This window comes from Podarcis tiliguerta (assembly GCF_965153285.1).
Source record: "Podarcis tiliguerta genome assembly, chromosome: 3".
NCBI classification, from domain to species: domain Eukaryota; kingdom Metazoa; phylum Chordata; class Lepidosauria; order Squamata; family Lacertidae; genus Podarcis; species Podarcis tiliguerta.
Genome location: NC_139536.1, coordinates 89,310,114 through 89,382,202, shown reverse-complemented (window position 1 = coordinate 89,382,202; position 72,089 = coordinate 89,310,114). Strand labels below are relative to the sequence as shown.

General features: G+C 42.7%; 1 protein-coding gene across 1 annotated transcript; it reads left to right on the top strand.

Moving 5' to 3' along the window:
- Nucleotides 1-23,740: 23,740 nt before the first annotated feature.
- LOC310673411 (enhancer of rudimentary homolog) lies at nt 23,741-24,436 on the top strand. Its single transcript, XM_083431889.1, has one exon. The coding sequence runs from the start codon at nt 23,775-23,777 to the stop codon at nt 24,087-24,089; it is 315 nt and encodes a 104-aa protein (XP_083288015.1). The 5' UTR covers nt 23,741-23,774; the 3' UTR covers nt 24,090-24,436.
- Nucleotides 24,437-72,089: the final 47,653 nt, after the last annotated feature.

The following is a 72,089-nucleotide window of genomic DNA, read 5'->3' as shown; positions in this document are numbered from 1 at the left end:
GTTTTTGAACGTATCCTTTAATGGCTGCTTCATGCACATCAGTTTGAAATTCAGCACTGCGAAGCAATCATTTCAGCACCAATAAATAAGAAACCATATGCGATACTTCTGGCTTTCTGCTGGTGAACTGCTTGCTGTTGGTTTTTTTATGAACCACTCTTACAATACCTTTTGAAGGGCAGTGTGCACATCCATCCATCTACCCATCCATCCAATCAATTGTATAACAATGACTGTGGTCTACTGCATGCCTCCTGCCCATTGCAATCTTAATTAAATCACCACCACTTAGAAGTCATGGGTGGTATTCACCCAAGTTTTACTCAGAGTAGACACATTGAATTGAATGAACGTTACTGAGTTGGGTGCATTGAATTTCAATGAACCAAACTTGGTTGAATATCACCAGCTATTAATTGCATATCCAAAAGCAGCAAAACACATAATTTAGCCGAGATCATACAAGTACTATCATATTCTATGAACACAAAGTTATTCTGTCTTTTCTTTTTTGCAGGAAGCATATATGTAGACTAGTTGTCGCTCTAATTATTGATAGCGCAAATGTGTGCATGTATCCAAGAAGTAGAATATCGATAGATTTCTATATTATAACGATTTATTGCGGGAGAGGGATTCTCCTATTTATTTGACGTTGCATCCGAAAAGAAAAGAGGGAGGATTGTACACAGCGGCTGTTGTTTGCCAAGGCAGGAATTCAGCAAGGCAAGGCAGTGATGAAGTCAGGAGAGTTCTGAGTTGGCGGTGGCAGTCTCACATGGTCCAGACAGTGGAGGCTGGTCCAATTACGGCTAATGGGGCACAGCCCTCCCAAGGAGAATGTCAACCCATTGTTGTCAACACCAAAAATATCAAAGCCATACACTCTTTCCTGTCTCCCTTCCCTCCCACATGTTATACTTCTATTTGACCGAAATATTTGCAGAGCTCCTCTAAAGTCAATATAACTGTTCTCTGGCCAGTCAGGTTTCTATACTGCTCAGCTAATCCTAATCCAAAAGTGTAAAGGTAAAGGTAAAGGACCCCTGACAGTTACGTCCAGTTGCAGACGACTCTGAGGTTGCAGTGCTCATCTTGCTTTACACACCAAGGGAGCTGGCGTTTGTACGCAAACAGTTTTTCTGGGTCATGTGGCCAGCATGACTAAGCCGCTTCTGGCGCAATGGAACACCAAAACCAGAGCAGCGCACGGAACCACCATTTACCTTCCTGCCGGAGTGGTACACACTTTTTGGCGTGCTTTCAAACTGCTAGGTTGGCAGGAGCTGGGACTGAGCAACAGGAGCTCACCCCGTTGTGGGGATTCGAACCGCCAACCTCCTGATCAGCAAGCCCAAGAGACTCAGTGGTTTAGACCACAGCGCCACCCACGTCCCTAGCTATGGCAAAGAGGTCCCTCCCATGTGCCACTGGGCAGAAAAAAGTCATGTGGCAGACATTTAAATTGCAGGGGGAGTGGCCCCTTCTCCAGCCCCTGCTGGGAAGTCTCCTAGTCCATCTCTTGTTAGGAGGGCTGACTAGCAGTCTGTCAGGCAGCAGATGAACCAGCCCCCACTGCAGGTTGCCAAGAACAGACAAAACAAGGAAAAGTCCTTATCATCTACTTTTTATTCAATATTCACACAGAGAGGCTTGGGAATGCAGCCTCTTGGGATAATGGCATTGTCCCGATTGAGTCTCCGCCCCCTCCATCTCTCCCACTTCCTCATGAATCATCACTACAGGTGCTGAGAAGTGCCCTCTGCCTTTGAGCTCTTTGCTCTCTTACTTTCAATGCTTGCTGGGTTCTGGGGTGTGTGTGTGTCTGGAATGCTTTCTAAAGACACTGTATCCGCCAGCTGTTGCCCCCTGGTGCTTCTTCCTCTTCCTCCTCCTCTCCCACTATTTCCCAGCTTTCCCCCCTCATCTGCCTCTGAGCTGTGATCTCCCTCAAACCCCTGTTGCAATTCTGAACTGTCTTCTTCTTCTCTGGAAGAGTCAGACTGGGGAGGTGGTCTCCACTATTCCTCCTCTGCCCAGTCTCTGACAGTCTCAGTATTGGCCTAGTAGAGCCGCATGTTCAGAGCTCTTCTATCTTTGCACCTACATACAAGTGCTATTCACGTGCAGTTCTATTACAGTGGTACCTCGGGTTAAGAACTTAATTCGTTCCGGAGGTCCGTTCTTACCTGAAACTGTTCTTAACTTGAAGCACCACTTTAGCTAATGGGGCCTCCTGCTGCTGCCGCACCGCCACCACGCAATTTCTGTTCTCATCCTGAAGCAAAGTTCATAACCTGAGGTATTATTTCTGGGTTAGCAGAGTCTGGAATCTGAAGCGTATGTAACCTGAGGTACTACTGTATTTTAAAAAATGATTTTCTCATAGAATGCTGTGCCATATTCTACCATATTCTTCCTATGTGGGGTCATGGAATACACACAGCCCTAGAATAGGAAGTAAAAGGTAAAGGTAGGGATGTGGGTGGCGCTGTGGTCTAAATCACTGAGCCTCTTGGGCTTGCCATTCAGAAGGTTGGCAGTTCGAATCCGTGAGATGGGGTGAGCTCCCGTTGCTCTGTCCCAGCTCCTGCCAACCTAGCAGTTCAAAAGCACACCAGTGCAAGTAGATAAATAGGTGCTGCTGTGGTGGGAAGATAAACAGTGTTTCCATGCACTCTGGTTTCCATCACGGTGTTCGATTGCATCAGAAGTGGTTTAGTCATGCCGGCCGCATGACCCAGAAAGCTGTCTGTGGACAAACACCGGCTCCCTCAGCCTGAAAGCGGGATGAGTGCTGCAACCCCATAGTTGCCTTTGACTGGACTTAACCATCCAGGGGTCCTTTACCTTTACTTTTTTTTACATTAGGAGTAAACCTCACCAAGTGAGATGGCTGGAGTTCAGAAGTAAAAAAATACTTCCAGTGTAACATCTCCATTTTGAAAACAAGATGAAATTTGCAGGTGAAAGCAAGTCCCAGTAGTGGCGTTACAATGAACTGTTGAATCCCTGAAGTGAGCAATTCCTAGCAATAGATTAGTAAATCCTTAGATTTTTCTTCAATTTAGACACGAACTGCCACACCTACTGCATGCTTCAGCCTTAGTAAGATCTTGTTGTGTTACAGTTAAAAAGTAACTCCTGTAGTACCAATGTTTTAAAGTACAGTATGCACTCCCGGCGACGCCCCACAGCCCACACTTAAGTTTCTAAATACCGATTGAATCTATTCAATTAGGCTCATAAAGTGGCACCCAACTGGGTTTGGAAATAATATAATAGCTGAAACATAGCAAATGCTAATCTTTTGTGCGTTACAAGAACATTTCCTATGCTGGTTGTCCATAATTCCGCCTAACGGGAGCTCAGTGGCACCACTTCCCCTGGCTTTCCCCATAAACAAGGATAAAAAGAGGTAATGCACAACCACCCATAATAATATACAATTCTTACAGCCAGTGAATAAACTCAGTAATTAAGAAGATGAAGCCTGTTACTGCTGAAATGAGCTAGAAGAGTGACACTTAAGCCCACACACAGGCAGTTTTCAGGCATCAACTAATTAATGCTTACAAAACTCCTGTATGGTACGTAGGTAACTGGAGGACATGCTTGAAGGGCTTGTAAAGAGAGTTTTGCTGGAGTATTTTTAGCAGGCGAACAGTCTTCAAAGCAGCCTGATCCAGCGATATTGACAGAGTCAGGAAGTGAATGGGAAGCAGGAGATGGAGTCATAGGAAGATCAGAGCTGGAAGAGTTCCAGGTAGATGCTGCAGCTGAATCCCTCTGCTTCTGGCAAAGGATGCTCTACGTCGGGAGTGGGGGAGGGCAGGTGGTTCCTCCAGATGGCCAGGGGGATTCTCTCAATTAATTCTCTCTCAGAGATCATTCTCTGATTTCAGAATTGCAGCATTGTTGAGCAAATGCTGAGGTGAAGGCCACAGACCATGCTGCTGTTGAGGTCCATGGAGGTGGACCTTGATGCTTGAATCACAGTTGCAGACACCATCATTAGTTTGCAATGTGCCGGAAGTTCTGCTTCCCATACATGGTGTGTGTGTGTGTGTGTGTGTGTGTGTGTGTAAGTCTGCTGCCACAATAATAGGTCCACCAGCAATCTGGTGCATTGCACTCTGGGAAAATAAATAGGAACCTTCCTCCCAAGGGGATGGCACTCACCCAAATGTCCAGGTGGAGCACTTTGGCTGCAAATGGAATTTTAGTTCTTATGTGCACAGCAGCCTGAAAGGTCTGCTACTGTCAATCCCAGACCCTCTAAGTATCCCTATTTTCCAGGGACAGTCCTAGATTTACAGAAGCCATATTGGTTTCTGATTTGATCCTAGAATGTCCCGCTTTTCCTTAGGACACCCATATTTTCACCGGAGAAATGTTGGAGGGTATGGAGTTATGTGACCCTTGAGCTAAGGAGATAAATAACTACAGAACCTTTAAAAGACATCTGAAGGCAGCCCCATATAGGGAAGGTTGTTAATGTTTTCTTATGTTGTTATATGTTGGAAGGCTCCCAGAGTGGCTAGGGTAGGCCAGTCAGGTGGGCAGGGTATAAATAATAAAATGGTTGTTGTTGTTGTCATATAGGATGTCCCCATTTTCATTGTGGAAATGTTAGAGGGTATGGACTCCAGCTGTCTCATCACAACATTTAGGCTTCTCAGCATGTGATGCAATGGCTAACAAGCAAAGGATCTATTATAGGTGGGCCCAAGCTTAATATGACAATGTGCTCACTCTGTGTGAACGGAGGTGGCAAAATTCTCAAGTGGTGAGATCAAATTCTTGGAACATAACTGAGAGCTCTTTCATTCTGTTTTCATGCTCCACGCTCCCCTGAGCTGTAGGAAGTTCTCAGAACAGCGGGAACCATTTCCTTTTGAGGACAGAGTTCTGCATAAGAGTTAGCATGCCTTTGTAACTAACTATTTATAAATGTGCAGGTTGAGCAGAGGGGGAGTAAACATGCTCACACGGAGGCCTTGCTCAGTGCCAAAAATAGTGCCAGTCCCTAAAAGCAATAGCATCGCCCAAGACTGTTTCTTGCCCGCCAGATACAAAACGAAAGACTTCTTTCCCTGATCAGTCTTAAACTGCCAAGCTTTCTCTCTGAATCCATGCATGACAAAAACTTTCTGTGACTTGCAGTAGCCACCCACCACCTAAGGTTGTTAAGGCTGCAGTAACATATCCACTTACCCCAAAGAGGGTGAGCCCCATTGATTTTGATGAGACCACAGAGCCTAGGACTTGCTGATCAGAAGGTTGGTGGTTCGAATCCCCACGACAGGCTGAGCTCCCATTGTTCGGTCCCTGCTCCTGCCCTTCTAGCAGTTCGAAAGCACGTCAAAGTGCAAGTAGATAAATAGGTACCGCTCCGGCGGGAAGGTAAACGGCGTTTCCGTGCGTTGCTCTGGTTCGCCAGAAGCAGCTTAGTCATGCTGTACGCCAACTCCCTCGGCCAATAAAGCGAGATGAGCGCCGCAACCCCAAAGTCGGCCACGACTGGACCTAATGGTCAGGGGTCCTTTTATCTTTACCTTTACATATGAGTAGACTTCTACATAGGGATGGAGGAGAAATTCAATTCCATTCACATTTAAGGGCAAGCCTACCTAATTCACACTTTCTGTACAATAGCTATTTTTCAAAATTTGCACGTCTCCAGGCTTTGGAAAGCAGTTCTGCAGGCAAGTAATGTGTACAAAATGCACATGCTAGAGTAAAAATCCATAGAATCATAGAACTATACAGTTGGAAGGGACCACGAAGATCATCTAGTCCAACCCCCTGCAATGCAAGAATCTTTCACCCAATGTGGGGCTCAAACCCGTAACCCTGGGATTAAGAGTCTCATGCTCTACCGACTGAGCTATATTAGTGAAAAGAACATACAACACAGTGAAATGGGCAGCATAGAAATTATACATTATTATTACTACAGAATGCATTATATTAGGGGAAAGTGTTTTGCGAAAAGGTGGATATTAGGCAAAATTGCATACAAACGCTTATATTAGGAGAAATTTGCTCGAAAATGCTGATGAGTTTTCATAAGGACTTGGGGGGAAATTGCAAACTGGTATGGAAATGTGGAGAACTGAATTTAAAAGTAGAAAATGAAAAATAATAATGAGAGAAACTGATTACTTGTATAGCAGTGTACTGTAAGCGAGCATTTTTGGCTGTATGAAAAGCTGGAAGTGCAATGACTATTGTAGAAAGCGGCAGCAAGATGTTTACATCTAGACATATTATGAAATGTCATAGAGCCTTGTCTTGCAATATGAACCTACATTACCTATACAGTAATTCATATATCTTAAATATGAAGTGAGGAATTTCCCCAGCCCTCTAAGTGCTTCGCTGGTGAGGATTAAGGTAGGCTTTCAGTTGGGTGGGAGAAATAATAATAATAATAATAATAATAATAATAATAATAATAATAATAATATTTATTATTTGTACCTCACCCTTCTGGCCGGGTTTCCCCAGCCACTCTGGGAGGCTTCCACAGAGACCAAAAATACACTAAAATGTCACACATTAAAAACTTCCTTGAACAGGGCTGCCTTAAGATGTCTTCTGAATCTCAGGTAGTTTATCGCCCTGATGGGAGGGCGTTCCACAGGGCGGGCGCCACTACCAAGAAGGCCCTCTGCCTGGTTCCCTGTAGCTTTGCTTCTCACAATGAGGGAACCGTCAGAAGGCCCTCAGCGCTGGACCTCAGCGTCCGGGCAGAACGATGGGGTGGAGTCACTCCTTCAGGTATACTGGGCTGAGGCTGTTTAGGGCTTTAAAGGTCAGCACCAACACTTTGAATTGTGCTCGGAAATGTACTGGGAGCCAATGTAGGTCTTATGTGGTCTCGGCGGCCACCCCCAGTCACCAGTCTAGCTGCTGCATTCTGGATTAGTTGTAGTTTCCGGGTCACCTTCAAAGGTAGCCCCACATAGAGCACATTGCAGTAGTCCAAGTGGGAGATAACTAGAGCATGCACCACTCTGGCGAGACAGTCAGCAGGCAGATAGGGTCTCAGCCTGCCTACCAGGTGGAGCTGGTAGACAGCTGCCCTGGATACAGAATTGACCTGCGCCTCCATGGACAGCTGTGAGAAAGTTGGAGGTTCAGGGGGTGTAGGTGGGGAATGAGCCAAACTATTTCCTATTTTCTGGGGAAAACATTTCAGAACATTCTGAACTAGTATGAGGAAGATGCTGAGGCTTCCCATCACTACTTACAACATATCATTTCAGGAAATGTCAATGCATAAGTTTCCTTACTGAGCCTTGTTTCATTTCATTTCCTTACTCTCTTTCATACTACACTCACTGTCCATATTTTTAGGACAGATAATATGCAGAGCACCCAGTGCCTTCACCCTGCCCCCCCCCCGGAACATACAATAATAAATAATATGGCACTAATGGGAAAAACTGATCCAAAAAAGGATTTGAGTTTCCTTCCTTCTGCTTGGACAAAAGTGAGGGATTGCCATTGAAAAAAACTGCACGATAAATAATCTTGTAGCACCACCAAGTGATGAAAATAACACAAAACAAATTTTGCATCATTTTGCATGCAGTTGTATGTATGCTTACATGGGAATAACCATCCCTGAGTTCAGTAAGATTTGTTTCCAATTGAATATGCTGGATGGATGGCTTTCTGGACTAAGACAGAGTATCAGATTTGTTTGCTAAAAAAAAAATGGCCATCAAAAAGCTACAAAGACTCAAACTGAGAACACAAGATGTCTGCAGCATATTGGACCCAATTTTTGCCATAATTATTGGTCTGCTAGAGCAAACATGGAATCTTTAGACATAACATATCATCTATCTATCTATCTATCTATCATCTATCTATCTATCTATCTATCATCTATCTATCTATCTATCTATCTATCTATCTATCTATCTATCTATCATCTATCATCTATCTATCTATCATCTATCATCTCTCAACTGGTTTTCCCCTACTGTTTAAAAAGAGAGGGCCCAGGTTTGTAGTTGTTAGAGTTTCGAACTGAGACCAGGGTTCAAATTCCCTCTGGGCCATGAAGCTTACTGAGTGACCTTGGGCCACTCCCTGCCTCTCATCTTAACCTATCTCACAGAGTTGTTGTAGGGATTACATAAGGAGGGGGAGAACCTTGTGCTTGTGCAGTGGTACCTTAAGTTAAGAACTTAATTCGTTCTGGAGGTCCGTTCCTAACCTGAAACTGTTCTTAACCTGAGGTACCACTTTAGCTAATGGGGCCTCCCTTTGCCGCTGTGCTGCTGGCTCGCAATTTCTGTTCTCATCCTGAGGTAAAGTTCTTAACCTCAGGTACTACTTCCGAGTTAGCAGAGTCTGTAACCTGAAGTGTTTGTAACCTGAAGCGTTTGTAACCCGAGGTACCACTGTACAACCTCGAGCTTCTTGGAGACAAGAGTGGGATTTAAATTCAATAAATAAACAAACAGATAGGAAATAGTTGGGAGAATCTCTTTAAAAACAAACAAACAAATAAACCTTATCCCTAGGGGATTATACAGGAGTTAATATAATATTACACAGTGAGCAATATTTTGCAAAAATTCAAAGGTGTTCCAACATATCGCCCCTCTTGGTCACATCCATACCATCTGTTAAAATCACTCTTCATAACTTCTTCCAAAGTTATGTAATTGTAGTTCATTAAAGGTGTTTTGTTCACAGAGCTGCAAACTACAGTTCCCAAGAATCTTCATGGCTGCCAAACTGGTATAAGAGTGTTTTAAATGTATGTTGTGGGTGTGACCTAAATATGCTGTGGGCACTATTAGGAATCTCCAAGCAGTAAATGCTTTCCCCATCGCATTCCATATTTTAAGAATAATGAGAACGCTGTCTTTACATAAGAGATACTTGGGGTGCTGTAAGCAGTCAAGAGTTGTATAATGCAGTCCGTGTGACTCAAGTAAGAGATTTAGCAAACTGGCTATAGGCTTTACAGTTCTTGACAGTCTCTACCCCCCACTGCAAAAAAAAAGGAGACTCATTGTGTTTGGGTATTGTGCAGGTGCGATTTTGCTCAAGGGGCTACTTTTGTGTGTGTGTGTGTGTGGTGATGAATCATCTGTACTGATCTGTGTGATTTCTTGAAGCAAAAGCCTGACAGCAGCACTTGGGTGTTTGGAAGTTTGTGCAATGGAAATTGTCATATCGAGGCAATTTCAGGAAGGCCTGAAGTGCATCATATTTAATCTGCTGTCAGACAAAGAGTTTTTTTCTCCTTTAGCTACAATAGCTCTGTTAGTCAGAAGCAAGCACATTAACATTTTTATATAAGGCAAGGGTGCTGTGCCCCCGTTCGCTCCACTCACCGAGCCCCTCCCCTCTCCCCCATTCTTACACGGTAACCTATTAGATTTTCCACTTTCCACCTTATGCCGCTGTGGTTCCACATCCTGACACTCTCTGGCCTGTTACTCCTGGGTGCCTTCTTCATCCCCAGCCACCGCTCCTTCTGCTCTTCACGTTGTTTCATGCTGAAACAAAACCCTGAAGCTCCAAGTGTCATGGGGGCCCCTTCACAGCAAGATCTGGTTAACCAGATCTGGATAGAGAGCCAGTGTGGTGTAGTGGTTAAGAGCGGTGGACTCGTAATCTGGTGAACCGGGTTCGCTTCCCCTCTCCTCCACATGCAGCTGCTGGGTGACCTTGGGCCAGTCACACTTCTCTGAAGTCTCTCAGCCCCACTCACCTCACAGAGTGTTTGTTGTGGGGGAGGAAGGGAAAGGAGAATGTTAGCCGCTTTGAGACTCCTGAAGGGGAGTGAAAGGCAGGATATCAAATCCAAACTTCTCCTCCTCCTCCTCCTCCTCCTCCTCCTCTTCTTCTTCTTCTTCTTCTTCTTCTTCTTCTTCTTCTGTGAGGTTGTTCCACGACAGATCACCACACTGTTACAACATCTGTGCTACTGACCTTCAGACTTTTGGATTGTAAAATAAAATAAAATAAAATAAAATAGCAATTTGACACAAATCAGGTCTACTGGACCCATTTTTTAAAATAAAATATAACAACAACAACGACAACAATAATAATAGTAATAATAATAATAATGTGAACCAAAGTTTCTTCTGGGGCCCCTCTGGGGCCCTGAAGTTTAAGTTTCATTAGTTTCATAGGAGATCAACCCCTTATCAAAAAGTGGTGTATCCTTTCGTTGGTGGACTTTGGGGCCTCAAATTTTAGCTGTGCCCTGTGCAACCCTCAAATTTGGTGCCCCCAGCCTTCCACTTTCCATTCTTCATCAAAGTTGTGGCACCCCCCTGCAGCGCCCCCGAGACTCTGCACCCAGGGCAACTGAACTGGTCACGCTCCCCTAGATCTGCCTCTGATCCTTTTGGTAGGATTGCCAAATATTATTTTATTTCAGGTCAATTTAGGTTTGCAGCCATAGCTACGAATAAATCATGCCTCCCTTTTTCATGTGTGGTAGCCAGTGCTTTTTCTCTCTCTAGTAAAATAGGTAGCGGAACTCACCATGAAGTTGTTACAGTAAGTGCCACACTTTTTAACAACAAAAATGAGGTGCCAGGACTAAAAGCACTGGTGACAGCTCTTCCATCTCAATACAGGAAATGCAAGGCCAATGGTGTACCTTTGAATGAAGGTATTAGCAAGCACATGTTTCTGAGTTGTTTTTTCCCTGATGGATCAGCTATGCCATGAGGCATATGATCTGCCGGTCCGTGGAATGTCTCTGCTCTGAATAGACTTTGCCTTTGTCTGACATAATTAAAATGATTCCATTCCACTGCAATATCTGCATTAGTCACATACTGTTGTGTTAATTTTCCACCTATTAGTGGGTTAAAAATATCTCCCCTAATTGCTAACCCGTAGCCATAATAGTGAACTGCCAAGATTTTTGTGTGTGGATTCTTTGGATAGGTGAACTCAAAGGAATATCCATGGCTACCCGATGGGAAAAACAGTGGTAATATCATTGGTTTGAGATGTGGTGATCCTTTCTGCATAGTGGTGTTTTTGTATTTATGTGAAATTAAGGTGCTTAAGGCACTTCATGTTCTAGTCTCATAATATTCCAGCCACAATATTTGCCACTGTTGTCATTAGATGGAAATGTCAGGAATATTAAATGTACCTCATCCAAATCCATTTCTTTATACACTACATTTAACGTTCTATAGATTATATCTCCTGCATTTGGTTGCTAGTCACAATTATTTTTAGAATATTGTTGCAACTGTTCATCAATAACCTGTGTTCCACTGATTTGTCTCTATTGCATACCTGTATATAGATTTGTCCATTTTGTGGTTTAATGCTTGTGGTAGCATGTGTGGCGACATCACTTATTACACAAACTAGTGATATGATCTTATCAGGCGAAGCATACTGAGTGTTGAAAGATGTAAAGGTGAGCACATTATTGTCCTTCCAAATGTGTTCTCAGAAAAGTTTTCCATTTTCACCACGGTCCAACAATAGGGTTTCTAACAGTTCTGCATATGATAAAAGAGGTATTAATTTGGCACATCCTATATGACAGCAGTTATGTACCGTGCGTTGTCTCTCTGTAGCAAAAGCTGGTGCTTTGCAATGGGGATCCACTGGTTCACTAAACTACTGATATTGAAAGTTTGTGCCTCACCAAACACATTTTCACTGATGTAACTGATGAATCTGCACACTCTGCATCCTCACTGAGTGTACATAACCATCCAGGGGTCCTTTTCCTTTACCTCTTTCGTGGTAGTGGAGACTTATTTCACAGTTTTGTGTATAAATTTGTTGAACTCCAGTATTTTTTTTTATTACAGTACCAAAGAACTCTTTTTCCAAATTTATTGAGACTTGTGAACAGTTACTGCTTTGCATTTTGTATTTTTATTCCATTTTCACCAGTGAAAGGAATCACAGAACAGCTACTTAAACAATGAGCAATGCGCCTCAATACTTCATGGAATAACTCTCTGCTTCAAATTTGTTGTCTTGTGTATAGTGACATTTAAAGTTACCTTATTGTGTACCAGATTTATGGAGTCTTATGACCATTTACTGCAGGTGTGGGAAAACTTTTGGCCCTCCAAGTGAAAGATGTATGTCAAAAAATTAAACTAGTGCTTGATGAAATTTTAATGGAGACGACACTCAACCCCACATGTCAAGCTCTCAAAACAATGATGCCTTAAGCTTTGACCCTCCAGATGTTGCTGAACTACAACTCCCATCAACCCTAGCAATCATAGCCAATGGTCAGCAATGACCACATTTGACATAGAGAGCTACACAGGCACAATCTTCCCCAATAACCAACCTGCCTCCTCCCATTCTATATTTATTGTTGTTTCTACCCTGCACTGCAAATGTCCCCTAAACTCCATATACCGTACTTCATCTTTTCCCTCCTGGCGACACCAGAGGTCTAAACCTGTCTTACACACCCTGCTTCTGCCTTCCAGGCTTTTCCTATCCCACTAGTAATTAGTGGGAATAAAAAGCAAGGTGCCAAAGCATGCCAAGTCTGGTCCCTTTCTTTGATACACCCACTATCTTTAAACAGCACCCAATAATTTCTGGCTGTAATCTTTCACTCCCCACAACAACAACACTATCAATCCTCTTTCTGTTTTCACACAACTCTCTCTCTCCTCTTCTAGCCTCCCTGCCCAGCATTCAGGGAAGGGCTGGCAAGGGAGCCCCCATCTCTGACCATAGCAGCCTGGTTTGCCCTTCCCTGCTGCCTATCAATGGACCAGACTGCTTTGCATGCTGCATGACAACAGCCATACAATTTTATTATATAGTAAGAAAAAAAAATAGGCATCTGATCAATCAATCTTATCCCACCAGTTGATTTTCTTTTGTCTCTCAATTAATTTGCAAACTACCTGCAAGCCTGTCAGGAGCACTGAAGTGTACAGTAATAAACTCTGCCTTCACACTGCCTCAATGATTCATATTGATTTGATGACAGGCTACGATGCCTGCTCTGATTGCCCCTGTGGCCCTTTGCTTTTATCCCAGCAGTGCTTTCTCATTTCAGTGATTGCCTGCTTGCTTGCTTGCTCACTCTTTCTCTCTCACTTCAGTGCAGCAAATGAAGTTTCCCAACCCTTTTGTAGCATTCCAAGCGAACAATAAGCTGGGTTTTTTTTTTATTTGTGTCTCTCCCTCTCCTCCCAATTTCTCCCTTGTGTGAAGTGGTTAAGTTGAGCATGTTGCACAATTACACACATACACACACCGCTTAGCACAAAGTGTTTTGTGTGGGTGCGTCCAGGAAAGACAAGGGAAAGTCAATTGACATTACTTTCCCCATGAGTGGATCTTTGGGTTCATGAACAATTTATTCTGCACAGTTGATGCTATTTTAGTTTGGTCCTTCAAACAGATATAGATCACGCAGGTAAAAGTGGCATATGAATGACTCTGTCCTAAAAAGTGTACCCACAAAACAGGAGGGTATATGAAATGCTTCATTATTATTATTTTTAAAAAAGCAATCCCAAGATTATATAGTCTGCCACTTGCAGAAGAGTCACTGCAGCTATCCTTCTAACATTTGGCAAAATTCATTCCCTCAGAAGGGGCAAACATGCATGAACATTTTATTCAAGTCAAAGTTTTCTTTAAAACACACCCACCTATCCACACCAAACTTTGAAAGTTGCTTAGCACAAAATCCCACGGACCCACATGTCTGCAATTTTTACACTCTGGAAGGGCTACTATGCCTGCAAATTCCACCCTCTTCTGCCAAAAGCAGAGGGGCAGGAGTTATAGCAATTTTTAAAATTTAACAATAGTGAATGAGGGGACATGAACTGTTGGTTTCAGACTGCAAGCTGACGAGCAGCCTCCAAAGTTGTTCCGGTTGTTTTCTGAAGTTCTGGATTAGGAACTGAACCAAATCTTTTGAGCCAGTGCATACCTTTAATGTAAATGATTATTGCTTTGCAAAATGCCCAGATGTAATATCCCATCTGGCAATTTCATTCCCCCCCCCCATCATCTGCTTAAGTTAAAATGTGTCAAAAAAAGCTTTGGAAAATTAGGCCCTAAGGATTTAGTAAAGCCAATGTACAACTACTGCACCACACCGAAAAGGAGGAAAAACACCACGCTGTGTTCATTCAACTCCGATCCTTCTACCTAAAATGGTCATGTGAATTGGCCTTTGCAAGCAAGAGGCCTCGTTCCCTTGGAAACAGTTCTGATAGATTGTGTTTACATAGTATGAGTCAGAAAAAAGATGTATGTCCAGTAAATTGCTTACAAGCTGTAGCTGAGATAATATATCAAGAGCACCTCATTCTGCATAAAGAAACTGAGCATTTTACCCCTCTATAAGACACACCACATTCAGATCAGTATAAAAAGCTGCCTATCACCCACTTTCCATTGCCCCTAAAGGTTTGCTTCACTTTCTCCAGAGACTATCCCTTCCGCAATTTCCTCTGTCATTCTATGTCTTTGGTTTGTCTTTGAAATGGGGATGGGGAACGTGTGACTCTTCAAATACTGCTGGGCTATAAGTCCCATCACCCCTGACTATTGGCCCTGCTGACTGAGGATGCTGTGAGTTGGCACCAGAACCTCTGCATTAAATAGTGCAAGACACTACAGTTTCAGAAAATTAAGTCCAGTGGCTGCTTCTGGTCTTGAGCACTGGAGAAACCATACCCCAACCCAGTGCCGGATTTACGTATAAGCTAAACAAGCTATAGCTTAGGGCCCCACTCTCTTGGGGGCCCCAAAAAAATTTAAAGAAAAAACCTGGATGTACATTTCCAAAATATAAGATAAAAAAACAAATAAAATAAAACCTACATACAGCAACAGTGTTTTGTGTTGTATAGGCTCCTGTGATGCAAGTAATGGGCTCCACCTGCTAGCCTTTTCCGTAAAATATCACTGGTTTGCTCATTTCTATATATAACCTATGGAACTCTCATAAGTTCCATTATCGCTTATTTTTGCTTATTAAAGCGCAAAAATCAAACACTGGAATGCTCAAGCAGGCAGAAGATGAAAACTACCATGGATAAGGGAACGCAGCTACAAGCAAGTTGAAAAGAAGAACGAAAGACTTAGTAAAACCTCACTTGTTGTTATCTGACATATTATTGTGGGTTTTTTTAAAAAAAATCTATATGCAGGAGTCGGTAAAAGGTCAGCGGAGGGATAAGGATATTTGTTTTTTAAAAGGATGATAATTAGAGATAAATTTGTAATATAAGCAGCATGTAACAGGGGAAGAAATGGAAATATCTGAGAGAGTGGGAAGCCAATTGTTTTTTTTTGGGGGGGGGGAGGGGATTATTAAATTAGTTTAACAAAAGTTACCCAGAAGCGAATGTGGCCCTCAGTCTTTTAAAGTTTCTTCACCATCTGATATAGACAGAACGGGCCAGCACTGAAGTTACACTTCAGGTTAACGGCTTAATCTTGGCTCTGGATTCCAGAGTGTGCTGTCCTAGGTTCTGATGATGGGCTAAAAGCACGTTCTTCTTTGTGACTTGCCTGCCAGACTCTGGAAGTAATCTCTGGCCAGGTCTGTATGTTTTCCAATTTTAGCTGGCAGCCACTGGACAGTGGCTTCAGTCACAAACAAGAGGTTTGTCCGGATCTGTCTCGAAATCTGCTTTCGGAAGTACCTGCCACAGGCTACTGGTTTTCCATGTGATTGCCATTTCTCCCTGGTCAGGGATGGTGATAGAATCTGTCTCAGCCAGATTCCATTCTGGCTTTTGCAGTTCTTGGGTGGTTTCCAGGCCAGACCTCTGGCTGGATTCAAATGAAGTGCTTTGGATTTTGGAACAGTTTTTTGTTAGTTTGTTAATGTGTTAATTTGCAAAGCTGCATAATGGGTAAGAATGTGAGATGGAACAATACCATCATTATAACATTGCACCATTTTGCAAATAAAGGGAAATGAAAAAAATGGAAGGTGCACTTTCAGAGTTCTCTATGGAGCCAAATTCACTGAAGGAAGAATTCCAATCCTGCCCATGCCCCCCCCCCCAAAAAAAATACGTTGTAAAAGCCAAAATGACAGGCAGATATATGAGCCAATCTGGAACATGTAAAATTAAAGGAGGACAGAACTAACCTAGCATTTGGGAACACATTCTGGAGCACTTGTGGAAACAGAACTGCTCTGTTCTGCTCATCCCTAGTTTTGTAGGTGAACTCCGCCATCAAATGCTAATCTGCCTGTACCTTGGGGGTGTCTATTTCTGTCTGTTTACATGACCACAAAAATGCATCATAACAAAGGTAGCTGGGAAGAGGACAGAAAATTGAAAAACAGTGAGTTCTGAAGAAGAATTTGAAGGGAAAGAAAGACCATACTGGTGAACCGGGAGAAAAGGGCAAAAATTAAAATAAAATATGCTTCCTGTTGTCATAACGTATTTAACCCTGCAGAATCACGCATTATTACCAACAGTATTAACAGAAAGAAGCTATAGATAGTGTCAGAGCATGTTCTGTGCATGTATGAGACCTCCGAATTAGTCTTCTCCAGTAAATTTGATTGCACGAACCTTGAAGACCTCTGCCCAGCGAATGGACTGAAAAAGGTGTAAGATTCAGTTGTAAGTAGGTTCATCTGTCCAAGTATCATTGAAGATCAGATGAGAGCCATATGTAAGCTGCTCTGAGCTCTTTGATGGAAGAGTGGAATATAAGTAAAATAGAAAGAACTAATAACACTCCGACTGGGACTCAAGATGAATGAGGAGTGGTCAGCTAGATGGATTGTTGCTCCGATTCTGTAACCGCTGACTTGCACAATCCTGTGCAAGTTTTCTCAGAAGTAAGCTTTGCTGAATTGAGTTAGAGAGTCACTCCCAAGGAAGCATGCATAGGATTGCAGTCTAATAGTGCAATCCTAATCATGTCTACTCAGAAGCAAGCCTTATTGAATTCAATGGGACTCACTCCTAGGGGCTAGGATTGCAGCCTTAATTATTCAAGCTGACTTTAAAAATTTGCATATTAAAATCATGCGCACACAGCCTTCACCTTGTGTGAGCTGGTGTAATATCTTTGAAGACTGGAGCCTATATATTCAGTAATAGGACTGATATCCTTTGTTATTGTAAAGTAAATCACCCCAGTATTCTGTTACACACATTTTTATTTTTATTTTAGTATTTAACGTTTAACGTTTCCTCCACAAAGCCTCCTCTATTACTTTTTCTCATATATTTAAGGGATTTTATATTCAAGTCTCCCCTATGAGCAAGAATATTATCCCTATTTTCCCCAGAAGGGAAGATATAGGCAACATTTTTAAATCAAAGTTGTTCAGTGTACAAAGGCATCTGAAGGAAATAGCATTTTTTTTTACCAGAAAAAAATATCCTTCACCTTTGTAGTGTGTTTCCTGTCACTGCTGTAACAAGACTCCTTGGCTAACATACAAGATTTCTTCTGTTGTGGTAAAACCTTTGTGCGTGCCTTATGCCAAATATTGAGTTCAAAGTCAATTTCCTATACTCTCCAACCCAATCCGGATCTCCCTCATCCCCGGGGTATCCTAGATCTAGAATCCCAACAAAGGAAAGCAATACAGTGGTCCCTCAGGTTAAGTACTTAATTTGTTCCGGAGGTCCGTTCTTAACCTGAAACTGTTCTTAACCTGAAGCACCACTTTAGCTAATGGGGCCTCCTGCTGCTGCCGTGCTGCCACCACGTGATTTCTGTTCTCATCCTGAAGCAAAGTTCTTAACCTGAGGTACTATTTCTGGGTTAGCGGAGTCTGTAAACTGAAGCAAATGTAACCTGAAGAGTATGTAACCCGAGGTACCGCTGTATACAAATCTGTTCTTGAAATGTAATTGATGGTGGGATCATTCTTGGGGAACGATTCCAGTTCACCTAAAGCAGTTTCCCACTGGTAAGGGACCTTGAAATTAAACATTTCAATCAAAGCACAGACATATATATGATAATCACGAAAAAGAGGCTGATGTGGGATCGAAAGCAACCTAAAACCAACATTGGCACTGAACATTTCCTAGGCCTTCAACAAAAGAGGTTTAAAGATTCTCTCAAGACAAATCTTTAAAAATGTAGTATGTACACCGACAACTGGGAAACACTGGCCTGTGAGCGCTCCAATTGGAGAACAGTCTTTCCCAAAGGTGTCATGGGCTTTGAAGATGCTTGAAGTCAGGACGAAAGGGAGAAATGTGCTAAGAGGAAGGCATGCTTGGCAAACCCTCACCGTGATCAACTCCCACCCGGAAACCCGTGTCCCCACTGTGGAAGGACGTGTGGATCCAGAATTGGCCTCCACAGTAACTTACGGACTCACTGTTAAAAGCGTGTTTATGGAAGGCAATCTTACTTGGCTATGAGTGATCACCAAAGAAGAAGAAGAAGAAGAAGAAGAAGAAGAAGAAGAAGAAGAAGAGGAGGAGGAGGAGGAAGAGGAAGAAGAAGAAGAAGAAGAAGACTAGCATTTTATTTGCTTTCCCATCTGCTATGCAATTCCCCATTTCCTATCATCTACATGGTGAGATCTGCATTCCTCACAGACATTTAGATCAGCACCCTTAGAGACACGGCAATTGTGTTAATAAGATCTGAGTGAGTCACAACAATGCCTTGCCCTCTCTCTTTTTGGCAGGTATGGGGAACCTTTGGTTCTCCAGTTGTTGCTGAACTACTAACTACCATCGACTGAACTTGCTGGGCCAAGGATTACCAGCCTGCTCTATGATCCAATTCGCTGTTCACATGGTTGAAACTGTGCAGAGTTTGGTTCGGGGTTTGGAATTTTGTATCCGATGGTCACATACAGAGTCACCAACTTATCATCTGGCCATTGCAATTATAAAGGACTTTGTGAGGAAAAAAGCCTGCCACATAAACAAGAAAGGGAATTGCATGATCACAGCCCTAGTGACACTTCTTCAAATCAAAGTCAAATGAAGTGCACCGAATCTGGAATTTATCCTGTTTATAGCTGGCTAAAACAGTTCATTTGTTTGCTTGCTACAAATCTGGAGCCCAATTTGGCAAGATCCACTAATTTGTATTTTATTAAATCCTGTCAAAATATAATTTAGAGTTAACTCCTGTGACAGTTTGAGAGAAACTAAATGGGGAAACTTTTCGTGGGTGGCATCTGACGTGCTACTTTGGGTTTGATGGCAACAATATTGAATCTGCATGACAATGAGGACTGTACTTTCAGCCAATTGATATGTGACTGTAACAGGCATGGCAATCTTTTTCTGTAGATTTGCTGAGTATACAAGGTAGTTGCCTCACATTGCCCACGCTTTCTGAAGACAGGCTTAATTACTTTAAATTCAGAAGCTTCCACGGTCTGTCCATCCCGCCCACCATCACTCTTTAAAACCCATACATCCACATTATTCCCTAACAATGGAGACTGACATTGCTCTTTCCAGGATGCACAATTTACAGTAAAAAAAGGGGGGGGGGAAGGAAAGGGAGAGAGGAGAAAGTTGTGTTATTTGGGAGGAGTACAAAGGAGTCACAAGCAGACCACCTACAGAGCATTTAACCAATGGTGGTCTGATTTTAATTGTCCTGCGCACTGGTAAAGTTTTCTTGTGATCTATGGCACTTAAAAGTTTCCCACATGTAATTTCATAGAAGCTACTTTCTGAAAAGGATTATCTTGCTAAGCACCGTAAGAACCCAATTAAAAGCAATCCCTTGATTTCAGAATCTTTTTGATCACTCTTCAGTCGCGACCTGTCTCCAAATCCCCCAGCCACTTTCTGCTCCAGACTGAATACCTCAGCTGGGTGTGTTCCCAGCTTTGATACAGCCTCGGTTCAAATGCCGGTATTACACTTTATCTGATCGCAGCAGAATTTCCCTACCTCCCACTGCAAATAATCAGAAAGATGGAGCTCCAAATTCTTTCCTGGTGATGATGGGCTTTCTATCACAGGTGTCGAATCCTGAATACAGGGGTGAAAAAATAATACATTTTCTCAAATAAAAGTGTTAAAACATGCTTTTTTGATTTTACATAATAAATCTGTAAAAAAAGCAAAACTTGACCAACTAGTTTTCAGTCTGAAAGAGGATGAAAGTTAGTTTTTTTTGTTTCTGTTTTAAATTGAGATGGGTGGGGAGGTTGTCACCTTTGGGCTAACCCACATCATATAATGACGTATGGTGATCTCTCCTGCCTTTGTGCTATGACCCTCCCTCCATTATCATAACTTTCATGGAAGCTGAAAGTAGGTTAACCCATCGATTTGTCAGGCGTTCGCTGAATTGTTGACTTTCTCTTTTCAGTGGCATCATTTACTGGCATGAATCATGAACAGAGTCTTTTGAGGCCAGCAGGCAGCAAAGAAAATGGGTCAGGTAGACAATTTGCTTCTACTTTTGAGTTCATCAGTCAACATTTTACCTGCTAAAGCTGAATGGCTTAAATCCGGCTTGATCTGCATTTTGCTGAGCGTGTCAGCATTTAAAGGTCGTCTCCCTTTGTGAGCGCAACATATAAATGGCAGCTGATGAATATGGATAATGAGGAATCAGGAAACTTCAGCATATATAAGAATAGTGGATGCCACTCTTTCCAACTCCCATGCTCCCTTCCCTAATTTTAGTGGCTTATTCCTGGTGTTATAGTGTCAACCAGTCCTTTTATACCAAAGAGATTCAGCTTATTCTCTCTAGGGCTGATATTTGCATGTTGATAGCCCTTCCCCTCTTTTCTGCCTTTGGAACATTTATCCAAGGAATACAAAATCTAAAAGTGGACATTGTCCAGATAGACTTTGTGGGGTGGGATGTGGCCTTGGAAAAGAAGTGCCTACTTCTGGTGGGATAGATGGATATGCCAATTTTGGTTCTCTCAGTTTCTCCTTTGTCCAATATTAAATTCAGTTTTCCAGATTTCTGCAGCAATTTGTGATTTTTTTTTTTAAATCTGCATGAAAATTCATCACCATTTTAGTGTAAATTTCTATTAGACACATTTTTATATTCAGTCTTAACTAATATACACATTTTTGCAAACAATTTCACCCTAATTCAATGCATTTTTGTGTGCTATTTTCATACCTTCAATACCTTCATTTTTATGTACACTATCCTCTCAATTATGTATTTTCTCATTGCAAAATTTAGGTAAGTGCAGATTTTGAAGGATATCTGTGTTTTGGTTGAATTCATGTATTTCAAAAAGTGTGACTCTGGTAGATCCGACTTTAAATGCATACTGGATCGAATTTCTCGCCCATTTTCTGTGCTCCAGATGTGGAAGATGTTTTGCTTTAACACCTTATTTAGCATACAAATCCTTCTTCATATGATGGAAGCTACTTCCACTCTTTTGTCCTCTTACTTCCCCAGCACCCACCGTTTCTCCACTCTCCTTCCAAACCCCAAGCAGAGCAATGTTGCAGCTTCATGTACAGCAGGGATAGCCAAGATGGTGCTTTTTAGATGTTGTTGAACCTACAACTCCAACCATTAGCCATGCTGGTTGTGGCTGACAGGTGTTGAACAACTTGAGACCACCACCCTTGCAACCTCTAGTGTGGAGTCACTTCTGAGGGTTTTGGGGAAAAGAAGATCTGTATATTAATCCAGAAAGTGCGGATCAGGTAGGTTTCATAACAGCATTCGCTGACATCAAGTCCTTCAAGCATCCCTCCTCATGACACTCACCAGAGAGTGGTGGAGTATTCCTGTCTGGTTTTCGACCACAATAAAGATTGATTGATTGATTGATTGATTGATGAAGTATTCATTGCAGCATGCGTGGCAAGCAGAATTGTGACCCCTGGTGCTTGAACTATAGCCATATCTATGGCACTTACTGCTATAACTGGAGGGAGAAGTGTTTACAACAAATTTATCTGCAAACCCCCCCCCCCCCAAAGGCGTTTGAAAGACAGACTCAGGGAGCAGATCATATGATGGTGCCTGTTGAAAGAAAACAACGAGCTTGATCAACAGTTTTAACACTGAATCCAGAAGAAACTGTGTATCTTGTGCAATAATTAAAAAGAAGAAGTAAATAAAGGGTGCTGGTGGAGGAAATAAATGAAATATTTCACAGGGGCACATCCCACCAATCACTAATTTTAGTGTAAGCATTTTGGAAGGACACACACAGCGAGAAATCAGGAGCCGGGGCACAGCTGTGCTCTTGTGCAACTCCAGAGCGTTACAGTGTAGGCACAGCTGTCCTGTTGTGCAATTTCCATTCATGAGACACTTGAGCAAGAAGGCTTAATTGATTTAGAAAGAAATGGAGAGGCAGGAGGAGGAGGAGAGGGAGGCCTGGGCAATGCAACCTTGGTGGGCTGGAGAGTTCATGTGATCCCATTTGATTTTCTCCAACCTACCCTGGCTTGTGGGTGACTTCCAGAGAGTGGAGAGAATAATGTCTCTCCAGGCATCTTGACAGAATGTTTAATTGACTGAATCATGGCAAAGGAAAGAGAGAGGTCAGGGGCTATGGGCAAAGCACAGCTTTTGACTTTGGAACAGCTAAAACCAGCTTCTCCAGCTAAAGATGATCATTTTCATGCCCATCCCACATTCAGATCAAAATGGTACCCGGTGCCTTCATCATAGCCCTTTTAACTGAGAATGCAATCCACTATACTGGACTCTAGGCAGATCAGATCACATCCCTTCCCAGGCCACACCCTCTTTGCACAGGCCACACCCCTCACCAACCCTGCTTTGCACCCACTTTGAGTGATTTTCCTCAGCTGGAACTGAATTCTGATGATGCCTCTTGCTTGCCTGTAAGGAGAATAAAGAGGGGTGTGAGAGTGAATGTGGAAACTAGCCTACTTGTCACAGGGCTGACAAGAAGATCAGGCCATTCACAGGTCAGAGGAGGAGATGCGAGGCTAACGTGCTGTTAGTTTATGTAGGAAAGGAAAAAATACAAGGAGGCTCATAAGGTCAAAGCTCCCTCATGAAGGAGTTGCTCGAACTGGTGTGCAACCCCTCCTTTGCTCTCTAGGCCTCAGTCAGGGCTCCTCCTCTGCTACAGCAAGTCTCAGGAGCCTCTCTCTGTGCCTGCCTGGCCCTTTGCTAAGCAATATGTAACATCCTTCCATGTGCTAGCAGTAAGTGGGGCCGGAGAGCCGTCAGCAGAGAAGCTGCCACGATGGTTATATTATTAAGTATTGGCACTGTCTGGAATAAAAACAGCATCTTAGGTAAAACATTCATCTTTATGGCTGATATTCTACCCAGTAGTGAGAGTTTCATCCTCCTCCATATTACCAGTTCTTTTATAACTTAAGACATAAGAGCAGTGCTTTTTTTCCCCTTTAAAAAATATTTAGGGGTACTCTTGTTTTTACTCAAGAAAATCACAATTTTATAGTTCAAATCGGGGAAAATAAATACAGTGGATGGACAAAAGTACAAAGATTCACAAAATGATTTGGGGTATGCGTACCCCTGCACCCCCCCAGAAGAAAGCGCTTGGTAAGTGATTGATTAGAGATTGGATTGGATAAGAGATTGATAAAAGATAATAAAATGATAGATAAGATTGTACCTCCCAGTTTGTTACCTGCTGGCTGGTATCCCACAACCAGGATCTAGAACCTTCTTCTGTGCCTTCCCTGAGGGACCAGTGGGGTGGGGGGCTTCTACCACTCTTCATCATCCAGCCCATCCCTGACACTACTATACACAGTTAAAATTCCTCATAAGGGAGCTGGTCCTGGTTTTGTGCTTCGTGCCTGAGCCGAACGGAACGAGTCGCCATGTCTCACACAATTTTGCTTGTTCAACCTACCAAACGACCAGAAGGCAGGACTTATGCTGATTATGAGTCTGTGAATGAATGCATGGAAGGAGTCTGTAAAATGTATGAAGAGCATCTGAAGAGAATGAATCCTAACAGCCCTTCAATTACATTTGATATTAGCCAGTTATTTGATTTCATTGACGACTTGGCTGACCTCAGCTGCCTTGTTTACCGTGCTGATACTCAGACATACCAGCCATACAATAAAGACTGGATAAAGGAGAAGATCTATGTCCTCCTCCGCAGACAAGCTCAACAAGCAAGCAAATAGACACCATGGTTAAGGGGGTTTTGAGGGAAGGGTTTTGACAACAGGTGTGTACAGCGGTCTGTAGTGAAAGTTTTGTATTGTAGTCCTCCTGTTCATTCTTGTTAGCCTGTATCTGAGACAAAAATCTGTTAGAATTCCCAGGGACTTTCTCAGTTTAATACTCGAAGAAAAAAGGATATGCCTTCCACAGGTCTTTTAGTTTAATTGTCTTTGCTTAGACAGTTCTTCTTTCGTTCCTCACTCCTGGGATTGTTCAATTCTGCTTTACCACATTCGCTGCATGTACTCCTCTTTAGGGGGTTTTCCAATGTTATTTCTTGGAGGCAGTCACAGTGAAGAATAAAATAAATACTCTTTAGATAAAAAAATAAATAAAAAAATAAGGGAGCTGGTCCTAAAGGCAGAACTGTGAGGGGAGGCAAGGCCTCCTTCTACCTGCCTTGCTCCACCCTCTAGTCTCTGCTTCTCAATTTGTATTGTATTATTTTATGTACTGTGCCTTGTTGTTATTTTATTAATTGTAGTTTAGAAATTATTTATTGTAACTGAATAACTTTGATATGTTATTATTATTTTTTGAAACTATTCTGAGGATTGTTGGATGCTACTTTTTTGATGTAGGTTGCCTATTTAAAAGTTTTGTTTTATTATCACATTTTTGTATTGCATTAGATTGTTATAAGATGTACATTTTTTGTTTCTTCAGCTTGTAAACCGCCTTGAGTACAGTGGTACCTCAGGTTAAGAACTTAATTCATTCTGGAGGTCCGTTCTTAACCTGAAACTGTTCTTAACCTGAAGCACCATTTTAGCTAATGGGGCCTCCCGCTGCCACCGCGCCACCGCTGCATGATTTCTGTTCTCATCCTGAAGCAAAGTTCTTAACCTGAGGTACTATTTCTGGGTTAGCAGAGTCTGTAACCTGAAGCATCTGTAACCCAAGGTACCACTGTATTGTAAGATAGAAAGACGGTATGCAAATTTAAAATGATGATGAAAATTTATATTTGTTGCTCTGCCCACTTGTGCCTCTGGCACTGCCCAACACGGGAACATGGCCTTTGGGAGGTTGCTTGGAAGAGAATGTGGCCTTTAAGCTAGAAAAAGGTTCCCTAACCAGGATCCATAGGTCGACCGGAGAAGAAAATGGTGGATTCCTTGTGCCATGTCCTGTTTGACCTTCGTAGAAGCACTTCTGAACAGCAGGTGCCTCCCTGTAAATCTCCCAACTTCTGTGGTGATTAGCTTAGCTTATTCACTTCCCTGATATGACACTGAGAAATATAAAGAGAAGTCTAACGTAAATGTCAAGTCCAATAATGGCGGATTCTGTGACATTTACAGAACCTACTCAGCTTTGTTCCCTAGATTATTGCTCATTCTGCCGTTTCTCTGAAATACATAAAGGCCGTAATATACTTTTAGGTGTGAGTGGCTAAATTTTATGGATGTTATAATGCTGGGTTGAAATTCATGCCCTCCTCTCAACAGTCTCCCCCAAAATATTATTTCCCTACAAGCTGCTTTTCTTCGTTCTTGTGTTTGTTTGTGTGTAGTAGAACTAGCATATAAATTTTGCCCAGTTTTTCAGGAGGAGGTAACTGCTTCCTTTACTGGGTCTCAACAAATAACAACAACAACAACAACAACAACAACAACAACAACAATTTTATTTATATCCCGCCCTCCCCAGCCAAAGCCGGGCTCAGAGCGGCTAACAAGAATAAAAGTAACACAGCATTCTAAAATCAATTCATTTTAAAATCAATCAAAATCACATTAATGGCAACCATTGGACTAGAGTTCTGTGAGGATTGCCAAAGGAGGGGGTCAGGCTGTGCCTTGGCCAAAGGCCTGGTGGAACAGTTCTGTCTTGCAGGCCCTGCGGAAAGGTGTCAAGTCCCTCAGGGCCCTAGTCTCTTGTGACAGAGCGTTCCACCAGGTTGGAGCCACAGCCGAAAAAGCCCTGGCTCTGGTTGAGGCCAGCCTAACCTCCCTGTGGCCCGGGACCTCCAAGATGTTTTTGTTTGAAGACCGTAAGGTCCTCCGTGGGACGTACCAGGAGAGGTGGTTTAGCATTTTGGGGAGAATGTTGCCACTGCCCTTACTTAACTTTATGAGGTAGCCAAGGTGATTTTCTTGTCCTCCTTTGCTTTTTCAAAGAAAATGCCAAAGAATCCTGCCCTCCCTATCTTTCAGGAGGATTTCATTCGACAAATGGTTGAAAAATGAATTTTGGAAATTTTACCTCCAATTCCTCCATCGCAGCAGGTTGGGCTAGGTGACCCAGTTCTAGGATTCTATGAAATTTTCAGCACAGCTCTTGTGATATATACAGTCCCTTCTCTGAGATACATTTTCCAGGTGAACTCTTCCAGCCTGAGATGTTCATGCTGCAGCCTGGACTATGCACACATAGCCCTGACAATCAGCAATCACGGGGGGGGGGGGTGGCAGAGGGAGATCTAATTCTAGCCCCCACCCCCACCTTGCTTCTCTTTCTAAAGAGCTGATTGACCCTCGCAGGATTTTCCTAACAAAGCTACATTCACAAGTCTCAGTAGCTGAATCTGGGAACATGGATCTGTGCACAATGCAAATATTTTTTGTCCTGGCACAGAAAAAAGCATCAGCTTCTGTGCTGACTGGTTATGTGCTTCTGTGCTGACTAGTTATGTGGATTGGACCCCACCCCCCACTTACTTTCTCAGTGGATTGTGTTTCTGAACAATTATGCCTTTCTCTGCAACTTTGCAAAGAAATGGTGATAGCATATTCTGTACAGGAGCTTTGTGCTGGCTTCCAAAGAGACGAGGCAGTCCTTCAGAATAAAAACAGCAGCTTGTATCTTTGATAGCTGGACGGAAACCAATACAGAAAATCCAAGCCACAGGTACACCTCTTGCTTGCACATGGATATAACTTCCCTGGATCCTGGTCTTAGCTAAGCCATAATAATTTTAAATGGGATATATTTTGATTTGCTTTCTGGGTACTCGCAGCTGTGCTGAAGGAACATGCCCGTGGGCGTTGGGCAACATTGCGTCACAGCAGGGGACTCTGGGCACTGATGCGCACTGATCACAGTGACCAGCCGGAGACCTCTGAGTGTGCATGCCGGTGCTTGGTTCAGTCATTTCCCCCACTCCAATCCAAACAGCTTCGCTTGCTGCTACTGAAGTAGGAGAAAACCCTTGGCGAGTGTGAAATTAGAGAAGGGTTTCTCAAACCCTTTTGGGACTACAACACCCATCATTCCTAGCTAGCAGGACCAGTGGCCAGGGATGATAGGAGTTGTAGTCCAAAAACAGATGGACACCCAAGTTTAGAAAACCCTGAGTTGGGTTGGGGCTGAGCTTCTTAATCCCCACTCCAACTCCGTTCTTCAGGGTTTCTTCCTGCATAAACTTCCATGGGAGAAGGGAAACCCTGTAGGGAGAACCAAGGGTCATGGAAAGCTGCCTTCTATTGAGTCAGACCATCAGTCCTCCATATTGTCTACACCGACAAGCAGCAACTCTCCAGATTTTCAGATGGGAGTCATTCCCAGTCCAACCTGGAGATGCTGGGGCTTGGACAAGGACAATGCTATACTACTGAGCTATGGCCCTTCCCTAATAGAGCATGGGTGGACTTTGGTCTTTCAAATTTCAGCGGCACCCTGTGCAAGGTCAGAATTTGGTGGTCCTCCCCCCCCATCTTGCCTTCTCTTCTGCTCAATTCCCAATGTCATAATTGCAGTGCACTGTGGCACCCCTTAGGCTCTGCACCCGGTTCCTCTGCCCTAAATCCACACTCTGAGGGTGTGAGAGCGGGCCTACTCCCAACAGAAAGGACCAACATCAGTGAGATTCCCTTCTTGCACCTTCCAGTTTAATCCTGCAGCATCTTTTCCTGACTGCCATAGGAATTTGGGGCACCTTTCATTCTCTGCCGCAGAAAGGCATGCCATCTCTATGGAGCTGAAGTCTCTACAGCTGCCCCCAATGTCCACTGGAATGGGACTCAGCTTCCCCCCCCCAACATCTTGAGGGGGGTAGATGAGGCCTGGCGGGATGACACCCCATGCCGCGCAGCATCGGGAGACGCCACACAGACATATCGCGAGGAGGCCTGGTCGGCCTCTCCAAAAGTGACAGATGTCACACGCATAATGTCATGCACACACAATGCGCATCACACGCGTGACACTAATGTTGGGTGCAAATTGGCACCTGTGGCCCCAGAATTTGTGTAATCCAAGAGGAGCAGCAGGTTGTCTATCTCTCTTTCAGATGTGTGTGTGTGTGTGTGTGTGTGTGTGTATGTGTGTGTGTGTGTGTGTGTGTATATATATGCCTAGGTAAGGTAAAAGGTAAAGGACCCCTGGACAGTTAAGTCCAGTCAAAGGTGACTGTGGAGTGCGGCACTCATCTGGCTTTCAGGTCAAGGGAGCTGGCGTTTGTCCACAGACAGCTTTCCGGGGCATGTGGCCAGCATGACTAAACTGCTTCTGGCACAACGGAACACTGTGATGGAAACCAGAGCACAGAGAAACACCGTTTACCTTCCTGCCACAGCTGTACCTATTTATCTACTTGCACTGGTGTGCTTTCGACCTGCTTGCTTGGCAGGAGCTTGGATAGAGCAATGAGAGCTCACCCCATCATGAGGATTCAAACCACCAACCTTCTGACTGACAAGCACAAGAGGCTGAGTGGTTTAGACCACAGCGCCACCCGCATCCCATGTATATGCCAAGGTCATGGGTAGAGCCTGCATCCTGTGCATATTCACTCTGCCCACATCACAGCACCCCAAAAGGGAGCTTGTCTTTCTTCACCTTGTTTGAAATCCAGCCGCTTGACTTCTTAATTGCACTCTGTGTTCTCCTTTCCCTGCTGTGATTGTTTCCAAAGCCCTGGCTTTTTCGAAATGTAGAAGGATCTAAAAACATATATAACGAAGGATTAAGATGTCCCCGAATTGCATTCCCACTTGAGATTGTTTATGCACGGCGGATAACGTCATCCTCAAGCCTAGGCTTGTATGGCATGAAAGGCGGAAATTAGATAATAACAGAAGTAATTTCCAGGCATAAGAATGGATTTCAATTTCTCAGGCTTGACACAAAGGAGTTGACTGCAGAAGTCGGTCCGCTTGTTTGTAGCGCAGTACCTAATAAAAGAACCTGAATATGCCAGACGTATACATAGATAAAAACAGGCTTGGAAATATTTTGTGGTGGGAAAGACATGCTGATGTAATGTTTGTCTAATGTGCTTTAAAAGTATGTTTTGTGTTGTGATGGGAAGTATAAGCACTTAAAACTTATTTCCCAGAGAAAATGTATATTTAATCCCTGTTTTTTTGTATCAACATTTCCCAACTTCGACTGATTTACCGTATAGTTTTATCCTGATCTGTTTATCTGTTTATGTTCAGCCACACACACACACACAACAGAAAGTCAAAGAGAGAGACAGAATAAAGCAGGACCGGCTTACTTAACTGAAAGGTATTGAGCATATTAAGGGCTAAAGAAGCTACACTAGTGATAGATCAATTTTAAAGATTTCCTAATTTAGATTCTTATCATCAGAGCCATTCCATTGAGAATTTTGTTTCCTGCCCCAGAGCCAGAAGATCTATACGGCCTTCAATCCCTCTTGCCATAGTTCTGGTAATGAACATTTCTTCACTTAATCAGGTTCCTCGTGTTTTCTCATGCTCAGTCCCTTTGTTTAGTCCTGCTGTTGATTTCACTGGATTTGTTGTCTTAAGTCTGAGTCAGGAGTTACTCTTGAACATGTTTGTATACTTCATTTGTCTCAGAGAATCAGGTTTTGCCACTTTTCACTTGTCTGAGCAATGGGGGAATACTCTGAAAGAAGGTAATAAAAGATTAATTGAAGATTCCTCTAAGTCTCTCTGCTCCTGATTTTGGGAGCACATTTCTGCTGTGGTGGGTCTGCAGGTTTCACCCTAAATTCCAGGGTTGTTATTTTGCTTTTGTTTTAAATGCTTCCATGTTACATAAATGGTAAAACATTTCAGTGCAGCAGTGCAAGCAAACTTTTTAAAAGCTTGTGCTCCTCAAAATAATTTATGTGCTTCAGCACAAAAAATACTATGCAAGCTAGAGAGATTTTGTGTGTGTGTGTTCTGAGAAGCTTTAATTGCATATGCCCATTCTTACTGTTAAACTTGGTGCCCATCAAATTTTGCTGGATACACTCTGCTTTCCTCCTTTCTTGGTTTTCATAGGGTGGGCTGCTATTGCATGGCCAGGCGGAGACCCCAGGTGACCCCCATGAGGAATAATGACTCATGACAACGTGTTATGGGATTAAAATTGGCCACAACTTTATTAACCTTTCAGATGTAGGGAGACCTACAGAAATTTCTCTGTCACTTCGTCCTGTGCTTCATTGTTTTGCAACTTTTAAGAACAGCTGCAAAAGTCGCTCTGTCCCAGTAAATACAGTGGTACCTTGGTTCTTGAACGGCTTGGCTCCCGAACAAATCAGCTCCTGAATGCCGCAAACCCAGAAGTGAGTGTTCTGGTTTGTGAACATTTTTTGGAAGCCGAACATCCGATGCAGCTTCCACAGCTTTCGATTGAGTGCAGGAAGCTCCTGCAGCCAATCGGAAGCCGCGCCTTGGTTTTCAAATGGTTTTGGGCGTCGAAGGGACTCCTGGAACAGATTAAGTTCGAGAACCAAGGTACCACTGTATCCTGTTGCCACCAGTTTTCCTCTCAGCCTGGGAAGAGCTGTCTGTCGAACAGCAGACGACTCAATAAAGAACCTTATCAGTTCCTTGGCAGTTCAATAAAGTGCTCATTTACTGTTTCCTTTGCTTTTGTTTTACTTGAATCCATAAAGCTGAAATACTCTTGATCCGCAGAAGCCGTCTTCCTGTTCTCCTGCTGTTTCGTCCCTTGCTTCAGTTCACACGACACACAGTGGTGGTGTGTGTTAACCTGACACTCCACTCGCTTCCGATGTCGAAGCAGAGGTCGAACCCATGCAAAGAGATGAAATCACTGTGTGGTTTTGTGTCCAAGGCAAAATGCAGGATAATAGATGGGTTGGCTTGCTGGGGTTGGCAGCATATCAAGGAGCCAGAGGCAGCACACAAGAGCAATCTCAGCCTCTCTGCAAAGAGTACCTGGGATTAATATCTGCATTAAAGATTTTCAGCTTCTTTTTATGCATGTTCAGCGGGGATAGTTACTTGGCTGACCCTTTTCAACAGAAGATGCTTACACACCTGGCAGCAGAATTAGAGGTGAGCAGAAGCTAAATGATGGTTTTTCCTCCTCCCCACCCCACCCGCGCCGTCAGCACAATGCATGCTAGAGAACAATTAGTCCCTGACTCCCAATTCATCAATAACACCTATGTAGTGCTCACCTTGAAAGGATATCAGGCTTTGAAGCCGTAGCTTCAAGCCAGCCCTTTCCTCTAATTTACCGTGGTGAAAGGAGTAAGCAGAGAACATTTGTAGAACATGCTGTCAAATCTATATGACTGATTGTTCAGTCAATTTGCATTTGGCATGCTATGGTATGAGCACACACAGAGAGACACCTTTATTTCTTTGATGGAATCTGATCAATCAATGGGATCTAAGTTGCAGTGTGTGACAAATATAAGGAACTCTCTCTGAGCAGGGCTGTCAGCACAACATTTAACACACTTGCCTGGTCTGATGAGTGGTGTGCCTGCAGGCTCCTTCCTCCCCCAATCCTTTCCTTCTTTCTCTTGCGCACCAAGCTTCAGCAAAGGTATATTAGTTTTTTAAACCATAGTTTCCCATGCCACCAGAAACGCTGGCTTGAAGGATCTCTCTCAACCAAGTTATGAAACCAGGAAGCAATCTGGACACAAACATTTCCAGTTGATGTCCTGGCCTTCTCGTTAATGACCAGAGTCGGTTCCCCTCCTCCATCAAAATACAGCACAGAGACGTGGGTCTATTGCATAAATGCACTCATTCATTACATAATCTTTTTCAAAGACCATCAGGCTGTTTCAGGACCCCAGAACCAGTCAATTTTGCTGTGTCTTAGGGCTGCTATATGTTCCGGAATTTCCTGGTGTCTGAGCCAGATTTTTTGAAATTGGTAAAAATGTTTGGGAAAACCTGGGTGTATGGCAGTGCATATTGGAAGTGCTGATTTTCTGGCGAATTTCCAAAAACTTTACTTTTGGGGATATATATATATGGGGGGGGGGGGGCGCCTCCAAAAGTTTGCCCAGAAAAGCTCAACAACCTTTGTGTCTGGGTTTTCACTTTTGAAATATGGCGACCCTATCACAGCAGTCAGGAGGGCATGAGACCATCTCAGGGTTGTGGGTTTGCGCCCCATGTTGGGCTAAAGATTCCTGTGTTGTAGGGTCTAGATGACTTTTGTGGCCCCTTTCAACTCTATAATTTGATGATCATCTATGTTGGAGATGTATGGAATACTGGCGCAATTGCACAAAATCAGTATTCACCAAGGGAAAGCTGGCAGGTTGCTGGCTTGCATTTACTGAAGAAGGTAGCACATTTGCACAGGAAGCACAAGTGCACAGGTACAGATACAGCATGTGTGTGTTCAGACAGCTACCTAAACATGCTGATAGTTGTGGTCCTTTCTTAAATCCAAATGGTGTCTCATCACTTCATTCTGGAGTGTTGGGGAAACTACAGCAGTTGCTGTTCTCAAACTACATTTCAATGTTTGATGTTTTATTATGTTTTTATATGTGCTGGAAGCTGCCCAGAGTGGCTGGGGTAACCCAGTCTGATGGGCAGGGTATTATTATTATTATTATTATTATTATTATTATTATTATTACAGTGGTGCCCCGCAAGACGAATGCCTCGCAAGACGGAAAACCTGCAAGACGAAAGGGTTTTCCGTTTGCAGAGGCGCTTCGCAAGACGAATTTCCCTATGGGCTTGCTTCGCAAGAAGAAAATTGATGAAGAATTTTAAGGTTTTTTTCCGCTCCAAAACCCCTTTTTCTGAAGCGCTAAGCTGCTAAAAGCATTTTAGCAGCAAAACCGCTAATCCCTTAAGCCTTAAAAAGCCGTTTTTAGCCCTTAAACTGTCAATAGCGCTAATAGCGCTAATCCGCCAATGGGCTTGCTTCGCAAGACGAAAAAACCGCAAGACGAAAAGACTCGTGGAACGGATTCTTTTCGTCTTGCGAGGCACCACTGTATTATTATTAGTTCAAGGCAGTAACTTGTATATCTACTTGGACACCTTAAAACAGAATGGGAATCACCTCTGCTATCTCCCGTTCATTCTAGAGTGGTTTACTGCTACCACCTAGTGGAAACATGCTAAATGTTCACGGAGAACATATAGCACCTACAATCCAGGGCAATGTTCAAAGCAAACATTTATGAATTAAATATCACACCAGAGTCGGGAGAACAAAGGCAATTTGGTGCATAATTCAGCCTGGGACTCTGAGTTCTCTCTTGTCACAGCTCTATTGCCCAGTTGATGAGCCAGTGGAATTGGCAGCAGCTTACAAACCAGCTGTCCTGATTCAGCTTGGAGGGTGATGAGTTTCAAAGCCCCATTCTAGGAACAACTCCACTTTCCAACTCTCTGGAGCTAAGGACCCAAACAGGCACCACAAAGCAGGCGTCCATGTCTCTGCTTTGTTTATTGAGCAAGAGCTTGAATTTCACTCTCTCTCTCCCTCCCCCACTGCCTTATGGGGCTGTGCTTCATTGCTTTTATATATATCCCCCCACCCACCCTGAAGAGAACCTGCTTTTTATAGTTCATTGCACTGTAGCTTTTTTGGGGGGGGGGGTGGCAGCAGTGAAAATAACCTATGTATGATTCAGCAAAAGGCTGACGGCTGTCCTCACACAAAGTATATGAGCAATTCCAAATCTTGTTTCTATGTTGAAAAAAATAAAACCAATGGGATAATGATTAGAGAGCAATAGGAAATCTGCTTATTCCCCATAAACATCTGGCACAAGCTTTCTTTGAGGGCTGATCTAGCCCTTTTACAGAGATTTGCAGTGTTGTCTCTGGCAAGACATTTCTCCTTGGTGTGTGAGGTGGATGGACCTATAGCCTCATTCATCTCTATCTTTAATCACAATGATGATGATAGAGCTGCCATACATCTGGGTTTTCCGGGCGACATGTACAGATTTGTCCATCGCAAATAGTGTCCTTGCAAATAGTGTCCTGGCGGGATTTCTGGAAAGGGCTAAAATGTCTGGTAAAACCCGAATGGATGGCAGTCTTTCCCAGAAGTGTTTATTTTTTTTTAGTGCGTTTCCTTTCAGAAAGTTCCCAAGTCTCAAATTTTGGGAGGATTTTGCAAAAAGAAAAGAAAAGAAAAGAAAGCTCAGCAACTTAACTGAGCACAATTCAAAGTCTTGGTGCTGACCTGTAAAGTCCTAAATAGCCTTGGCCCAGTATACCTGAAGGAGCGTCTCCTCCACCACTGTTCAGCCCGGACACTGAGGTCCAGCTCTGAGGGCCTTCTGGCGGTTCCCTCACTGCGAGAAGCAAGGTTACAGGGAACCAGGCAGAGGGCCTTCTTGGTAGTGGCACCCACCCTGTGGAACGCCCTCCTGTCAGATGTCAAGGAAATAAACAACTATCTGACTTTTGGAAGACATCTGAAGGAAGCCCTGTTTAGGGAAGTTTTTAATGTATGATGTTCTATTGTGTTTTTAATATTCTGTTGGGAGCCGCCCAGAATAGCTGGGGAGTCCCAGCCAGATGGGCGGGGTATAAATAATCATAATTATTATTATTTTCACTTTGTCAACCCTACCAAAATGTCTGTTTTTGTTTTGTTTTGTATTTTATTTTGTTTTGTGTTTTGTTTTGTTTTGTTTTTTGTTTTGTTTTGTTGTCCTCACTGGTGGTTTGGCAACATGCGCTCTTCCATTCCACCAAGCAGATCTTTGCAAAAGGGAAGGGGACTGGGAGCCATGGGGCTCAACTTCCTTTCGAGCTGGCAGAAGGATGCAAGGAGGATCGTGGGCTCTGCAAAGCTGTTTACATCAGTAGACCCTCCTGTGCACCGCTCTATCCAGTGATGGATGGCTGATGGTGGTCTCCCTCCCTTTGTGGGGGAAGGGGAAGGAAGAATACAGTGGGAGATCCAGCTCCTCTTCACATGTCTCCTCTCCACGAAGGAGCATTGTTTGGATGCAGCACTACGAGGGTTGAAGGAGCCATAGTCTTTTCCCTTCACCCTTGCTTCCCCACAAGGAAGATGAAGAGGGTGGCCGGTGGTTCTGATTCACAGAGCTCTTTCTGGAGGGAGAACAGCCTGGAGCTGGTTTTTGACCTTTAAAGCCCTATGCGGCCGCCTATGGGACCGCCTCTCCTGGTATGCCCTGTGGAGGACCTTAAGGTCCACAAATGACAACATTTTGGAGGTCCCAGGTTGCAAAGTGGTTAGATTGGTCTCAACTAGGGCCAGGGCCTTTTCAGTACTGGCCCCGATCTGGTGGAACGCTCTGTCACAAGAGACTAGGGCCCTGCGGGACTTGACATCTTTCCGCATGGCCTGCAAGACAGAGCTGTTCCGCCTGGCCTTTGGTTTGGACTCAGTCTGACCCTTATGTTTCCCTCCCTGTATAGTTTTGATTTTGATTTATGGGGTACTTTTAAACTGACGCTGCTTTTTAAAATTGCATTTTAACCTGTATTTTAAATTGGTCCCCCCCCCCCTTATGTTTTTTACTGTAATTTTACTGATTTTTGCCGCCCTGAGCCTAGCTCTGGCTGGGGAGGGCAGGGTATAAATAAAAATTAATTATTATTATTATTGTTATTATCATTATTATTATTATTTGCCAGCCACGAGAGGGGGGGGAGCGGGAGGCACAGGAAAGAACCGCATCCCTCGCTTGTTCAGAATCCTTGCAAAAAAGAAAAGAGGAAAGAAAATCATCTGGCCAGGGCTTACCCCCCTCCTAACCATCAAACCCAAAGAGGACCTTCCAACTCTGTCCCCATTCTCCATTCCATGTAAAAACAGCATATTTTCCTTTGCAAAAAAGTGTGTTGGGGTGCGGGGGGCGAGGAAGGAAGCTGTGTGAGAGTGTGTTGGCTGGACTGCAAGCAGCATAGTTCACAACAAGATAAGCGGGGGACAAAGAGCAGGCAAATAGAGATCATTCCTGTCTGCCAGCCTTTGATTGAGCTGGGTCTGGGAAGTCTACAGTGGTACCTCGGGTTACATATGCTTCAGGTTACATACGCTTCAGGTTACAGACTCTGCTAACCCAGAAATAGTTCTTCTGGTTAAGAACTTTGCTTTAGGATGAGAACAGAAATCGTGCGGCGGTGGTGCGGCAGCAGCAGGAGGCCCCATTAGCTAAAGTGGTGCCTCAGGTTAAGAACAGTTTCAGGTTAATAACGGACCTCCTAAACAAATTAACTTCTTAACCCAAGGTACCACTGTATTTTTATCTTAAAACGTGTTCCAGGCCCTGAAATGGAAACAATTAGGAATGGGTGAGTCACGGACTGCTACCCTCAAAACTTGTTCAAGTGGCTCAAAAGGGCCTGATTCTCTCTCACAATCTCTATTAGCCTATCCTAGAGCTGAGACCAAGGCATCAGGTGGTGACTCCTTTGTGACTGGAGAGATTCTCCCAGACTCCTCTTCCTTTCTCATGTTCCTTTGAACACGAAAGAAGACTCTGCCAGCAGCTCAGTGCTGCAGGATCTATTTCTGCCTGGAATCTTGGGAGTTGAACTACAACTCCCAAGGATTATGGGCAAAAGAGTTGCAGCCAACTTTCCCCTCAGTGATCCCAGATGGAAGGATAAACTGCAGGATCAGTGTGAAGCTGTGAGGAGAACCACTGGTGTGGAAGTTGGGTTTTTTTATTAGACAGGAAGTAGGAAAATGCCTTCCCATTCCCTCCACATTTGACCAATGGGCAAATCTGAAAGTTTTGGTTTCTCTCAGGTTCTCGTTCTTCCAGGTTTTCAGTTCAGTTCTCCACATTTCAATATCAGTTTGTTGTTGTTGTTTTTTTAAAAAACCCCTCACAAAATTCATCAGCTTTTCATTGCAATTTTCTCCTAATATTTTTGCCTGCAGTTATGCTTCCTAGATATATATTTTCCCGCAAATAATGCCCCTTTGTGCTATTTTAATGACTACATGTGTTTTTAATGAAGGCTTTACTCAGGGATATGAATTTTGCAAACTTTTCACTACATTGCAAAATTTGGAGAAGCGCGAATTTTGAAAGATGTCTGTCTTTGGCTTTGTGGATTGTTTTAGAAAGTGAAACCCTTTGGCAGGGTTTAAATAAACATAGATAATGTAACTAGAGAGAACAAGAAAGATAACAATGTGATGATATACTACTATATATAAGCAACAGAATGCAACAAGTGGTTTAACAAACCAGAAACAGAAATGGAGGGAAGCCAAGGGGGAGAGGGGAATTTATAAAACAATTGTTTAGTTCAGTTGAATTATGTATGATATTTGTATGAAAAAGGGACACGGATGGCGCTGTGGGTTAAACCACAGAGCCTAGGGCTTGCCGATCAGAAGGTCGGCGGTTTGAATCCCCGCGATGGGGTGAGCTCCCATTGTTCGGTCCCTGCTCCTACCAACCTAGCAGTTCAAAAGCACGTCAAAGTGCAAGTAGATAATTAGGTACCGCTCTGGCGGGAAGGTAAACGGTGTTTCTGTGCACTGCTCTGGTTTGCCAGAAGCGGCTTAGTCATGCTGGCCACATGACCTGGAAGCTGTAAGCCGGCTCCCTCTGCCAATAAAGCGAGATGAGCGCCGCAACCCCAGAGTCGGTCACAACTGGACCTAATGGTCAGGGGTCCCTTTACCTTTACCTTATGTATGAAAACCAATAAAAACTGATTTAAAAAAGACAGAAAGAAAGTGTGAATTAGTTCCCTTTCCCTTTAAATGTGACCTCTCCTCAATCCCTTCCTCCTTCTCCATGTTTATCTGGTGGAAAGGCGGCCTGTTTCTCACCTCACCTGCCTGTATTTGCCAGCTAGCTCCTTCAGTTGCACATCTCTAGCAGAAGGGGCTCTGCTACCCAGGGCATCCCTTAAAAGATGGGTCGAGGAGGTGCAAATGGTCTTTGCATACCTTTAAAGTAAAGTGAGAGTGGAGTTTTGCCTGCCTGCCTTTCTTCCTACCCTCTGGCAATAAGATCAGTAGCTTTGACAGTGGCTATTTCTGGAGGAGAGAGAGGGGGGGGTGGAAAAGATAGTTGCTATTAATGATTCTCTCTCTCTCCTGGAAGCATTAGTCTTGGCAGGTGAGTTACAGCACAATAAAGTCTATGGTGACCTTTCCTTATTCCACTCTGGCTACAAGTGGATAAAGTTACCCACCACTTTCAATCCTCATATATTGTGTAGTGCGCCTGGCTGTCATAAAGTGTGCTGGCTTCCCACCCGGAGGGAGCTATATTTCATCTGCAAGTGCAGTGATCCCTACACCGCTATTATTGCACTGCACACGACACCGTCTGTGTAAGGTACCTGAGGGGGCTGATTCTTCTAGAGGAACAGCTTCACACAATTGAAAGACAGCTTCCTAATGGGCTGCAGCAGAAGGCTATATTAGCCTCACTCGATTATATTCAGAGCTTAATTCAATACAGATATTTTTTAAAGCATGAAGAGGGCCAGTAATAACATCTCTGCACGGGTATCGCCAGTCTCCCATTCCTCCAATTTTGGAGACGGGGCTGGATTCCTTAAGGGGTGCATTTAATTATTTTAATTCACACCAAGGTTGAGTGCAAAAATGCCCTTGCCTACTTCAACTCATGCCTTTGACTTGCAAGTGTATATTTCTTTATCACTCTTGAATGTGTGTATAATTGCTGTCATTTAGTCGTGTCCGACTCTTTGTGACCCCGTGGACCAGAGCACACCAGGCACTCCTGTCTTCCACTGCCTCCTGCATTTGGTCAGACTCATGTTTGTAGCTTCGAGTACACTGTCCAACCATCTTGTCCTCTGTCATCCCCTTATCCTTGTGCCCTCAATCTTTCCCAACACCAAGGTCTTTTCCAGGGAGTCTTCTCTTCTCATGAGGTGGCCAAAGTATTGGAGTCTCAGCTTTAGGACCTGTCCTTCCAGTGAGCACTCAGGGCTGATTTCCTTCAGAATGGAGAGGTTTGATCTTCTTGCAGTCCACGGGACTCTCAAGAGTTTCCTTCAACACCTGCTAGCATGGCTAGCTACAGTTGAATATGTCTCCCTCGGGAGGTGGTGGACTCTCCTCCCCTGGAGGTTTTTAAGCAGAGGTTGGATGGCTATCTGTCACGGATGCTTTAGCTGAGATTCCTGCATTGCAGGGGGTGGACTGGATGACCCTTGAAGTGCCTTACAAGTCTATGTACATATCAATGTAGGTTATGTTCTGCAAGTAACAATATGTTCCTGGCTGCCTCTGGAAACCTCTCCCTCCCAACCTGATGATTATTAAAGCAGAAGATGGAGACAGCGTTGTTTGTCTAGACTAAATCCTGTCCTTCCCCACATTTGCCCTGTCCTGTTTTTCGACTTCCCTCCCTGGCTGCCATTACACATCCCTCCTCCCCCAATTGAAGGCTGATTTGGAGTTTTCACACCCTTGGCTTGCTCAATGCAGGGGATCTGTTAGCTGTTGTGAGGCGAAATTTGTACCTCACAGGTTTCAAGGTGGGGAGCTGGAATAACAACCCAGAAACAACCATACTCACCTTTATTGTTTTCTGTTTGGCTTTACAGTTTTATTCTTACTAGGTTTAATTATTACATGTGCCTTTTCGAAATTGGAAAATCTCCCTTCAATTGCTGTGTCCATTTTAAAAAGTTTTCTGATGATACAAATGTCTTGGATTAGGTCTATTGCTTGTGAGCGTTACATTTTCCCCGATCTCTTTTTTTGCAGCAAAAGGCAGGCGAGTCATATAGCCAGGGAGAACACACAGGGATGCCAGAGAATTCCGATGAAAACAGGAGCAGGGAATGTCGGTGTTCACTTATTTGTCCCACGTCTGGAATAGAAATCAATCCGGGGACTATGATCCATTGTAGATGCTCTCAGTCCACAAGCAATACATAATTGATTAACTCCCCCCCCCTGCTTTGCATTGAAATGAATAGGGTAGAATAGCATAATGGTAACCTAATTTATGTAATTAATCATGCAATTTTGCCACAGGCAAGCAGCAAGACAATTAATGCACTTTTGGGTAGTATATGAACTGCAGTGGAAGAGAAACAGAGCTGCGTGCAGGAAGAACAGGGTGGAACAGAAAGTGATGCCTTCTTGTATCCCTAAGGCCATGTGTTTTGTCAACACTTGGAAGATTTACAGCTCCGCATATGTGAACTGATTTCATGAAAAGCTTTGTATCTGAGGTGTAGGGTTAGCCCAATACAACTTGCTGCCTGAGGCAAAGGAGCCTTCTGCCAAACTTGGAGCAGGTTAGTTTGTGGGACACAAGGCAAGCCACACAGCTCCTTGTGCTAATAACTCGCCACTCTTCCCCACCCTCCAGCATCTGCTGCCTGAGGCAAGTGTCAGCCTGGCCTAATGGTAGGGCCAGGGAGGAGAAATATCTGTAGCATAGGAATGAAGGAGACGTGTTCAGCTTGAATGCAAATCTACCTAATTCGCAATTCCCGAAACAATGGGCAGATTGAAACATGGCCATCCTTTGAAAATTACACTTCTCTACGTTTTGTGATGAGCACTGCAACAAAATAATAGTAATAATAATAATAATAATAATAATAATAATAATAATAATAATAATGCATATGGCAGGGTGGGTGGGATGCATGCCATAATGCAAAGCAACTGTGCAAAAATGTGTTATATCAGAGGAAATTGCTTACAAAAATGTGTATATTAGGTAAAACTGCAAACAAAAGGGATGTGTTAGTTGACATCTGTACAAAACTGTATACACACATTTGTACTGACTTTTTAAAAAATTGCAAATTGATGCAGAAATGGAGCAAAGTGGAAAAATTGGAAAAATACATAACTGAGAGAAGCTGAAATTGGTAAATCCATCCTTCCCTGTTGTTTTATCTTTTTATTGGTAAAAACATTTCTAAGATTAGAGTTTGTCTGCTGTTCCTCTTCTGTATAGCAGCTTTCAAAACAGAAATATTTTTCCCTTCAGTAGATGGCACTGTTTGCCAAAGTGAGTCGTTTGAAGTGCAATGCAACTAACCATTTTGGCAAAGAAGTATTTCTGTCAGCACTTAAGGAGCAGCTTGTTGTTGTTGTTGTTGTTTAGTCGTGTCCGACTCTTCGTGACCCCCTGGACCAGAGCACGCCAGGCACTTCTGTCTTCCACTGCCTCCTGCAGTTTTGACAGACTCATGCTGGTAGCTTCGAGAACACTGTCCAACCATCTTGTCCTCTGTCATCCCCTTCTCCTTGTGCCCTCCATCTTTCCCAACATCAGGTTATTTTCCAGGGAGTCTTCTCTTCTCATGAGGTGGCCAAAGTATTGGAGCCTCAGCTTCAGGATCTGTCTTCCAGTGAGCACTCAGGGCTGATTTCCTTCAGAATGGAGAGGTTTGATCTTCTTGCAGTCCATGGGACTCTCAAGAGTCTCCTCCAGCACCATAATTCAAAAGCATCCATTCTTCGGCAATCAGCCTTCTTTATGGTCCAGCTCTCACTTCCATACATCACTACTGGGAAAACCATAGCTTTAACTATATAGGCTTTTGTTGACAAGGCGATGTCTCTGCTTTTTAAGATGCTGTCTAGGTTTGTCATTGCTTTTCTCCCAAGAAGCAGGCGTCTTTTAATTTTGTGACTGCTGTCACCATCTGCAGTGATCATGGAACCCAAGAAAGTAAAACCTCTCACTGCCTCCATTTCTTCCCCTTCTATTTGCCTAGAGGGGATGGGACCAGTGGCCATGATCTTAGTTTTTTTTGATGTTGAGCTTCTGACTTAAAGCTCCTCTATTCCAAATTTGAAGCAGCTGATTGGTTTTTTCAGTTTAAAAAGTGATTTAGATAGGAATAGAAAGCCCAGATTTAACTCCTGTGATACACTGGAGCCTATTAAATAATATGTGCTTGAGAAATGTGCAGGTTTCCATCTATTTATGCTTGTTAACAATGCTGTTGAATCTAAATTGTTGCCTTTCTCCCTGGATTTGTTCCCACCCAACCAAGATTTTATCACATGTTGAAAGCTGGCTAGTTGAAAACAAAATCTTTCTCATACCCTACTTGTCATAACTGAAGAGGATAGACGTGTAGACTTGTCATGTTTTACACAGGCAGAAGCTGTCTCTACACATGTAGGACTGCTTGTGTGAAAGACTGTGCACTTAGAAACAGAGAATTGTAGAGCTGGAAGTCCTCCCATCTAGTCCACCCCTCTGCAATGCACTTGTCTCAACCAGAACCAAGGCTTTTTCGGCTGTGGCTCTGATCTGGCGGAACGCTCTGTCACAAGAGACTAGGGCCCTGCGGGACTTGACATCTTTCCGCAGGGCCTGCAAGACAGAGCTGTTCCACCAGGCCTTTGGCCAGGGCACAGCCTGACTCCCTCCTTTGGCAAACCTTACAGAACTCTAGCCCAATGGTTGCCATTAATCTGATTTGATTTAATTTTATAATGGAATGATTTTAGAAAGTTTTATCATTTTATTGTTGTTAGCCGCTCTGAGCCCGGCTTCGACTGGGGAGGACGGGATATAAATAAAATTTTATTATTGTTGTTGTTGTTGATGTGTATAGCTCAAGTTGTATTGTGGGTGTGAGTACACACTCTACAGTTGAATGCTAGATGCGAACAACTGTACACATGTACAGTTCAGTTGTGTAGGCAAGCACATAGATTATACACTCATTGAATGTGATATGTAGAAACCCCCATTTGTCTAATGGGTCAGGTGGCTGAGAGTTTTCATCATATTAAAAGAGCCACAGTTGGCATCAGGCATCCTGAGGTGGCTGCTGAGGCCCCAGGCCCTGGCAGGGCTCATTGCTGACACTTGCCTTAAACACACCTGTAATTCCTGTTGCAGCCCTGTTGGTACAGTGCTGGAGGTAGCTGCCAATGAAAGATGGCATTGTGGGATATTAAAATGGTGGCTAAACCTAATTGTCCAGTATACTTTCTACCAGCACCGTCAGATAGATCAATCAAGGCCTAAAAATACGTGAGGAGCTCCGTCACTGGGTACTCTGTCCAGGGTCCTGAAACCAGTCCTGCTCAAAAAGGTGGAAATCTGCCCAAAAACTTGCTCCGACCATAATGCAGTAAAGATGGGAATGAACTTACTACCAACTGGTTCTTTCAGATGGAGAATGAACGACTCTCTCTTCAGGGATGAGGAAGTGAACAAAAAGGCCCAGAAAACTTTGAAAGACTATTTCGAGATAAATTTGAACACGACGGTGGAGAAAAGAATCGTATGGGATGCAAGTAAAGCTGTTATGAGAGGGTTCTTGATACAACAAAATACGCTTAAAAAGAGATTACAAAAGGAAAGAAGGGAAAAGATCTTGGAAAAGATCAATGAAGGAGAAAAGAGATTGAGATTAAAGCCAAATTCAAAGGAAATTCTAAGAGAGATTAAATTATATCAAGTGGAATATATGCAAATGGTAAATCAAGAGATTGAGTGGAAGATCAGACAAATGAGACAGAGAACTTTTGAATCTGCAAACAAGTGTGGGAAATTATTGGCTTGGCAAATTAAGAAGAGACAAAAGTTGAATACAATAACAAATCTAGAAGTGGAAGGAAAAACTATTCAGAACCCTACAGAAATAAGGACCGCTTTTCAAAAATATTTTAAACAGCTTTATTCTCAACAACCCCAGAAGGAAGTAGACATAGAGAAATTCTTGAAAGCGAATGGGCTACCGAAAATATCTCAAGAGAATAGATTGAAATTGAATTATAGCATAACAGACCAAGAGGTCGAGAGTGCCATTCAGAATATGCAACTGGGCAAGTCTCCAGGACCCGATGGACTGACTGCTAGATATTATAAAGCACTGAAAGACTGGCTAATTCAGCCATTGAAAGAAGTTTGTAACAAAATACTCCAGGGGGAGAAGGCACCAGATACGTGGAAAGAAGCTTTTGTTACACTTATACCAAAGGTAGAGACTCAGAAACACCAACTCAAAGACTACCGCCCAATATCATTACTTAATGTGGATTACAAAATTTTTGCAGATATTCTGGCTAGAAGATTCAAGAAGGTTTTAATAGAGGAGATTCATAAGGACCAAGCAGGCTTTCTCCCAGGAAGACATTTATCAGATAATGTAAGGAATATAATAGACATTCTGGAATTTTTACAAGAAAAAATAAATACTAAGGCGGTTCTAATATTTGTGGATGCGGAGAAGGCCTTCGATAATATTTCTTGGAGTTTTATGAAGAAAAATCTCCAAAGTATGGGGGTAGGTCAGGAATTTGAAAATGGTATAGGTGCAATCTATTCTGAACAAAAAGCTAAGTTAATTGTAAACAGTGTAATCACTGAGGAGTTCAGAATAGAGAAAGGTACGCGACAAGGTTGCCCAATTTCTCCTTTGCTGTTTATATCAGTCCTGGAGGTGTTGCTGAATATGATTAGAAAGGACCAATTGGTCAGAGGGATTCAGGTCGGAGCTAAACAATATAAATTAAGAGCATTTGCAGATGACCTAGTTCTGACATTACAGGAGCCAGAATCCAGTGTGAAAAGAGCCTTAGAACTGATCCAAGAGTTTGGTCGACTGGCAGGGTTTAAATTGAACAAAACAAAAACCAAAGTTTTGACAAAGAATCTAACAGAAATTGAGAAAGAAAGATTTCAGAATGAGACAGGATTGGCAGTAGTGAAAAAAGTGAAATATTTGGGTATTACTATGACTGCGAAAAATGGAAATTTATATAAAGACAATTATGAGAAAAGTTGGTCGGAGATAAAGAAAGATCTAGATATATGGTCTAATTTGAAACTCTCCTTAATGGGTCGTATTGCTGTGATAAAGATGAATGTATTGCCAAGAATGTTGTTTTTGTTTCAGACACTGCAAATTATAGATAAGATTGATTGTTTCAAGAGGTGGCAAAGAGATATATCCAGATTTGTCTGGCAGGGCAAAAAGCCAAGGATAAAATTTAAAATATTGACCGACGCAAAAGAAAGAGGGGGCTTTGCCCTGCCAGACCTGAAACTTTATTATGAGGCGGCAGCCTTTTGTTGGTTAAAAGAATGGCTACTTCTTGAAAACACTGACATGTTGGATCTAGAAGGATTTAACAATGTTTTTGGTTGGCATGCATATCTATGGTATGACAAGGTTAAAGTGCATAGAATGTTTAAAATCCACATTGTTAGGAATGCATTGTTTAAAGTTTGGATGAGGTATAAAGACTTGCTTGAAACCAAGACCCCAAGGTGGTTGTCCCCAATGGAAGCAAAAGCACTAAAAAAGCTCAATATGGAGGCAAACTGGCCAAAATATTGGGAGATTTTAGAACAAGATGGAGACAAATTGAAACTACAGAGTTTTGATAAATTAAAAAGTAAAGTCCGAGATTGGCTCCATTATCATCAAATAATGGAAGCATTTAAAATGGATAGAAAAATTGGCTTCCAGGTGGAAAAATCAAAATTGGAGACAGAATTGTTAGAACCCAAAACTAAGATTTTGTCAAGAATGTATAACTTGCTACTAAAATGGAATACACAGGATGAGGAAGTGAAATCAGTGATGATTAAATGGGCACAAGACTTGGGCCATAATATAATGTTTGCTGACTGGGAACGGTTATGGACCACCGGTATAAAATTTACGGCATCTAATGCCCTAAGAGAGAATGTAATGAAAATGATATATAGGTGGTACATGACACCAGTCAAGCTTGCGAAAATTTACCATTTGCCCGATAATAAGTGTTGGAAATGTAAAGAAGTTGAAGGCACATTCTTTCACCTTTGGTGGACGTGCCCTAAGATTAAGGCATTCTGGGAGATGATTTATAATGAGCTGAAAAAAGTGTTTAAATACACATTTTCGAAGAAGCCAGAAGCCTTTCTCCTGGGCATGGTTGGCCAACAGGTGCACAAGAAAGATAGGATTTTCTTTATGTATGCTACAGCAGCAGCAAGAATACTTATTGCACAGTATTGGAAGACAGAAGAATTACCCACTCTGGAAGAATGGCAGATGAAAGTCATCGACTACATGGAATCAGCAGAAATGACCGGCAGGATTAGAGACCAGGGAGAAGAGACGGTGAGGGAAGATTGGAGGAAATTTAAAGACTATTTACAGAAATACTGCAAGATAACGAACATTTGAAGATATCGGACTGAAGGTGACTGGTTTTTAGCAAGAAAGGTGAACAGAAAAAGATCTAAAATCTAGACTGAAGGAAATATAATTATGGGATATGGATTTAAGATGATGAGAAATTTAAATTATGATAGAGGGAAAGAATTTGCAGACAGAACATTTGATTTGGAATACAGAGTAGGGAGGTTGGGGGAAGTCGCAGAAACAAGTAAATGCAAGGTCATTATGAAGATAAAAAGGGTATTTTTTTTTTTTTTTAATTTTCTCTATTTTTATTGTTTATTACTGTTGTTTTTGTGTTTTATGTTTGTGTATTTTTTCTGTGTTATGTGTTGTTTATGTTGTTCTTTATTGTTTATGTAAAACTTAATAAATATTTATAAAAAAAAAAAAAAAAGAAACCAGTCCTGCTCAAATAAAGCTGCACCCTTCTGATATTGACTGTTAATGGACAGCTCATATTGATGGTTTTCATATGGTTTTCCAGGGTACACTGGGGTTCCTTGGAGTCTTCTCAGGGGTTCCTCAAGGAGTAAATTTGTAATGATGGGGGAAGCTAGACCCTCGTTGCTATTCTTGCCATGCAGTGTGTAGCCACAGAAGAGCGTGGGGTTGTTTATAGGGTGCAATCTCAGGGCGGCACAGAATATTTACTGGGTTTGATTTAGAAGAACCATTTTGGGGAGACAAAAACTTTATCTGACCTATGATTCAAGATGCGAATAATAGAATTGTAGAGTTGGAAGGGACCCTGAGGATCATCTTGTCCAAAGCCCTGCAACGCAGGGATATGCAGCTGTGTCCCATATGAGGATCAAACTTGCAACCTTGTCGCATGATTAGGATTGTTCCATTTGGCAAACAAAAAGGCTTGCACTGATGGAAAGATCTCCCTTCTCCTTCCCCACAAGATGTTCTCCCAACCCACCGAGTGAGCCAATTACAGGTGTGGGAGGAGAGAAGGGGGAATTATGCTAGCCCCCACTAAAACAACTGTTAGGTGAAGAAGTCCAACCCACAGTGTCTGAAAGCTACTAGTCTAGACAATGGAGAATTGTAACCCAATCCTATTTTTGTGTGTATGTGCCTCTTTATTAATTAACAGCATCTCCTGCATTCTTCAGTCCGTATGGCCCCTTTATCTACTCAGTTTTTCTAATCTTGGTAAGGTGGTGGGGGAAAGTATTGTGGAAGCAAATCATATTTTTAAAAATGGTTCAGCTCTCAAATGAATAGTGATACTGAGCAGCTTTGTCATTTATCCAAACTATCTCAAAGCAGAGACTGGTTTACATTTTATTGTACAGTTGGAGCAGCAAGTATGATGCATTGTGCTGCTGTCTGCCTCAGCATGTCAGTCGATCTGCAAACGTTAGTTAGTTTGTCACAGTTTTAACTATGTAAATTGCATTAGCAACTTAAGAAACATCCACCTGCATTGCATATATTTAATCTGCAACTGCAAGTGCACCAAGTAAAAGTTATTCACTCTTTAAATGAGAGTGTCTTACTTAGTTTTTATTGGAGGGAAAAGAGAACTAAGGGTCAAACGGCCCAGGGCTGTCTTCCACACAACTCTGCAAAGTCTAATTCCCAAAAAAGGGAAGGGGCAATAATAACTTGCTTTAGAAAGCACAGGGGGCATTTTTATTATTATTATTATTATTATTATTATTATTATTATTATTATTATTATTAAAAAATCCTACCTTTGAATCCTTAAGAAAGCTAGAAAGGCAGGCAACAATTTCCATAAAAACCACAATATTTTTTTTTTGTGTGTGTGTGTTTTAAATTTGTAAAGTAGAATACAGTCGTACCTTGGTTTTTCAACAGCTTAGTTCTCAAATGTTTTGGCTCCTGAACGCCAGAAACCGGAGGTGACTGTTCTGGTTTGCAAACTATTTTTGGAAGCCGAACGTCCAACGGAGCTTCGGCGGTTTCCGATTGGTTGCAGGAGTTTCCTACAGCCAACCAGAAGCCGTGCTTTGGTTTCCAAATGTTTTGGAAGTTGAATGGACTTCTGGGACGGATTCCGTTCGACTTCCAAGGTACGACTGTACTGAAAAACTGCACTTTGTACCACAGAAGCCTGTAGCAGAAACACAATCTGCCAGTGGATGTCAGTATGAGCACCACTGTGAAGGAGCCGAGTTTGGCTGCAGATGAATCCTTGCATAGGAAAAGAGGATCAGTCTTGCTAGTGGACCTCTTATTGTTCTGTTGAGGATAGGGCAGCAATGATGTCTCCCCAAGAGGCTCTTAAAATGGAACAATCTTGTCAGGGATTTCTAGGGCAATGCATCAGCCCAGCCTAAGCTTAGGAGAAAAATATGTGTGTGTATGAATAAACCCAAAGCCTGTGATAAGGATTGCCACGTCTATAAAATTGTTTGCTGCATTGTTACAGATGGCACAGCAGATAAATCGAGAACTCTCCAAAGCATTGTTAGAAACGCAACCTGTAGCGTTTTATCTATGTAGATAAAAAAAAATAATTCTTCCTGCATGTGCTAAATCTCTTTGGGTAGAAGTGGGATTTTATTTTCTTTTAATGGGCATCTGCAGTGGCCTTTCTGAGGCATAAATACGGCATTGGTTTCGCCCGATTTAATACTAGTTATCTTTTGGAGAGGGAAACAATGACAACATGCGGAATATAATTCATGGCTTGGCAGCAAGATAGAGACCATGCCTTCTGTCTGGGAATTGCTATCCTCATCATCGTACAATTGTTATTAGATAAGAGCATAAGAAGAGTTTGCAAATGGCTTATCTAGGGCAGTACTTTGCTCTCAGGTCAGCCAGGTCCCCATGGAAAGCCCACAACAGCAGTCTCTCTAACCTGTGATTCTCAGCAGCTGCTATTCAGAAGTTGTAGCCATTGTGGCTACTAGTCACTGACAGCCTTACTACACATGCATATTCCAAAAAGTTACAGTAGACTTGATTAATAATTACATATTAATTTAAAACATAATGAATGCTTAACATCTTAAGAAAGAAAATGTGTGTGTGTGTGTGTGTTCTGGAGCAATGTACGTAAGTTCTGGAGCAATATTGCACATTGATTTAAAATATAATGAATACTTAAGATCTTAAAACAGAATATATAAATATATGGCAGCGTGAATAGCTCTTACAAGTGAGATCAGACAAAATGCTGCAACATGTCCTTCATTCTGAAAGGAAGCACTTGTTCAGGGCTCCAATGAACCTTTGCCTCCAAGCAGGACTTTCAACTTTCCCCCTCTTTCAATAGTCACTCAAAGAAAGTCCCATGGCTGCTGAGTGCATAGTACCCAGGCCTGATTTTTCAAGGATGTGTGTATAACACAGCCTCTCTGCCAACTCTCCCAGGGAACCATTGCCTCAGTTAGGAAGGGATATGAGTGGCACTGTGGTCTAAACCACTGAGCCCCTTGGGCTTGCTGATCACAAAGTTGGCAGTTCGAATCAGTGCAAGGGGGTGAACTCCCATTGCTCTGTCCCAGCTTCTGCAAACCTAGCAGTTTGAAAGCATACCAGTGCAAGTAGATAAATAGGTACCGCTGCGATGGGAAGGTAAACAGTGTTTCTGTGTGCTCTGGTTTGCATCACGGTGTCCCATTGTTCCAGAAGCGGTTTAGTCATGCTGGTCACATGACCCAGAAAAAGGTCTGTGGCCAAACACCGGCTCCCTCGGCCTGAAGCAAGATGAGCACCACAACCCCATAGTCATGTTTGACTGGCTTCAGCCATGCAGGAGTCTTTACTTCACATTCAAAACCATTTCTGACTTTATAGGATGAGCATGTTTACTGCAGGCACCCTGATTTTTAGAAGCAAAGAGATGTTTTTCTCTAAACATGCATGGAATATGTGTTCCTGGGAGCAGTGACTGGCCAGGCATTGACCTTTTGCATCCTGGGCGCTTGCAAAGGCATCAATGACATAATAATAATAATATAATAATAATTTATTATTTATACCCCACCCATCTAGCTGGGTTTCCCCAGCCACTCTGGGCAACTTCCAACAAAATATTAAAATCCAATAGTCCGTCAAACATTAAAAGCTTCCCTAAGCAGGGCATGCATAATTCTGCATGCCAGGTTTGATTGCAGACCTTCTGAACCATTGGTCTCAGGCAGAAGTGGGGAACCTCAGGCTCAGTTGCTGAATGTGTTCCATGGTGCTCTCCAGGCCAGGCCATTTCTCAGGCCACTCCCCTCTCTCAGCCCACACCCCCTTCTCAGCCCACACCCAACCATGGCACTCCTTCATGCCTATCCTTGGTAATATAGTGCCCTGAGTGAGGTCACAATTTGGTGCCCCCAAATGGATCTTCTTAGTTATGAAGCTTCTCAATTGTGCATCCCCTTGGCCTGATGCCCTGTGTGTGGAGGGGGAACAGCTCACCCCCCCCCCCTAAATCTGGCACTACTGTACAAAGGTCAGAGTTATATCCATTGCTCTGCTACGCCAGTTCCAAAGATATTTTAACATGGGATTGCAAAAGTTGCAGAAGTGCACATTTTGATGGATAGCTGGACTTTGGCTCGCGTATTGTTTTGGGAAGTTCCCCATTAAAATGTAATTTGAACTTAATTTCTCCCCCATCTCTGGTTGCTGGGTGTTGAATTCAGGAATACTTCTCTCAGAATACGTTGTACTTCTCTGCATAACCTCCACTTGCCCAGAACACCAGAAACACTACGGTTTTGCATTATTGATCTCTAGCTTATTGTTCTTGGGGCTTGTTTGCTGATAGTTCTCTGATGAGCAGAGTTCCAGCTATTCACATATATAACTTAGAGCAAAGGGACTGACATACTTAAAGTCTAAGTAAATAAGTAAACAAATGTCATGGCTTATCACTTCAGCTGAAGCACTGGGCTCTATTAAGATTACACAGTACAGGCTGGCTGAGCACAGCTCAAGTTCCTTTTCGGCGTTCTCGGTCTGATCATGGTTACATTCGTAAGCTACACCTAGCAATTCAGTTTGCCAAAGAACTTCTATAAATGATGCATTGCTTTCGCGTGTATGTGTCAGGGGGAGTATCTGCAAAATTCAGCGGAGACCTGAAAATGGCTGCCATTCTGTTCCATACTCATTCAAATTCAGAGTTATGCCTCCCATAGCTTTGCATGATGAGTCCTCCCAGGGGCTTCGAAATGGTCACCTACAAGAGGCAATTTTCAGTAATGAGGCAATATCCCATTGCATCAGGAAAGAAGCATTTCTCATTACTGTTGTTGCAAAAACAGGGGAAAGTGGTTGAGCAAAGAGAGGGGCATTTATCTTCAAGTATTTTGGTCTATGTTATTTGCAAAATAATCATAATGTGGTAGAATTGGAGAGGCATCAATAACTCGCGGTGCTGCGGCACCGAAGTTGTGTTTATAGGGCCACCAGGCACCAGCAATTATGGCATTTATATTTCCATATAATAAGCAACTGGTTTTCAAACCCTCTGCCTTCGTGGTGGAACCCTCTCTACCCTGAGTGCCCTGCCAAGGATTGAATGCACAACAGCACTGCCAAACAGAACACTGTGAATCAAGCTGATCCTTTATTAATTTTGCAAGGAATAAATAGCTAGCATCTGCTCTCAGGTAGAGAAATAACAAGGAAGAATAATCTTTGGGATAATGAATCTCTCATGTTGCATTGTGCAGAAAGTAAGATTGCTTTCTTTTATTTCAGGCCAGTTAATGCTGTCATCTGTAAATGGTGCACAATAAGGTTACAAAAGATACAATAAAGATAAAGCAAAACACAACAACAGAAAAGCTTACTTAACATGCTTGCTAAAAGTACTGGTGGTTTATTTTTGTTTTGTTATTCTTTTGCAGTCAACTGGTGCATAGATTTTATAAAATAAATATATAACCAGGGCCTATCTGAACTCAGCAGGGAGGGAGTTCTATAGAAGTGGACTCACATTGCTAAATGCATAGCCTCTTGTGGATATGAGCCATGCATCTGAACCAATGGGAACCACTAGCAGAAACTAGTTTTTAGATATGCTGTAAGCCGCCCAGAGTGGCTGGGGAAACCCAGCCAGATGGGTGGGGTATAAATAACATAATCATCATCTGATTATGGTTTCAGAGCCTACTCTGGTTCTGAATGCCAGTCCAAGAGACTTTGCATCAATTCTACCTGGCTTTCCTTCATTTCCATCCCAACACAGTACAGTGGTAGCTTGGTTCTCGAACGGCTTAGCTGTCAAACAAATCGGCTCCCGAACGCCACAAGCCCAGAAGTAAGTGTTCTGGTTTGTGAACGTTTTTTGGAAGCCGAACATCCAACACGGCTTCTGCTTGAGTGCAGGAAGCTCCTGAAGCCAATCGGAAGCCGCACCTTGGTTTTCGAACGATTTCAGGAGTCAAACGGACTCCCGGAATGGATTACATTGTAGAACCAAGGTACCACTGTACCTTCTGGGCCCAAGCAAAGCAGTACAACTGTGTAACAAAAGGCAAAATAGAATGTGTTGCAACAGCTGAAACTCCTGTCACATAGAGGAGGTAGAAAGGTTGTTTTCTGCTGCTCCAGAGAAGCGGACACGGAGCAATGGATCCAAACTTCAAGAAAGAAGATTCCACCTAAACATTAGGAAGAACTTCCTGACAGTAAGAGCTGTTCGACAGTGGAATTTGCTGCCAAGGAGTGTGGTGGAGTCTCCTTCTTTGGAGGTCTTTAAGCAGAGGCTTGACAACCATATGTCAGGAGTGCTCTGATGGTGTTTCCTGCTTGGCAGGGGGTTGGACTCGATGGCCCTTGTGGTCTCTTCCAACTCTATGATTCTATGATTCTATGATTCTATGATTCCTCTTTGCATTTTTAGAGACAGCAATATATGAGGCAAGACAAAGTACAGAAATCAGACTAACCGGACCTCTCTGCAGCTGAACCAATTGTAGCTGCTCAGGGTGAAGTGAGAACACTTCCTCAGTCTTGCAAAGCAAGTAGCCAAAGCCCATCTTGGCAGGTTTAAGGATGGGAATCCCAACAGACAAGCAAAGGAGAGATACAAAGGGAAGGGGTGGATATAGGAGGAAATAAAGTTCCATCTCCCAGACCAAAGCATTGGCTAGCTGAGAATTACAGAAACAAACCCATTTTCTCTGGTATAAGATGTGAATAACATAAATGGAAGTCTCAATAATTTCAATATCACCATGGCAAATGGTTACAATTCTTCTTTCCCATAAAAGCAGCCCTCCGCTGTGAAGTACGGATGGTATACGACAAGTGCATTCTGTGCCTCTGAGCTTTGAAATGAAATGAGATTACAGTTCTGGGCCGCTATAATCAAAACAGCATTTGGGGGAAGAAATACCTTGAGTCCTGTAATAGATTGGCGTACAATAAAACATTCCATTTATTTTATTTATTTATTTTTGAGTAGCATCTCTTCCGTGGACCATATTCGGGAATGATTTAGAAGTAAAATTTGCCATCACAAAATAAAATCAAGAGTGAAATGAGAAAGGAAAGCCATATAAATTACAAAGCAGAGTCAATGAGAAGAGGGAGATTGTTGTTTTTCTTCAAAAACTAGATTTCAAAGTAGGCAAAACCCAAAAATCCTCTGAAAAGCAAAAGGTCAGATTCAAGTGTGTATAAGTTCTGGTTTAAATGAGTATCCTTGATTGAAATTCCTTCCTCAATGCCTTCCCAAAAACAATGTTTTCTGCTTGCCTATTTCTCAAGTTTCTGGGAAACAGCCTGTTTCTTCATGAAAACCTTCATGCATGCATCTTCACCTTTGTGAGATGATGACATCTCAGAGTGTGATGCACTGCATAGCCCTCTGACAACAGAACAACAACAAAAGGATGTTGTATTTATTATGAAAAGGGAGCATTGCATGGAACCATTGGCTCACCCAAGAATTGGGTTCATAAACTGGAGAAGTGTTTTTCTCCCTTGCCTGAGCCCCTACTCAAAAAATGAACCAGTTTTGAATGGGTGAGCTGCCACTCTACTCACCAACCAAGAGTGCATAATATTAACCCCGCCATGATACACATGCACATCATATCCTCCATCGTGTAATAGGTGACTTTTGCACCCCTGGCGGGGACCAGGTTTACAACCCCCTAGGTGCAGGGACCCAGTGACCCCAAAAATAGTTTTGGTAAAGATGGGCATCTGAACCTTCTGAACAAAGCCACTTTAATAATTTTGACAGAGTCCAGAGAAAAATTAAATCCTGCTTTACTGAGCAAAACTGAACAATGTGTGACTTGAGGAGAAGGGAGGTTTTGTCTTTCTTGCTTCAGGCCTTATATATAGCACAGAGACATTCAACCAAACATACAGGTGAAAAACTCCCTCAGAACTGCACAGCCAATCAGAGTGCAAGCTCTGTAGATAGCATGCTGCTCTCCCTTCCTGCTAACCAACACCTCCCCTCATCCTCCTCTTAGCTAGTTGACTTTAACATGAACAGAATTAACTCTTAAGTTGCTGTTGCATCTCCAGCACCCACCCACACACCATATACTGCAGCCCTTGGTCCTATATTAGTTGTGGAGGGACCCCCAACTCCCATGAGCAGCTTATTGGAGTGGCAGTAGATGAGTTTTCCAGTTAATAGGGAAAACCAGCAAAACATAGGTTCCTCTCTTGTGTGAGTGAAAATCTGCAAGCTGAAAGCCAAATTTGGATGCAACATTTTTTAAAAATTCTGAAACAAAAGAAAATAGCATTTATTGTAGCAAGAGCATTTCCTCCCCTCCTTCCAGCGTTCCAGAGTCAGCTGTGTTTCTTGCAGCCGCTACAGTGATCCAGGCAGTACCTTAACTGCCTCTCACCCTCTGAGTAGCAGACCTGGCTATCTGAAATGTGCTTGGCAGCATAGCCTAGATTTATGCAGTCTTTCCAACTGCTGCAGGATTCCTGCCCGCTCCTCTGCAAGCAAAGAAACAGTTTCACCAGAGCTCTCTTGCCCCCTGTTGTCTTCCCTCTGGAGGGACTTTCCTGAGCTTCTGCTGCTGGCGCTTCAAAAATCGATTGTCAGCTTGCTGAAGTCTCCCCTGCCGAGTAATCCCCTTCTCTGCCTCCTGATTCCTCTAGTCTGCTTCAGTCCGCTCTGTGATTTGAGCCAGCTACTAGGAACAAGCCCCGGGGCCGCTGGAAAGCTTACAACAACTCTCCCCTTCACTCTCCAGGGTGCCTATTTTTATATGAGGGAGGTCTTGGCCTTCCTCAGGTACGCTCCTCTCTACAAAGCTGAGCCATATTCCAAACAGCCCCAAATACAGCTTTCTGAGACAAATATTACAACCACCCCTTAAGCTCTTCTCCCATGCCTTTCATGATAATGTTTTAGTCCCTGTGGTACGGCTGGTGGTTTTGAACTTTTACTAGTTACTGTTTCCAGCTCTTGTAGTTTACATTGCAGCTTTGGTTTTTGGTTCTTTCTTTCTTTCAAAAACAGAACAAATATGGGATGGTTTGGCTTTTAAGTCTTGTTGCAGATATTGTTGCCTATCCCCACCCTGTTTAGAAATGAAGCCCTTTGTGTTCGGAATTGGCAGATGGATAGCTGATGGTTAAGGACAGTAAGTTTAAAAACAACAAAAAACTATTGTCATGTAAGGTTAATTGTAAGGAATGGAAGGTGAATTAGAAATAATCAGGGAAATAATTCTGCAGCAAAAAGAACCTCCCTGGACACATGGAGTGTGCGAGACCAATTTTTGGAAAATGCACATTAAATTTGTTTTCATGTGCCTGATTTGGTAAGAATTTGGAAAACCAATAAAATGATTTCGTGAACATGAAGAAAGAAAGAAAGAAAGAAAGAAAGAAAGAAAGAAAGAAAGACACTGGAGTTCAGGCCAGAATGGCACATCTTGCTCCAGATGGCTTTCTCTTTCAAATGCTTAGATGTATATTCAGACATTTTGTCCAACATTAATTCATCACAGAATTAAGTGTGCTTAACTCTGTGCTGGATAGTTGCCTTGGGGAACGTAATTAGTCCCACTGTTGAGAAGCAAATGAAAAGTCGAGGTTATTATAAGGCCATTATGAGTGGGGCTCCGCTAAAATGCCTGCCATACATTGGGGGATAAGGCACAAATAACTTGCAACAGAAGCCAGCCAGAGTTCAGTCAGCCATGGAAGGTAAAATAATAAAAAAGAAAGGTAAGACTTTCTTAAAAATAATTTAAAAAGTGTGCGTGCCAGAATGGGGGAAGATAAAAAGACCACAACCGTTTGCACATCAAAGTGAAGCTACAATCAGACTCATCCTGAGGCAATCTAAGGTGTAAATTACTTGTGGCATAAGAATTAATCTTAAAAATGTGAATATATCATAAGCTGAAACTAGCTGGGGAGGCAGTGGAGCCGTTCCTTCTCATTGTTGATAAAAGAGTGATGAAAAAGAGACAGAGAAATCAGAGAGTCAGAAAGATGCAAAAGGTGGAGAGGAAATCAAACCCAAGCCATTGCCTAAAAAAAACCAACCCACCTTGAAATTGTGTGTGTGTGTGTGTTAATAAATCTTCTCCACCCAGGTCTCATTTAACTTGTGGTGGGTGTGTTGCTGCCTCTGCATCCTGAATACTTGCACAGACACTGAGAAGAATGTTCCTTCGAAAGTGATCGGAAAAGTGTCTAAGATTTTGAACCATGTCTCTACATAGAGTTTAAAAGCTAGTAAGTCATTGCAGCTAGATAGCATTGACCTGAAAGTTGTGAAACATATAATGGGTTATCTTTGAACTAGAACAGGGGTAGTCAATCTACCACCCACTAACGTATCTTTCTTGATGGTAAAATTCCCTTCCCACCCATCAGTGCTCGATGGAAGGAGGATTCAGCTTGTGCCGTAGAACCCCCTACTGCCCACTTAGAATCCTGAAACGCCCACTAGTGGGCGGTAGGGACCAGGTTGACAACCCTTGATCTAGAACATGTATCACAAATTTATTGGTTGGATCCAGAGAAAAGCCATGTTTGGAGATGGTAAGAAGATGCTTTTCCTAATCCATCCTCTCTCCAGAAGCATCCTGAAATCCCTTTCCATGGGTTCGGGGGCTGAGGAGGAAGATACCCTTCGCATGTATAGAATGCAGTTTTTCACAATAGTTTTAAAACTGCTGTGATTAACCAAGGATGTCCTGAAATTTTTACTACTTCATTTTCCTTCCTGCATGGTTTGGGCTGATATGGCCTTGGAATATAAAACTCAGGAGTATGAGCTGAAAGCATACATACTCCATCCTAGGGCTGGGCAATAGCTGGTTTTCAGTATCGCGATATATCACCAGCTAAACACCGCAATATATCGATATACCACGATATACAAAATAAGGAACTCTGCAGATTCTACAAGGACAATGTCCTGGCAACTGCTACTACTTAAGGGCCTAAAACTGATAAATGATGATATTATCAATCAACTCATGGTCACTTTCTGCAGCAGGTGAGCCAAAATGCATCCAAATGAGACTTTGGGTTTTGGACTTGGCTACCAAATGGTGGCATTCAGGACAATCCAAAGTACGGTGAGGAGTCATAGTGAATACAAATAATCTGGGACTGCCAGCAGGCCTGCTAGGTGCCAGCAGCCTGGCAGCAGCAGAATCAACAATGGCGATGGCAGTGGCCGGGTGTGTGTGTGCAGAAGCAGTGGCAGGCTGGCAATAGGGGCACAATAATCAGCAGCCTGTGAAGCCTCACCACTGCAGTGGGTGGCAGTGGCAGAAGCAGTGGTGGCGGCCTGTGAGACCTTGTCATGGTGGCAGCAATAGTGGTGGCCTGCAAGGTCTTGTGGCAGTGGCAAAAGCGGTGACGGCCTGTAAGGCCTTGTCATGGTGGTGGCAGTAGCGATATATTGCCAGCTCAGAGAGTATGAAACAATTATCACGATGTGAACTTCAAACCGGTTTTGGGCGATATATTGATATATCGCCCGGCCCTACTCCATCCTTTTTATTTATTTATTTATTTATTTTGCCTTCTAGTGCCAAATACCTTGACATGTAGGTGTTGTGAATGCTCAGTACCAAAATGGCCAAGTGTTAATGTGCAAAAGAAACTGGAGATATGTAACAAAGTTGTGAAAGCCCAGCCCAGTTACAAAGACTGTTCTGTTCTCGATTGCTTCCCTATCTTGCTTTAGAATCTGCTTCTGTAAATTAGTTTGCATTTACAGTATTTGGATCAAAGTCTTTGGCATTGGAGGAAAAGATATTCTCATGAAATCTATGTTTTGTTTTGTTTTTTAATGCCAGTGAATTTTTGGGTGTTTGTCTTCTACGTCTCCCTCATCTGTGTGCACAGAACTTCAATTTTGATCTTCTCTGCATGTTGGAAATCTATTTCCTTGTGAGCTTGTACTACTAGGTAGCAGCTAGACTGCTGTTACCATAAAAGCTCTTGGATTGCAGCCCAGTAACAACTGGAGGGCATCTGAATGCTGCTCACCATATGATACCATATAAACCATACGATGCAAGGCAGCCTGCCAGGTGCTCAATAAACATCCTTTTTGCTGCCTGCATGGGACTGCAAAAACAGGTGTGTTTTCAAGCACCTTGCATACTACAATGTATAGCTGCCAGAATGGTTTGGTCAGTCAAGTTATGCAGGCTGGGTAGAAGAAGATAATGTGACAGAACAATGCCATGTAAAATTCAATTGAAATGTAGAAATTGCCTTAGACTAAGATTGTTGGTGAATCTGGCTCAGTACACCAACAGTGGGGAGCCTCAAGATATTGTTAGACAATAACTCCCATCATCCCTGAATATTTGCCTTGATATCTGGGCTTGGTGGGAACTGGAGTCCAACAGCAGAGGGATGACCACAGGCTCTTCATCCAAGGTCTACACTGACCAACAGCAGTTTCCCAGAGTGTCAGGCAGCAGTCTTCCCCAGCCTGTCTAGGAGATGCCAGGCTATCTCACATGCAAAGCATGTGCTCTTCCTTTGAGCAACAGACATTACCTGTCCAGGAAATGCAGTGCCATGGACTGGTAGGACACAGAGGAATTGTGAGAGGAACCATCTGGAGAAGCACCAAGGGAAGAAGGCTTAGAGCCCAGGACATGGTGGTCGGACAATGATGAGTGGTGAGAGGCAGAAGATGGTGAAGGGGAGGTGTTAGAAGCTGAAGAGATAACAGGGGTCAGTGAGCTGGGAGAGTCTGAAGCAGATGAATGGGAGGAGGGAGACCAAGAGGCAGAGATGAGTCAGCCTAAACATTAGGAAGAACTTCCTGACAGTAAGAGCTGTTCGACAGTGGAATTTGCTGCCAAGGAGTGTGGTGGAGTCTCCTTCTTTGGAGGTCTTTAAGCAGAGGCTTGACAACCATATGTCAGGAGTGCTCTGATGGTGTTTCCTGCTTGGCAGGGGGTTGGACTCGATGACCCTTGTGGTCTCTTCCAACTCTATGATTCTATGATTCTATGATTCTATAATGAAGAGCTATGGGTGTCTCTGCCTCCTGCTGTGACAAGCTTCCTGCCTGACTCCCAGAACCAGGAGAGGCATGAAACGGGCAGAGCAAATACAGGTTGCACACAGGTGCAGTCTCCAATTGCTTGGGGAAAGCCCTGGAGAGGGGGAGACATTGATGGCTGTGGGGAGGTGGGGACCTTTAGTCTTGGCAATTGGTTTCATGGAGGAAGACCTACAGGGTATGAGCTGCTGTGCTCATTAGGCCTGACACTCATCCAAGTCTGTGAAGACCATATTTTTGCTAATAAAGTGTTGCCACCAACTTTCCAACTGTGTGATCTAATGACCAGCTTACTCTGTGACATCTGGTTGGCCACTGTCAGGTGGACAGTGCTGGACTGGATGGCCCATTGGTCTGATCCAGCAGGCTATACTTTTGTTATTGTGTTAATACAGTATATGGGGAGAAATGTGCTTCAAAGAGTTAAGTAAGTGGGGAGTTGTTCAGTGTGCGGAGAAAGAAAACTTTTACAATTATACCAAAGTCCCTCAGGCACTTGTAACTCTCAGTTCCTGCTTATTACTTCACAATTTCAGCTAGCAGGAATGAGATTTTCCTCATTGTGGTCTATATGTGAAATGATGTTCATTGTGCATAATCTAATCCAGATGACAGTTCTGGAAACAGGAAGCTAGGAAGAAGGTGGAAGTAGAATAACCAAATTGGCTTGGAATTAGTTTCCATTGCTGTACTTTTTTCACAGCTTCCTATCATGTTCTGCCACAGCGTAGCCACTGCTTAATGAGTTCCTTCAATCCTCTTGCATTTGCCTTCATGGTGTCTGGAGCAGCTTTCCATTTATCTCCATAAATTGAACTCTTATATGAAGGCTTGTGAAGTTTGAATATTATGAAGAGGGGTCATTGATAGCATTGATTGAGTGTGCCCACACTGCATGTGAAGCTACCTCTACTTAAAGAATTGAGAAGGATTAAAACCCTTTTTTGCAAGTGGTCGAGATTGAAACATAGTCCCGCGGTCCTCAAAATATAGGTACCTGCGCTAATGAGCAAATTCCCCAAAGCGATTATGGCTCTTGGACAGAGTTAGAATTTCATTCCATTGTCATTATGACAAACCACGGCAATTTATTTCTTTAAAGGAGGCATGGGAAAGAACATGGTATAAATTTTATTACCAGAGAAGTGAGGTATTTAAAAGAAAATAACCAGCGGAACCCTTTGTTATCAATCTCTCCGTTATATGCTCCTCTTTCTCAAGTGAGGTAACACTTGCTCCTTGTCATGGTGTAGAATAGGGGAAGGGGGAGGGCTGTGGATGTGGATGTCATTCTGGTAGCTACTGTGATGAAGGAGGAATTTCTTTTGGTCCCCCCTTTTTTACAGTGGATCAATCCAATCCTGCATATCTGAACTTGCTCACAAATCAGAACACATGTATCAGCTGGACTAGGTCCTTCTCCAGATGGTGTAATTCAGTTTCAGTCCCCAAAAATGCGCACACACACAAAATATGTAGTTTATATTTTTAAAATGTGTGTGTGGGAAATGCAGTGGAAAATGCACATGTAGATGAACGTAGGGAGTGTGTGCAGTGTACATGAAGAATTTCCATGCATTTCTTCAGGAAGTCTTCCACAAAGAGATGGCATGGATGTATGACTGAGTGCCATTGGAAATGGCATTGAAGTCTTAGGCTGTTCCATCCATCCCTATTGCCTATGATATATGGAGTAAAGTATTTTGACTTCCAGTAGAATACAGAGGGCCAGACAAAGTAACCAAAGCAGGCTGCATTTAAGATAAGCACTATGGTGAATGCCCAAAACAGTGGGGTAAGCAGCCTGTGCGTTGTATTTTCTCTTCCCATGGTATAAGGTTTCTTTGTTTATTAGAAATGTAATAGAGAATCTACTACCAACCACATGTCTGCAGATTTCTGTCTGAAAACTATAGCCACTTTTATTTGCCTGAAAGCAAGAATAGTTGACATGGTATTGCCCAGATATTGGGGTTAGAATTAAAAACAAACCTTAGGATGCCATCCTCGTTATTAAGGTAAAGGTACCCCGTAAAGGTACCCCTGCCCGTACGGGCCAGTCTTGACAGACTCTAGGGTTGTGCGCCCATCTCACTCAAAGAGGCCAAGGGCCAGTGCTGTCCGAAGACACTTCCGGGTCACGTGGCCAGTGTGACATCGCTGCTCTGGCGAGCCAGAGCCGCACACGGAAACGCCGTTTACCTTCCCGCTAGTAAGCGGTCCCTATTTATCTACTTGCACCCAAGAGTGCTTTCGAACTGCTAGGTTGGCAGGCGCTGGGACCGAACAACGAGAGCACACCCCGCCGCGGGGATTCGAACCGCCGACCTTACGATCGGTAAGCCCTAGGCGCTGAGGCTTTAGCCTCGTTATTACTCATGCACAAATTCTTTAGCATGCCATAAGCAGCAGCAGGATAGTGTTCTCAAAGCAGTACAGTGTGAAACTAGCTAAGCACTCCCAGGTTCAACTATTTTTTTAAAAAGTGTTCATTATAATGTTGATGAAAAAGCAGAATCTTTCTTGTAAGTTATGTAAGATTTAATCATCCTTCCCTCCTCCTTAAATTATATTACCATTTGCTTTGATGTTTTGCAAAGCTGAACTTTCTGACAAAAGCCTGATCATCTAGAAATAGCCTTGCCAGGGATGGTTCTCTCTCTCTCTCTCTCTCTCTCTCTCTCTCTCTCTCTCTCTCTCTCCCTCTCCCTCTCTCTGCCTAAGGTTAATTCTCTTACAAGGAATGGCCGGCCTTTCGTGCCATAAAAAGCGTGTGCAAAATGCAGACACAGTTGAAAAACCCATATTGGGTCTTGTAACTTCCAAAGAACTAGGTTGCTTCGCAATTATGACCGTACTATCCTGATCTCATTCTTTCTCTAGCTCTGTCTTTTTTCTTTTTCTTTTTTTCACTGAACCAGGCCTTCAGGGACTAAGCATTAATGTTCTTTTCTTTCTCTCCTTGTGGTTACTTCATGACTAATCTGCCTCCTTGTTTTAGTGTTTGTCACTATGTGTTTTAATTATTGCTATTGTACCCGCAAGGCTAAGCATGCCATTATAATCAAATATTCAGGCTTTAAGGGTAGGGTGGGGGAAATTCTCTCTCTAAAAGGCCTCAGTGACATGTCATCCCCCCAGCCCTTGCCAAACACAGGCTTTATAAATTATACTTTAGCTTCAGGGACTTTTGAGGATTTTGCTTATTTGTGCATTAAGAACGAGGATGGACATGGAAAGTGTCCTGTTTTACAAAGGACAGCCTTCCACATGCCCACCAACATTTCTCCAATGAAAATAGGGATTCCTATTCAGTAATAATAATAATTATTATTGCCCCAGCCACTCTGGGTGGCTTCCAACATACCGTATATAAAAACATAATAAAATGATAAATATTTTTTAAAAACCTTCCCTATACATGGCTGCCTTCAGTTGTCTTCTAAAGGTTGTATAGTTACTTTCCTCCTTGGCTCAGGGGCCACATAATGCCATACCCTCCAACATTTCTCCAATGAAAATACGGATGTCCTAAGGAAAAGCAGGATGTTCCGGGATCAAAACAGAAATTGGGCTGGCTTCTGTAAATCCAGGGCAGTCGCTGGAAAATAGTGACACTTGGAAGTTCTGCTTCTATTAGAAGGGCTTTCTAAGGTGATCTCTATCTGAAGAGTTCAGAACACAAGGGGAAAGCTACTGTATTGTGCTAAAGGGTCATCTAGTCCTGCACCCCATTCTCACAGTGGGCAGCTCAGTGCCTTAGGAAGCCCACAAACAGGACCTGAGTGCAACAGGACTTTCTCCATTTGTGATTCTCAGCAGCTGAGGTATATCATCTCTGACAGTGGAGGAAGAATATAGCCAATACCAGTAAGGTAAAGGTAAAGGACCCATGGACAGTTAAGTCCAGTCGAATTTCACTTTGTGGTGCGGCACTTATCTCTGCTTTCAGGCCAAGAAAGCTGGCGCTTGTCTGCAGACAGCTTTCTGGGTCGTGTGGCGAGCATGACTAAACCACTTCTGGTGAACAGAGGACCGTAACGAGTGCCAGAGTGCACAGAAATGCCGTTTATCTCCCCACTGCAACGGTACCTATTTACTCACCCTGTTGTGCCCTTGAGCTGCTTGGTTGGTAGGAGCTGGGACAATGCAACAGGAGTTCACCCCGTTGTGTGGATTCGAACTGACAACCTTCCAATCTGCAAGCCCAAGAGACTCAGTGGTTTAGACCACACTGCCACCCACGTCCCCCTCAATACTAGTAGCCATTGAGGACCTTATCCTCAATGAAGTTGTCTAATCCTCTTTTAAAACCATATAGATTTGTGGTTGTCATGGCCTCTGGCCTAATCCAAGTTTGGTTTAAAGAGAAATAATCATCAGAAGAGAGAGCAGGGGCTGTGAAATTGTCTGTCAACTGTTATAAATATCTGGACAGGAGACTGGGTGGGGTACAAATAATAAAATTGTTGTCATTGTTGTTGCTGTTGCTGTTACTATTAATATTATTGGGGTCACCTGGTCTTTGGCACCATGGCAAAATGCATTTAAATAAAGTACAGTGGTGCCCCGCAAGACGAATACCTCGCAAGACGGAAAACCCGCAAGACGAAAGGGTTTTCCGTTTGCAGAGGCGCTTCGCAAGACGAATTTCCCTATGGGCTTGCCTAGCAAGACAAAAAATGACGAACAAATTTGAATTTTTTCCCGCTCCAAAACCCCTTATTTTGAATCGCTAAGCTGCTAAAAGCATTTTAGCAGCAAAACCGCTAATCTCCCAAGTGTTAAAAAGCCGTTTTTAGCCCTTTTTTAGCCAATAGCACTAATGGCGCTACTCCGTCAATGGGCTTGCTTCGCAAGACGAAAAAACCGCAAGACGAAAAGACCCGCGGAACGGATTCTTTTCGTCTTGCGAGGCACCACTGTATATGAATTTCTTCTAATCTTGCATCTGTACATAGAGGAGGATATCAAATTAAGTTATGCTCAGAGTAGGTCTGTTGATTAACACTGGGTGTCACCCATAAATCTGTGTATGCAAATTTTATGCAAACCAATGTCCTTTTCTTGGTGATGCATAAGTGGCCACACTTTCTTGACACTTCTGCCTTGGAGCATTAAGTCTATTACCTATGTTAATGAGCTCAGCCTCACTCCACTATAATGCAGATAAATCGTTTACTTGTACTAAGTATAGATATACTGAATCTTGAATGCTGTAGAGGTTAAATTGTTTTTCAAAGGTCACACACACAAACACATGCTGGTGGTTCAAAAGGTCAGCCCAAGAAACAGAAACGTGAAACCTAGTTATTTTGAGAAACAGAAATTTGGCAAAACTCTGCCACTCTTCTGGTTGGCTCAACAATTGGGAGGGGAAGTTGGGGCTGGCATGTTAAAATTATAAGTTCAGTATACCTAAAATGCTGTGTTTGAATGCATTGTATTTTAAATGTTGCAATGAGATGTTTGGCTTAAGCAAAAAAGGTTCCACTCTGGTAAAAGTGTCAGACAAGACTGGTATTTTTTTCAATTAGAGTGAGATAAGCTACCTGATGACTCATCTCTGGAAACAGGAGCTGCAGAGCTCTCACTGCAGGAAGCCGAGACATTAGAAGCCTATGTGTGCTTGGCTGGAGATGGCTAGCAGCAGCAGCAGAAGCTGAAGAAAAGTTCTACAATGATGAAGAAACTTGGAATCTCCCTCTGGGACCACAAAGAGGATAGTTTACTGAACTGCCTAAAGGGGGGAACCCCACTGCTTTTAATGTTGATTTTATTGTAACTAGTGTTTAAGACTGTTCTGCAGTAAAGCTTTGAAACTCATTCTTGTGGTGGAAAGAATTCATCCATATCTGGGATTCCACTGAACAACTTTAGCATGGCAATCAGGAGGAAAAGAGCTGAAACCAGAGGAAGGAATCCTGGGTGGAGAGTTGCAGGGCACTCTCTGTGTGTATCCACATTATTTTCATCTTCTAATTGATATTCCAGCCTCAAATGCAACCACAGTAAGCTTTTCAAATCATTCAGTAAAATATAAATTTTCTGATGTCTTGATTTTCATCCTATGTCTAGTTGGCTTACCACACCACCCAGTATTTTGGGTGGTGGCTGGGACACTAAGGAACACTATAAGAGGCAAGAAAGTCGTAGAACACAAAGGACTGTTTTAGTGCATCCAAGCAGGAGAATAAAGACATTCACATTGTGGCAGTAAATTTAGGAAGCTCATTCTCTTCCCCTCCCTCTTCTGCTGCAGGCTACAGCCCATGGACTCAGCTACATTAGTTTTAAAAGTTATAAATGTGTTATAATGCTGTGACACCAGCTGTAGAGCTGAAATCAGAACTGTGAAATTTTCCATTATGAGTTTTAAAATGTTTTAAAACGTGGGAATGTAGAGAAAATAATTTTTGGGCGGGGATATGATATACAATGAATTGAAAAAAAATAATGTTTAAAATGACATTTGTAAAAAAAAACCAGAAGCATTTTTGTTAGGGATTGTAGGACAAGACCTGCCAAGAAAAACAAAGAACTTATTTATGTATGCTACAACAGCAGCAAGAGTCTTGATAGCGCAAGAATGGAAGAATGAGGAAATCCCAATGAAAGAACAGTGGCAAAGAGTGTGCATGGTTGTCCTTAGAACAGGTGTGGGGGAGGTTTGACCTTCCAGATGTTGTTGAACTACAACCTACAGCAGCCCCAGCAAACATGGGCAGGGTTGATGGATATTGCAGTTCATCAACATCTGGAGAGCCAAAGGTTCCCCATACCTTTCTGTCTTCGGGGAAGGGGAGGAAATATGAACAAGGGGCAGGGACGCCAAGTACCAACATCAGAATGTGCTGATCACATGGTAACACAGAAATGATAATATCCAACTTCTACTTTTGATGCTGTTTGGTGCCTAGCAGTGTTAAGGTTCAATAGAATGTGTTTCCTTACATTTCAATTCCTTCGCTCTACAGCATGGTTAGGCAAACTAAGCCCCGGGGGCCGGATCTGGCCCAATCGCCTTCTAAATATGGCCTGCGGATTGTCCGCAGTGTGCTTTTACATGAATATAATGTATGCTTTTATTTAAAATGCATCTCTGGGTTATTTGTGGGGCATAGAAATTCATTCACCCCCCCCCAATATAGTCTGGCCCCCCACAAGGTCTGAGGGGCAGTGAACCAGCCCTCTGCTGAAAAAGTTTGCTGACCTGCTACAGGATTGGTTGGCTGCCTGTCAGGGGCTCAGCTAAGTTGTATTTGTGTATGTGTGTGCTCCTGAGTTTTGGGTGGTATTAGCGAAAAAGATCTCCCATCCCCTAATTCCCCAGTTCCATTCTGTTTTGTCTTGAACAGGCAGATATTTGTAGGAGATTGAACCCTATCTGCTTTCTCCAACATTGACCACTTCCCTGGTCCACCCAGGTTGGAGGCCACATGCCTGCTCCACTGTGGAAGCTAGGAATATTTTCTTTGGCTTGCCTTGGTTGAGGAGATCCTGAAGTTCTCCAACCTTACCTGCTGCTTTAGGGATTATTGTAGACTGGACTGTAAATAAGGATTTCCTTTTTGACAAGCATCGATTTAAGAAGAAACTTGACAACCTACTTACCTTTCACCAGCAGCTGCCTCTTTGTATCAGAGTAGAGCTGGAATACAAATGCACCGAGGCACATTTTTGAGCATGATCCTTCAGCTCAAGTGTCTTTTTTCAGCTTCGGATTTTTCTCTTCATGAAGTCTAACAAGCAGATCAATAGCAGAAATTCCAAGTTTACACCTGGTGTATTGTCTACTGCAAGATAGTGTTTGTAAGTATGGTGGCGTGTTTGTGTGTGTATTTATCTGCAGAGACTATAGTCTTGTGATGGTCAGTACAAAATTGCTATAGAACTATCTCTTCCTTTGTGAAAAAATAACTGATGAAGGTTTGGACACCTAATTAATGGTAGAAGAAAATTAAATGGCCAGTTTGGTGTAGTGAGGAACACTCTGTCCCTGTTATGAACCACCAGTTGCATGGATGTGAAATCTGCAGCCCTCCAGATGTTTTTGGACTCAATTCCCATCATCCCTGAACACTAGCTGGATGTCCAACAGCTGGAGGTTTTTCAAGGAGGGAAACTGGAGCACCACCCTGGAAGAATTTTATGTCGTCTCTGTCTTCCACAATGCTTAATAATAAATAATAATAATTTTATTATTTGTATCCTTCCCACCTGACTGGGTTGCCCCAGCCACTACGGGCAGCTTCCAACATATACAAAACATAATAAAACATTACACATTAAAAAGCTTTCCTATATAGGGCTGCCTTCAGATGTCCTCTAAAGGTTACATAGTTTACTCATCTCCTTGGCACCTGATGGGAGGGCATTCAATAGGGCAGATGCCACTACTGAGAAGGTTCTCTGTGTGGTTCCCTGTAGCTTCACTTCTCACAGTGAGGGAACTGCCAGAAGACCCTTGGTGTTGGACCTCAGATGAACAATGGGAATGGAGACGCTCCTTCAGGTATACATCTTCCATTTTCAGTTGCAGAGAGTGCAGTCTTTACTCTCCAACTTGTTTTTATCAGTCTTCTCAAATCAGCCAATCTGCCATTTTAAACTCCTAAGCTATCACTATGGGCAGTGCCCCAGTTTATGTCTTTAGGGAAGAAACAAAGTAAACACATAAATTCAGCACCTGATACTTTAGCATTTTTCTAGGGTGGCTGGTCCCTCCAAACTGAAAGCTTTGTCTTCCCCACTTCCTTTTTCTATAATAGCTACCTGCTACTCGACAGTCTACATAGAGGAACATGCTGAATTATAGAAGAGAATAGGGAGGGCGGAGACTATGGCCACCCGTGACAAATCACAATGCAGTCTGTGAGCATGTGCAGAATTGGTGCCTCGTTGGGCACTGCATTCTCAGAGAGAGGCAGGCAGGCCACTTGTTCTAGTCTCATGGTGGCACCCTGCTAACAGTGAGTGATTTATGTTGGGAGGGAGACGGCAGCCATGGCTGTTCTGCTCCTCCTGGAATTGGTGCCATTTTCTCTTCCCAACTTTTGCCTTCTCTAGTCTTTCTGAAAGTAAGTAAGAAAGAAGACCTGGGGGTGAAGCAGGCTAGAAAATGGCAGCTACAGCTGCCTTTCACACCAGGAATCATCACCTGGGGGAAGGAAGCGATTCTTTGGCTTGCCTGCTTCTGTCCAAAGGCTCCCTACCACTGGCTTAGAGGTTTGCCAGCAATAGCTTGGCATTCTTTGAGCCCAGTGGATTATTTTTAGGACAATACTAGAGAGTTAAGTACCTTTTCGTATTTTCTTTCCCCCCGTCTTGTGGGCAGATGTTGCCTGTATTTATAATAAGATATGCAGAATTTATAAGGGAATGGATACAATGAACTCAAAGTTAAACATCTAGGCTATGATCATTAGCATGCTTACTTGGGAGTCAAATATATTTCTGAGTACATATAAAGGAACTGAAGAGCTTAATACTGGTTGGTTCAAATTTGTAAAGAAATAGAAAAATGCAAAGAGTTCTACTTTGCATGAGTCATTTCCCAAATAATACCCCCCCCCCCCCATTTTCACACCAGCTGCTGGAGCTGATTCTGGGATGCGACTTATTAGAAGGGTTAAAGGTCTTGGTTGTTGCTTTGGGCTTTTCTGAGCATCTTAATAATTCTTCAGACAGAATAGATAAGAGAACATTTATTCTGCTTCCCATCTGACAGACCGTAAGTCTAAGAATGGAGATGGTAAAGAGGTGACAGTTCATTCATGACCACATTTGCAAAGAATCCTGAGAGCATGGTTAAGTTAAGCCATGTGAAAAGCACATCAATATTTTAGATTATTTTTAGCGGTGCTTTGGTTGTACTTCACATCCATATTTCTAAAATATGTTAAACCCTTGAAAACACTGCAATAAAATAGATATAAAGCAATCTACAGAAGAGCTAGCTCAAGTATGGAGAGCAGCCTTGGAATATGAATTAAAATAGAAAAATATTAGGCTAGCCTATTCATTGCAAGCCACAAATAAAAATGATGTGATATTTGTGCTCCCTTAAAACTAATAGATGGCAAAGAGCTGAAATAATAATGTATCAGAACTTCAGGATGATTTCTTTTTATTCTGTACTATACAAAAAGAAAAATCTTTCAGTGCATTAAGGTTGGACACAGTCTAGGATTGTACAGATCAGTCTTTTCTCATTCCTTGACAGTTTTGCATTCCCTTAGTCCCATTTTTGAGTGCATTTTTTTTAAAAAAAGCAAAAAAATTGTTCAAATGGTTTGCATTTTGTACATATTTTATACAAATTTGTCCATTCAAATAGATGATATATGAATTTCCCCCAGAAACTCTCTTTTGTGTAATTTTTTAAAACAAAACTAAATCGCAAAATTCATACAAGTGGATAATCGAATTGACAGTTGTGTTTTGATCTGCACCCAGTTTTTCATGGTGCTGCAACTATTTACATTTAAAAAAAAAAAAATCCTCATGAAAATTCATTAGCATTTCTTCTAATACACATATTTTTGTATGTAGTTTTGACTCATATATACATTTTGGAAGCAATTTTCCCAAATACAATGCTCTGCTGTGTGTTATTTTAATAAGTGTAGAGGATGTGATCCCTGAGCAATCAATGAATAAAATTGAGGTCTAAATGTATGTAATATATTTCTATCACATAGGTATATAGAAATTTAGAAACTTTTTGGGGAAAAGGGATCTATGGCTGGTAGCCATTAGACTGTACTGAATTGTACTTTTACAACATTAAAATACAAATGCAGTGTGAAGTAGTGCATAAAGTTGTTCTAGAATACCTGGCTGTATACCTATGTAACAGAAAGATATTATGTTCATTTAGACCTGACTTTATTCATGGTTTGTTGTTTTCACTTATACCTGCATTTTTGTACACGTTACTTGTCTGGATAATGGCATTGCAAAATTCGGAGAAGTGCACATTTCTGAAGGGTGGCTGTGTTTCAGTTTACGTATCATTTTGAAAAGATGCATTTGGTAGGTTTGCCTTGAAATGTGAACTGAATCAATTTGGCTCACCAGCCCTAGTCTAGGGGAATTGAAACTGGAACAATGGAGGTGCTATGAAGCTGTCAAGTGCACCCTATGGGATGCATTTCTGTTGGTGGTATTTGGCTCATGATAAGTGGTAAAAGGAATGAAGGGTCTTTTCTCATTCCTTCCCAAACAAATATATGCCCCTAGTGATTCCTTTCTAATCCCTACAACAAAATTTTAAAATGTAACCTGCAGTGCCATGCAATGCCCTTATACCTGGCAGCAAGTCCCCTAAGTACATCAGATTTCAGTCTAAAACGACAGGACAGTTGCATAAAATGCCCTCTGCTTATCTAACTTCTTTAAATAAATGGTTTGTTTTGTTCCCTGCCAGATCTGCCACCTGAGTGTCAAGGATTTGTATATATTTATAAATCACATATTTGGAACTGAACGGGCAGTACTGTTTAACATCAAAGAACCAGCAAATTATTACCACTTGTTATGGGAAATTGATTTGTCCAAACTTGAAGCATACCCATGATTCAAGGCTTTGGAGAGAATAAAAATAGCCGTTAATTCCTAATTGCAAGAGGATAAGCTTCTATGTAGTAGGGGAGCATCTTCAGGGAATGGAACAGAGAGATACTAGAAGATAGATGGTGCACCTCAAATAGCAAAAACAAATGGGCTTGAAGGACAGGACCTGACAGTGTGTTTACTTTCAGCCGATTGATGCCTCCAGGTTTATAAATGGAACTGGCTACCTGAAGGATCTGGATTGGGCTGGGTGGTATTCATCATATAGAAGCTGATTGTACAAGCTGGCTAAAGACAAAATACCAAGCCGTCATCATGTGCCGCCCTAATTGCAAGCCACACGTGAGTTGCACCATCCTTATTTTTCCATGGGGCTTCATTTAGCATATGAAAGATGTCTGGTAATGCTAAAATAATTTCTCAGTGCCCAGCTGAGCTCCACTTCTTCAACAATGCATTGCACTGTAGCGCAATGCCCAGTTCCCAGGCCATAAAAGGCCTTCTATTGAAGGAGCACAGCACTGTTAAATTAATTGTTCAGTGCTATAGCTTGTGAGATTCAATCTGGATCCAAGCATAGTCTCTTGGGTCTCATTACCTGGGATATAAAGAAATCGCTTATTGCTTGATGG

Excerpts from the sequence above, each read along its gene's own strand:
- LOC310673411 (XM_083431889.1), top strand. The coding sequence starts at position 23,775 with ATGTCTCACACAATTTTGCTTGTTCAACCTACCAAACGACCAGAAGGC.